This window comes from Gymnogyps californianus, chromosome 27, assembly GCF_018139145.2.
Source record: "Gymnogyps californianus isolate 813 chromosome 27, ASM1813914v2, whole genome shotgun sequence".
In the NCBI taxonomy this organism is placed as follows: domain Eukaryota; kingdom Metazoa; phylum Chordata; class Aves; order Accipitriformes; family Cathartidae; genus Gymnogyps; species Gymnogyps californianus.
Genome location: NC_059497.1, coordinates 690,645 through 761,059, shown reverse-complemented (window position 1 = coordinate 761,059; position 70,415 = coordinate 690,645). Strand labels below are relative to the sequence as shown.

The 70,415-nt window shown below is 53.3% G+C and overlaps 1 protein-coding gene across 2 annotated transcripts; it reads right to left on the bottom strand.

The window, feature by feature from the left end:
• Window positions 1-55,554: 55,554 nt before the first annotated feature.
• On the bottom strand, window positions 55,555-70,042 carry SLC16A1 (solute carrier family 16 member 1). 2 transcript variants are annotated; one of them, XM_050911201.1, is made up of 5 exons: window positions 70,023-70,042; window positions 61,192-61,449; window positions 57,897-58,040; window positions 56,485-57,348; window positions 55,555-56,171 (listed from the first exon to the last, which is right to left on the bottom strand). In XM_050911201.1, the coding sequence occupies exons 2-5, from the start codon at window positions 61,406-61,408 to the stop codon at window positions 55,894-55,896; spliced, it is 1,503 nt and encodes a 500-aa protein (XP_050767158.1). In that variant the 5' UTR covers window positions 61,409-61,449; window positions 70,023-70,042; the 3' UTR covers window positions 55,555-55,893. The 2 variants fall into 2 exon arrangements, with proteins under 2 accessions (XP_050767158.1, XP_050767159.1); XM_050911202.1 differs by lacking the exon at window positions 70,023-70,042 and adding an exon at window positions 69,440-69,456.
• Window positions 70,043-70,415: the final 373 nt, after the last annotated feature.

Below are 70,415 nucleotides of genomic sequence, written 5' to 3'. Positions count from 1 at the left end.
TAGGAGGCTCAGTCCTCCATGAGCATGGCTGTTGGCTTCTCTAACCCTTCCCTTCCCTCCCCTCCAGTGGCTGCAGAAACAGTGTCTGGCCAAACCCCGGGTCATCCTCAGCACTAAAACGCGGTAGGTGACGGCAGTAGGGATGCAGGGCAGTACGCCATGTGAGCAGACATAGACCTCACCGGCTCACGGTCTCATGGCACAGCCTCACCGCAGAGTCGGCAGTGGCTCCTGGCCAAGAGGCAAGTAGGAAGATTTCTGTAGCGGCAGCTTGTCCAGCGCTGCAGAATTGCAGGGAGGTGGAGCAGGAAAAATACTGGCAAAAACCACAGTTAAATGGGAAAGGGCAGCCGAGACAGAACTGCGGGACTGGAGAAACAGCTATGGAGCCGTGTCTCGGGAAGGCAGTGGAGAGCGGAGAGCGATGAGCGGTGCCCGGCAGCCCAGGCACATCTTACATCCATCGTGCACCAGTCTCCACGTGGGTCAGTGAAATGCTGCCTGAAGGGACATCACCACACGGTACCTGGTGGGGGGAGCTGGTGGGACGTGGTGGGGGGAGCTGGTGGGACGTGGTGGGGGACATGGGACTAGACAAACTCCAACTTGTAACTCTCTGCATGGGCAACTCTGTCAGTGCATTCGTTGTCTTCTGCTGCTCAGGGCTGGTTTGTCCCAGCGTGTGCATTATTTGCAAGACTGCAAGTTTTTAAAAAAGGCCTCTGAAGAGGGATGTGTTCTTCCACTGAAACTTCTCTTTCCACTGCTGATGAGTAGCCAGTAAGAAAAATACCTTTCTGCTCCGTTGCCACCGGGCTAATTGGCTTAACATGGTGAGAGTAATTATTGGATTGTTCTCTTTTAAAAATCATTTTAGTGATGGGTTTGTGAGGAGGTTATGGCTTAGAAACTGTTCTAATCAGAACAGTAATTGAGGAATGAAGTATGGGTTGTGATTATGTTATTGAAATGAATTGTCTGGTAATTATATTAATACAACAGAATTACTGTAGATCCCATGTAAACTGCAGTTGAGAGCGTTCCTGTCTCAGAGGAGTATTCCCTCCTGCCTCAAAGTTAATCACTGCATTATTAAAATGAGAAATGGCTCTCCCAGTCCTCTGAGTGAGAGACAAACATCCTTTTTCCTTGGCCTGAAATCCTTTTTTACGTTTTGATTTCGTGTTGGCTGATCCATCACCAGCCGTTGGAGCAACAGCTCCAGCAAAACAACAAGAAACCTGTCCTTTCCCTCTGCCTGCGCCGCCACGTGTGCGATCCCAGGGCAGGCAGGTCCGTCCCGATCCAGTGGGATACACAATTTACGCCCTGAAGCTGCAGGTTAGGGGATGCTCATGCAGCAGGTTTTACTGATGTAATTACAGAAGCTGTTTAGCCAGTTAAGCGTTCATAGCACAGCATGGACACCTCAAGCTCAGATCTCCAGCCTGCGCCTTGCTGCTTGTGTACGTGGCAGGGACAGACTCTCACCCATGCAGCCGGGGCTGGGACGAGCAGAGCAGCAGCACCCTTGCTGACACAAACCTCCCCCCCGCCTGTCTCCAGGATGGAGAGTTCCCTCTAAATGCACGGTTTTGGTGGAAGAACAGGCATCTGTAGAGTGTGCATCAGGGGAGCTCAAGTGATAACAATGAGATGGCTATGGTGTAAACCAGTGTCCCCTCTTCAAGCTCTCTAGGCACGTGCCTCCAGAGGCGAGGGCTCTGCACGCCTTTGCTAATCCAGCTGAAACGGCCATGACAAGCGGGCACAAAGTGCCGGTGGCTTCTGCCCCTGCGCCCAGCCCCTGGCAAGCAAAGGTGGGTGTCCTGAGGCAGCCTGTGCCTGCCAGCATGAACACGCTTAAACTGCATCTCAGTTTGATAGGTTCCACTTCTGCATTAATTTAGAAAACTGCTGCAAGAAGTTATTCTGCCTAATCCCCTTTGCAAGCTTTATGCCAGATTTTTATAATTAATTATTAGCAAAGAGAAACACATCAGGCTTGAAGAAGCTGACTGGACCTCCTGGAAGGAGCACGTGGACTAATGCCTTATTGGTTTAGCTGCCAGTTAGAATGAGATAAATCAATGCTAATTTCATTGTATTACAACAATATTGATTTCCTATTAAACAACAGACAAAGCAGGTTATGGCTTTAGGAAAGCTATTAGGAGTTAAAGAATGTTTTTTATCGAGAATAAATGGGAAATTAGTGTTTAATACTGCTGGGTCTGGAGAGTGAAAGGCAGAGGAAGGTATTGTATAGGAGGTTAAGGCGAGTAAAGGGGCAGAGTCAAGCCCAGCAATGCCACGCACAGATGTCCTAGCAGAAAACAGTGCAGGGAAGAATACTGCCTGGATGGGCCAAGACGGGGTGGGGGAAGACCCTGGCTGCAGGGCGGCGGGGGACAGGATGCCAGCACCCGGACAGGGTTTGGGCGCAGGGATGCTCCGGTCCCTCCCAGCCCCGCTGCCTCTGAGCGGGATCAGTGCTCGCATCCCGCCCCCCACACCCTTCCCACAGAGGGGCTGCTTGCTCTGCCATTTATCTCAGCTTCTTATTGATCATTGAGTGAGAGTGCCTGGGCTATCACAGCAGAAAATCACTACGGAATTTCATTACAGGGAAAACCTCCCTGCAGCCTGGGAGCCGGGCGGCCGCCTGACTCCATAACATGCCTCCTCCAAAGGGTTAAAGTGGCAGCTGCCGGGGGCCTGGGATTAAGATAAATAATTATTAACTGAATCAATACTGATAAAGCAACTGAAGTGAAGCTGTTAGCTTATTGACTCCTGGAGTCACTTTTAATGGTTCTTTACAAAGTGAACGCCATGCAGTCTCCCACCCATGTGAGCGTGTGGCACAGCCCGGCAGATGCTCCTATACCATGGAAATTGTTCTGCATCAGAGGACAATAAAATGAGGAATTAGAAGCAGTAACGTCTGTTGTTAATAACCAATGACAAACTAGAAATCAACTCAAACTACTATAAAGTGGCATGGAAAGGAAAACATTTTTTATTCCCCCAATCAAATGTTTATGTCCTATTTTCCATGTACATACACCAAAAAAATAATGCTTTAGATACTGCTCGTGGAACGAGGCAGTGGCAGGTCAAGGGCTGGGCTGTCGGCACGGTCCCACCAACCCAGGGACGGGGTTATTGTGAGCGTGGAGGAGGGGACGCGAGCTGCCGCAGCAGGTGGACCCCGACCAAGAACAACTCCGCTCGGAAAGGGAAAATTCTGTTTAACCTGGTGGCATTTTCTTTGTAAGTAAGTTCAGAGTTTGGCTAAGATCGTGAACTGGACATGCCCCAGCTCTGCAACCCCACAGCTCGTTCAAAACTGCATGAATGATAAGGGGAAGGAGGGGGATTCCTGCTGGATGAGCAGGGCAGAGCATCCCGTATAGCCGTAGCTCAATCCACTCTCTGCAAGGAAGTGGATAAAGATTAACCGCAACAGGGATCAGAGCTAAAATTTCTGCGTGTTACGCTGAGCTACAGCACTGTGCTGTGCCAGAACGGTCTGCGGGCAGCCCAAAAGGCCTCGGATTGCAATAATCCAATTTAGGGAAACCAAAAGTATGAATCATAGAACACCAGCTACAGCAAAAGCATCCAGGTAGGAATGAATGGGAGCAGTGTTGGCTGGGTGATAAAACCAGGCTGGCAGGAGCTGAAACAGGATGCTGAAAACTGAGCTGTCATCTTTCTCAATTAAAAAAAATGCAGCTATAAAAGCTAGGCTTCTAGGCAAATATAGTCAGTGTGCTTGGGAGGTAATTTGATCAGAGCCTTCCCTGCATACAGCTGCTACGTAAGGAACTCTGAGTACCCAGAGGACAGTGATGCTCTTCTCTTTCTCTTGGTCCCTGGTCAAATTCCCACTGGTTTCTGCACGCCAGCCGTGAGCTGCATGCTTGAGCTTTACCCTCCACTGCTGCAAAACAAAACAGAAATCACTGGCAGCCACGGATGCCCAAGAGCGAGAGTGGCCTGGGAGACATGGCAGCATGCGGATGCTGGGACTATGGAATTGCAAAGCTGAGTGAAAAATCCCCCCGTGGTCATTGTGCTTCCAGTGGGAGCTGCTGCTCCCCAGCCCTGCCTGGCGCAGCGGGGAGCATGGCTGCTCCCGGTCCCTGCCGCCCTCGCTCCTCTTTTGTGACTTTAGGCACGCCGGGCACAGTAACATGTGGTGCCCCGAATGGCCTCGGGATTCTTGACTTTTTCTGAGCCATTTGTCACACATCCAAGATGTAAGGTCCGATGTTGGTCTCCAAAGAGGACAGACAGCCCAGAGCTGGCTGCCTGCCGTAGCAGGGCAGCCCCTGCCCCACGTGCCGGGAGAGCGGGGCAATGCTTCCCTTCCCTCCCTCTCCCCTTCCCTGGGGTTCGTGGGTTTTGTTCACCCTGTAACCACTCTAAGGCTCTGTTTTAACCCAACAGTGCTGCTAGTCTAACAAGTATTTCCCTTCTTTGTTTTTAAAGCTCTCTCTGAGCAAGCCAGAGGCTCACAGTCTCCGTCTGCAGCTCTGCTACGAGACGTCACCGTCCCCTGTGCAGAGCAGCTCTTTGGTGTGGAAACCAGCGCGTGGGAGCGATGCGCAGGTAGGCTGAGGTCTCTGCTCAACCCTGAGGTACCGCAGCGAGAGCAGGCAACATGGAAGGGACTTTCATTGCAGATGAATCGTACGTGCCGTCATTTGTTGGCCTGGTTGCTCACTTTGTCAGGTCCACAGAGGCATCAGCTCTTCGCATGTAGCTAGAATAGATGTTACGTTCATGTAAAGGTACTTCCCTCCAGTTTCTGCCTTGCAAAAACGTCGAGTACTGAGAACTGCAGCCGTGGCCCATCAGCCCTCTGCCGCCCGCCCCCCAGTTCGGGTGTCTGTGCTGGTGATGCTCCTCGAAGACCCGGGTGCTTGGGCTGGTGAAGCCTCTTCCCAGGGTGCCAACGGAGATTCACAGGCTGCAGCTGGAGCGACGAGTCTCTGCGTTTCTGGGGCCGTTGTGCCCCAGGCCAGCAAGGGGGGGGGCGGCAGCTGCAGCCCCAGCAGCGCTGCGAGGACGGGGGGGTCGGTCGGGTGCAGCAGCGGGCGCGGGGCTGGGAGCTGCAGAGCCCCACGGCCGGGGGCAACGCGGAGGTGTCCTCCCCCCGGCTGCTCTCCAGCCTCCGCTCCGGCATTTGCAGAACGATCCAGGCTGCTTTCCAACAACACGATACGCTGTTTGCCGTCTTATATGGCTTTACGGGGGCTAATCCTCTTTGCCTGCAGTGCCCTTGCTGGGAACAGCGGGTTTGGTGCGTTTGGGCTTTGGGGGATGCTGCGGTCAGAAACCAGAGGCCGAGGCAGCAGCAATGCCAGGGAAAGATTACCATCCTCGGCCGGCTCCGCTGCCACGGCCGCTCTCGGTTAATTATTTGTCTGAGGATTACATAATGCAGACGTGTTATTCGGAGCTTAGCAAGGGATTTAAAAAAAATTCAAAAGGGGGATGAGGAGAAGACACAAAAGCTGGAAAGAGAAAGACTATAAAGAGCAGGGAATGAAATGGGAAGACAAAAGATCTAATTACAAATGACATTATTTGCATTCTCATCAACTTAATTCAATTTTATTTTCTTATTGCTTTAATCTTTGAGCTTAATTCAGTGGAACATAGTGCATGAAGGATGCAATGAGATCTGCACAGGGCTTATTTGGGGCAGACTGTGGTGGTGGGTGCAGGCAGCCCCAGCGTTGTTTTTCTGTGGGCTGAATATATCTGTTCTCGGTCCTGGAGGTTTCAGTTCAAAAAAAGGTGATAAAAATTCAGCATTCCTCCCCGTGCTTATGTGAAATGGGATCTGAAACAGCTCCAGCTTTGATTGGATAGCCAGTGTGACCTGACATTCAATCGAGGATGGGAAAGTACAGGTATCTTAAAGAACAAGAGAGAAATAATTCTGACATTGTGCTCGTGATGAGAAAGTAGCATTTTTCACATTACATCATGCGTTACATTACATTACAAGTACTGAGGGCTACACAAGTGATGCTCAGAGAGAAACACATTTGGACTTCCAGAGGGAGTTTGTGGTGCTTTGGGGGTTCACATGAATTTTAAATTAAATTATTAAGCAAAAATCTGGCCCAAAGCTCAAGGGCTATAATGCATATCAAATTTTAAAAATTCTTTGAAATTGTGCTCGCAGTAGGCATGCCACCATAATGAAGCAGTAATTAGTCTGAAACAAATTCAGTGATCTAAATAAGCAAAACATGGGTAACTTTGCTCATGGGAAATAATACACTTGACAACCAAACCAGTTCTTGTGTCTCCACTCCTCTCTTGCGTAAGGAACAACTGACCTGGAGATGAGCTGGGAGCCCTGTTGCATCCAGCCTTGTAAAGCGGCCAGGATCGCACGGTACTGCAGGCTGGGATTAACCGCAGCAGCGGGATGTTACCGGCACACGCCAGCCCTTATTTAATGCGCGGTGCTCTGCACTCGTCCAGGGCCCGAGCAGCTCTGGTGACAGTCCCCGACTCCCTCCGGGTCCAGCCCACGCTGCGCTCTGTCGGGTGTTACTGCACCAGTCAAAGCTGCCTTTCTGCCCAGCTCTGCGGCAGTTTGGCCCCTCAAGTTCATTATTAAAACTCATCCCAGCAGCAAGCACCATGCAACTCTCTGGGGCTTGTATTTCATACTACGCAGTCCTTTCCTCAGGATGTTTCCCCACTCAGGCATGGATTTGCTCACGGTGCGAGTTCCCACATAGCAGACGCACCGTCACGCTTGCTGCTGCTCGCTGGGCTTCCCTACCCCTGCCTCATGCTGCCAGCAAGCAATGCGTGACCTTTCATTTCAGCTCCCGTGGAAGCAGGAACATTCACATTTTAAATTACAGATATTTCAGCCAAATAGCCTATTTGTGTTCAGTCTTTATTATTGTCTTACACTGTTTTGCAATTGACTAAAAGTAGACGTGGGTTTATTTGGGGGTATGTACAATGCTAGGTACGTGCAGCCAACATATCTCCGTGCATTGATTTTTGGGCCGGCTCTGAGAAAGGCAATTCAACAGACAATTAAATTAGCAGCTACATTTGTCATTTTTGGCCCAAATGAGATCCCAAGAAGAAATTGCCCTGCTACCGGCTCAGAGTTCATCACTCTGCAAGGAGCATTGCACGTTAAAGCCTGAGCTGAACTGCGTCTTCATCAGGCTAGCAGTCTGCCTGTGAACTTTATTCTCTCTGCAGATGGTCCAAGCAATTTACTTTGGAACAGAGTTATTGACTATAACCAAAACAGGAACTTGGTCCAATGTCTTTCAAGACAAAATTAGGCAAGACTTTTAATATGAATTTCAATATTTTCCTCTTGGTTTGTGTTACGACTATTTCTGCACCCACTCTATGCCAGTGTAGGGGAGTCAAAGCAGAAATAGGGTCACATTTAGTGTTCTGCGTGTGTGATAAAAGCTAAGGGATTTCTGCACACCTCTGCTGAGATGTTGTGCTGCATCAGGAAGGGCCAAACATCACGATTTCAAGGTTGGTTTGCACAGGTATGTCTGCATTTGCTATGCCCAGTCTTAAGCTTTTCCTCTTTTGATCCCCATCCAAACCTCTAGCACCAAAGCCCACCTTCACCCACCCCTTGGGACAGGCCTCCAAGAGCAGAGGAGACAAAACAATCCTCTTGGGCTGCCCTGTGCCTCACACCAGCTCCTGGGACTCGGCCAAGGACCGGGGTGTCTGCGAGAGCTGCGTCGCTCTGCTGGTCCCCCCGGCCCCGCTCCCGCCACGGCAGAAGTGCCAGCGCTGGCTGGTTACCAGCTGGCATTTGGGATGCTTTCACCTGCAGTAATTTATGGTGCATGTTGTGCCAGTGTGAAAGGTTTGCCATGAGCAGAGCGCTGCGTTTGTGGCACTAGAGCACATGCAGGCTTTAAATCTGATGATGCCCGTCGGATCTGCTGCCCAGAGCCACCTCTGCGCCGAGCAAACCATCCTCCGGCTGCACGCGTCGAAAAGGACGACGACAGAGAAGCTGCTGAAACGTCCCCCGTCCCTGGGGCTCACAGCCAGCAGGAAAAACATGCTTTGTGGCTAAGGATTGCTACACAGGCTCTTGTGTCTTAAACGTTTTATATATCATTTTATTCCCCAGAATTTATTGACTGTGTCAAGCACAACCATGCTGAACAATAACACTCAGAAAACACAGATGAAAATAATGTTTCTGGTTACTACCAGAGCACCAGAAAGCAACTCATTAGACTCAACTCATTTTAGCCCTCATTAAAGCAACAAATAACCAACCAAAGAAACCTCCAAGCCCTGAAAATCCCTCAAACGCATGAGCAACTGGAAAAGCTCCTTTTCTGTGCCATCCCTTGTACTGCTGCTTTCAAAACCAAAAGTGAACGTAAGGCTCAAAAGCAGAGCCGGCCTAGGCAGAAGGGATGTAATATTAATATTTCTGCCTTAGCTGAACATTTTTCTCCAAACGCCTTAATTACCCAGGTAAGTGGATAACCCAGCCTTTCTGGCTAATTGTACAATAATACCTGCCATCTGCTACTGTATTCCAGATTTGTGGGGCCACAGCTGCATGCAGAGTGCTTAGTGAAACAACTGCAAGCTTTTAGAGATACTTACAACTGCTGCAACAATGAATCTGTTCTAATTAGCACTAGAAATAAACGTTTATGATGTAGGAAATGACAAAATGTATTTATCACCAAGCTAATAATTCACCATAGAGGAAACTTAAGGCCAAGCCATACCATGTGAATTGAAATGATTCCTTCTCTGTTTCAGTGCATATATACAGTGATATTTGCAGGTAGTGTGCTAATTCAACCAAAATATCCAGTGTAAGGCCTCTCTCATTAGGAACAGACGTTGGCCATCAGCGTCTCGGAGCTCTTGTCTTTATCTTCTGTTGATTTTGAACCTGGGCAGCAGCAGGTGAGGGCAGGTGAGGATGCACAGTGCCCACGGTTCGTGACCCGCCCCGTGAAACTCCGATCTGGAGAAGCAGCTCGGCGTGAACCCGTCCAACCGCGGGCACCAGCCCGCCTGGGGAAGGGGCGGCTCGCCGGCGTCCTGCTCATCGCACCTCCAGAAGTGCAGACGGGAGGAGAAGTTGGTCGGGGACCAGGCGGGCTCCGAGTGCTGGGAGCCCTTTGGGAAGCACCGCGCACCCGAGCAAACCCCTTGGTACCTCGTGCCGGCAGCCTGACGGGGGGCTCGATTGCTTGACTCGCCTTCCTTGTGCACCCAGGGGTTTCCTTTCCTTTTCTCTTCTTTCTTTCATAGCTGCTGCCCGAATTTGCTTTTGTTTTGACCACTCTAAGGGACAACAAACCTTGACAGGCTGGGATTGATGGTGCCATTGGGAGCCCGGCAGCCAAACAACCACGCAGAGCAGCCGGCAGTGGCAGTTTTTCAGGAGCTGTCAGCGTGATGGAGCGCCCGGGCAGGGACCCCAGCGCTGGCAGGACGGCCAACGCTGGACATGGGCTCTGCTGCTTCTGGTGGATGCCGGCCCTTGGGGTTCAGCCCCGGAGCAGGGCTGCGGGATGGGGGAGCGATTGCCTCTGGGCTCCCACGGGAGCTGGGCAGAGCCCGGCCCAGGGGATTTGTTTTCACACCTCGCCAGCAGCTAAAGCAAAGGATGATTATGGTCCGGAGGGGCTGAATCCATGACACTCGTGGTTCGGGCACAGCCCCAGAGAGGGGATGGGGAAGGACCAGTGCTATCGCTTCTCTTCATGCTTTATTTCTGGCAGTTTCAGTTTGAAACGTACCTGCTCTGGGTCGGGCTGTGCTGTGAGGATGGGCAGGAGGATCAGGCAGCACGTCTGAGACCTCTAGAAAAATAACGAAAGGCCCATCCTCGTCGTTCAGCGAAAGCTTTTGGTTGGAATAAAACCACAGAGGAGACGTTTCAGCCACTTTGGCACAGGGCATCTGAGCTGGGCATCGTGCCGGCAGTGCCCGTGCCAGTGGTGCCTGTGCTGGCGGTGCCCGTGCTGGCGGTGCCCGTGCCGGCAGTGCCTGTGCTGGCGGTGCCCGTGCCGGGGCAACCCCAGCTGCAGATGTGCCCGCTCCGGTGGCAGCAAAGAGCCCGCATCCAGACCCGGGCTTCTCCCGCGACGTCTCACCATCAGCACCCCCCACCTCTTGGCGTCTGGGAAGAATTTACTGAGGGGCAATCGTGGGCATTGGGTGGCTGGGAACAAAAAGTGCCACCCCGCTCCGCCTTCTCCATCTCAAGTAACAAACCTTTAAGTTTATAAGAAAGGGATTCAGATAATCAGGTTTGGTTTTTACACCTCAAGAACCCATATTCCCAGTCACAAACTTGGATAAATCATCTTCATTTCAATAAATCTAACGCAATTACTTTCCACTACTAGGAAAATTTTCTACTATTTCCCCTTGAAAAAGAGCCTATAACATGCCTGCATTCAATATCGCCACAAAATGGAAAGCTAACGTGATTTAGGGGAGCTGAACTATTCCTGTTAAGTAACGTTTTCCAGGTCTTGATTTCTCTTCCAATATTTCCTCTGTCAATTAGCCAGAGCAATTTCCGCTGACTAATGAAGCAGCTGGTTAAGCTTATTTTCCAATCAAAACTCACTTAATTTCAGCAAATAATGGTTGAAAAAAGAATTGATCAAAAGTATTTAAAATAGCCAGCCTTGCCACCCCCAGAAAATCAAACTGCCTGGCAGAAAATGAAGGGGGTCTTTCAGCCCAGGTCCTCCCTGCTGAGGTTTCGCATCTGATCAGGAATCCCAGCCCACCAAAAATAAATGGATACAGTCTTAAGTGAATTCTTCACATATTTAATGTCAGCCATTGATATTAAATTGTGCTTTGCTTGACACTTTTGTTGAATCAGGGTTTTACCCAACAGTTTTGGTCCTGCAGCATCCCCAGACCGCACACTGCAGTGCAGATTGCAGAGATTCATTTCCAGCCGCGGCCGGGGTGGAGCACGGCAGCCGCTTCTCATCATGCAGGACAGCGCGCGGATTTTTAGGAAAGAATATAAAAGATGTTTCCAACTTGAAGACCCTAAGTAATTTAAGGGAAAAATGCTGAAGCTTGCATTCTTTCAGCGTCTTGGATTACCACCTGTAATTAGCACAAGCAGCTCCGCTTTACCTCCCTGCCAGGAGGATGGATATGGATTCGAACTGCTTCAGCTCTTTCCCTTTGCACGCCGGGTTGGGGTACGACTCTGTTCGAAGAGGCTGTGTAGCATCTTCTGGTGCACTCAGACAGATCACACTGTAAGGTCACTTTAACCGGCTGACACGTGTTCTTATCATCGGTTATTGAAGTACGTTGCTATTGATTGCTGAAAATGCCTTAGCGGAATTGCTTGCTTGATAGAAAATGGCAGAAAGATTTTTTTAATGGTAATTACTTAGTTTTCTTTCCCAGAGATGAATTCTAATTATTCTTTCGGTTTCACAATGTATGTCATGCACTCTGCTGGAAGAGCAGAAGGACACTGAAATAAAGGCTTTAATTTATTGTACATTACATATTAAGTTACCTTTCATGAATATTAAGTGGATGAACAGCTATAGTTTTGAAAACAGAAGTCTGACTGATTAATTTTCCTATTGTTCACTGCTCGATGGTTTCATTTTTCCTCTCCATTGGAACGAAAGTCCCGCAGCGTTACCCAGCTCCCCCAGCAGAAACGGCTGCTCCGTGTCGCTGGGCACGGGTCCGTGGGCTGCGCCCGGTGTCAGTATTCTGCACGGCGCTTCCCCGCCTGCTGCCTTCCCCAGCGGCTCGAAAAAAGACTTCAAAGGAAAACTTCAGACCAGGAATCTGACTTGCCATCAGCATTTTTTAACCTTGAAGACATAACCCCACCGACGCGTGCCTGAATGCTAACGAGGACCGGGAGGAAAAGGCACCGCAGAGGGAGTCAAAACGGGGGGACGGGCGGGGGTTTGGGGAAGTTCTCCATCAAGCCTCAGAAACAGCCCTGGGGGACACGTAAATGTAATGAAGGCGGCAAATGTAAGAGCTAAACCACGGGAGAAGTTAACAGGGACACAGTGGCCCATGCCTGAAATTCCAGCGCAGCAGAGGCTCCTCCGGGATGACGGCCTCGGACAGAAACCGGAGGTGGAACAAGGTGATGCAGCGAGAGCAAACCCCGGGACCGCAGAGGAACCCTCTGGAGACTCGGGCCCTGCTTTTCGAGAAAATCCCTGTGCTATCACTCACACCTTCAGAGGTTGTCTCGTTTGCTGGCATTGTTGATTATATTTAGCTCTGCAATCATGCAGTAAATTACTTTTTCAAATTTCAATCATAGCATTAGCATGTCAACAATATTCCTGAATTTTATTGCCACTTCCACCTCATGGAGGCAGTTTTTCACTGCTTCAAACAGAATTTCCGTGGCATCACCTTGGATTTTTATTTGAGTGTACTCCATAAGCTTGTGAGATGGTAAGACCTTTCCAGTACCGCCAACATAGCCCAAATTCTCCAATAAACTGAAATATTAGCATTACTTTATTTTTTTTTCTGAAAGGGCCTCCTTGCCACAACACCGTGTCTATAGGGAACTTCTCTCTCTACTCCCTGCAAGCACAATGATAACGTATGCTGTAATTAAACAGAACCGTTGTCTTCTGAGCCCATTATCTTCTTATCGTGACGGGACAGTCTCTATCGACTCATGTCTTTGTCCAGAAAGTCATTTATTTCCCTGTGCTCTGCCTCTAATGCCACCCATGATCCATAACTATTGTAAGAAATCGATTCATGCATGTTACTATTTCCTGAAGCAATGTCTGTCTAACTTGAACCCCAGAACACCACCAGATAGGGAAACCCTCGGAGGTTAAGGGGTACAGAAAACTGGGATTAGCTGTTATTTTCTCTTGGAAAGAAGTTATCTCACCCTAAGCCACATGACTATTGTGTTGGAAGCCGTTAGCACTTGCACATCCTGCAGTTCCCTACAGGAAGATATTATTTCTCATATGCAACATAAGCTCCTGAACAAAATCCAGAATTACTTGGGAAGAGGAGGCAGAGTACAATTTAACAGCATTTTTGGAGGGAGCCGAAGTGCATGATTGCAGAGCTGATTACCCTCACAGCTCAGAGCGTGGGGCACTGGGATAGATTTCCAGGCAAGCCTTTTGCTGCTGTTCTTGCTGACAACAATGAATTTTCATACTAGCCAAATGCAAATTAAATTGCTCTAATGAAAAGCGAATACAGAGGCTTTGCACTGCTAACACTAAGTCTCCAGATAGGTCGTCCTAAAAATAAAATCTGTGCACAGTCATTACAAAAGCTATTGCCTCTTAAAAGAGAAAAATCCTCCTCAACTCCCAGGAATTTTTAGCATCTTTCTCCAGAAGCCACCCGCCCAGCGTTTTGATCTCTTCCCCACTCAGCCGCAGCCTCTGGTTTAAAATACTTTATCTGACTTGCACACACGGGGTTGCGTGGGCTGAGGGAAGGCGGGAGAGGCACTGGTCCTCCAGGGCTCATTTATTCAAGATTTACAGTTAAATCTTGCCTGAATTGGGCTTCTCTGTGCGCCGAGTCCCAGCTAAGGACAAGGACGGTGTGCGGTGGCTCCTCCAGCCCCGTTCCTCGCCATGGCAGAGCACGAGCCCGTGCCGGGCCTGACCCCAGGGAAGGGGCATCCCAGATTTTTCAGGCATTACAGTCTAAAGCAATATTCCCATTATTAGCTGTTAGGAAGGGCATAGCAGAAAGCCAGGCCCTCGCACTCTTTTCCGTGTTTTGCCAGTGACAGTTGGAAAGGGTTTTTTTCTGTGAACTCCCTCTCTCCCTCAGTTTTGTTGGCATTCATAGCAACGTCATTTTTCCACAAATATGTGGCAAAAATTACTCTGTGTCCCAAGGGACATCAGCGGTGCGTGCAGAGGGAAATCAAATTAGATTCTACAGCCTGTCGTCTCAGGCTAACAAATGATTTTGTGACATTTATTGGAATAAGAGAGGAATAGGGGAAAGCAAGAGACTTTAAAGAATTAATGCTGATGAGTAGCTACCAAAGAACAACAGGCTTGATGGCACTGGGGGGATTAGCGTGTTCTAAGCCCAGACACAGTAATGCTTCTCACAAGTACAAACTTGAGGTATTTTCCTCGCTGAGCAAAGAAGGGAATCACCATTTCCAGGGCTCTTTGCTGCAGTGGATGGCACAGGAACATTTGCGTTTGCCGCCTGTGGTAACTCCAGGTCACGCAAGGGAAGAAAAGACTCGGGCGAAGTGATGGGAAGTTTCAGCTGGGATCAGTTTTGGCACTGTTAGGACAGAGCTGCCGGTCTGGCCCTTCCTGGCTCCTTTTCAGGAGCATCTGTGAGATCAGAATAGGAACCGCCACTTTTGTATGAAAATCACCCAACTCGGGAGTTCGGAACTATACTCTGGCCTGAAAACATTCACCTAATTCAACATGACGCTCTCATCATCCCCCGTTAATGTGCTGAGCACCATACACCAGTAACGCTAGCAAACACTAACATTTCCAAGGCACAATGCGTGAGGTACGTTTGTGTGGCCTGTGAAGCTCTGTTTTCAAATAAACCCTATTTGCTTCTCATAAGGAGATTGAGAAATTGTAATAATTAATCTTCAGCCCGACAGCATTAGTTACCAGGAGCAACCACATTAAATTATACTTTACAGCAAGCAGCAGAAATAGCGGAAAGCCTGGGGGCTGCAGAGGTGGGCAGTGGAGCATTAATGCTCTGTTTGCCACCGGACCTAGCCCAGGGGAGCGTGGATTATCTCTGCTTTCCTCCCCACTGGCGACGTTTTACACTCCATGGTACATTTGCTGTTAAGCAGTTTGGTCTTTTGGCTTTGCTTGAGGCTGGGCAGGCATGGTACGTGCATGCCAAGACTTTGCCCGCACTGGAATAATCACTGGAAATCTTCGGGGTTCCCAGATCTTGTGTCTTCATCTTTCATTACCAACAGACACCGGCTTTTCTTCCTGATCTCCACCACCAGCCCCTGCTCACCAGGGCAGGATCCCACAGCCCTCGGCAGTGGCAGAGCGTGCAAGCAGCAGAGATGAGGCCAGTCTCCGGCGACTAAATCTGGGTTTGAGTTAACGTGATTTCTTATTAGTTCTTTCCACATGGAGATTTTACGGCCAGATCTCTGACTTGCTCTAAGCTCCAGGGAAAAGGCAGGATGCTTTCTGCATTGCAGACTCCAGTTTGCCATCTCCCAGCACCAAGCGTCCTCGGCTGGGCCTGTGCTGCTTGCCCGATGTGATCACGCCGCTGGGTGCATGACCTCCACCATCACCCAGGCTGGTGGGAGCACGTTCTCCCCACCTGCAGAGCCATGATCTGGAGGCAGCTCATGTACCGAGAGCACGGGAATCAGGAGAGGCTGTTTTCTTCATGTTTATTCCCCGACGCCACCCCCAAAATACAGAACTGCATCCCATACTGCAAACATCCCAGCACCACCCGTGAGTGTTCGGGTTAAATGAGCTCTGCTTGGCTGAGCGTTAATGAACATTGATCCCTTGGGAAGATTTTGCAAGAGCTGTCACTAGCAGGAGACACCTTGGTCATTAAAGCAGTTGCTTCTTAATGGGGTCTGAGGAAATGTTTAATGGTTAAAATGCATACCAACAGTCTCCAACACCAAGACATGGAAATGAAACTCCATGCGCTGCTGTTTGCACTGTTACCGCTGGATTAGCTTCCAGGGCCTGTCTAATGAGCAGACATTTCTCCCTCCTGTTGGCCCGGGGCCCGCAGAAGATTTTATCGCATTTCGTAAGATATCTGTGGGACTGTGCTACATTTTCTCTTTACAAACTTGCTTAATTACGCTGTACCTTCTGGCTTTTGCTGGGCTCCCTTAAATGAAGCTGAACACGGCTGTTGACCCAGCAGCCACTCTGGCAGGCAGCAGCCAAGCAGACGCACTGCATCCCTTTGCGACGGATCTCACCCCCTTGCTAAGGTCATTGCTCCTGCAGCTTCAGCAAAGCCTTCTGAAGAGTAATTCACAGAGGTGGCCCTGCTCTGGGATAGCATTGCTTTTGGAAGAGGGTAAATGCAGATCTGCTCGGCTCATTTAAGGCAATGGCTGTGAGTAGCCTTCGGCAGCGCTAGGGAAGAGAGATGAATGCCCCTGATCACGACACAATTGCCCATCTCGAGGGTGGGGTGGAGCACAGTCCTGCAATTAGGAGCAGATGGAAGTGGGAGCATCGTTATTGCAGAGTATAAATTCTGTGGGGAAAGGCTCTTTCACCTCTTTGGGTGTGTGGCCTAGCATGGTGGTGTTCCTGAAGGTACTTGTGGTCTTCACGTGCTGCTGGGCTCAAATGGGGAATATTCATCATCTACAGCACTAATGTAAGTGAATTATTTGTAAATGCTTGTATGAGCTGTAAAGTTGCCTATATTTCTTGAGGATTCAGGATCATGGTTTTGTTTCACAAAACCTTTCTGTGATTAAGTTGCTTGCTCCCTGTTACAGTGTGGGAAAACCAGAGGGATTCTCATTGCACCTGCTGTCCAGATTAAATGGTTAATCGCCCAGTTAATACCGACTTGCTCACCTAAACTTGACGTGAGCAACTTCTAGAGATGATACAGAGTTGATGATGCCAAGTATCTGTTTCTTTTTAAGGAAAGCCTTAAAAAATATTCATAGCTGTACTAAAAATTTGCTCTTTGGGTGTTCTTGTGAATCCTGAACAAGAGAAGATTTCAGAGCAGCCCTTTTATTGCTCTGTTAGTGCTCAATCACTGGAAGAGAAATGCATGAGAGATAAATGAGATCTCATCGTCTTCTCATGTTTCTCAATTTATTTTGTGGGGCATATTTCCTCACTCTTCTCTCCAGACAGCACTTTATCTCTGCTTTTCTTCCATTACATGTCTCCCATTTTTCATTTCTTTTTTTCTCCAGTTCTCTTTAGTTTTATCCAATGGCTTCTCAAGACCATCTGATTAGAAGCATACTGGACAAATTTCTTTTTCTGGAATACTTTCTGGTGAGATCTTAGGTTTCAGGCAACTGCTGCTGTGCCTAGGGACCTAACTCTAAATCATTAAACAATTACAAGTTTGACTGAAAGAATATCAGAACCTGAGCACCCCTGTGCTGTGCAGTGCCTCCAGACTCGCTCCCTGCTCCGGCTCGCCTGTGGCATCATCCCCCCGTGCCTCGGGGCGATACCCACCCCGGGGACAGGATGTCTCTGGAAAGCCCTGGCGATGTCCTCTGGGGGTGGAGGATACCTGGTGGCTTCCCTGGCAGCTGGCTGGCTTCAGGTAGGGCTGGTTCAAAACTTGTTTTCTGGGAAAAGTGGTATATGAAATGACTTTATTGCACTTGAAACTTATGGTTAGATAATTTTGGAGTGAAGTGAGACTAGTGCTGGTGCTGCAAAAGTGTGTGTGGTTCTGGCAGAGCAGTAGCCTTGGCTGTGGGACAGGACAGTGAAATGGGCAGCTTGTGCTAAGGGCAGACTGCGTGTGTCTAACCATCTCCACAAACTTAGTATCTGCAAATCTATTTGTGCTTTTTGCTATTTTTTTCCCCCAGTTATGGTGTGTAAATAGGGGCTTTTTGTTCTGTTGCTTGGTGGCTTCCATGATGTAGGAAGGCCATCCCGGAGGGATGAGCAGGCATTGCTCATTGGGTGCTGGCAGCACCCTCGCACCCTTGCTGCCGCCGTGCTGGAGGCTCGCTCTATGATCGCTGGTCTTGCTGCGCCTCAATATTTCATTCCCTGCGGTGTCCCGCCGCAGTGCTCTGCTCTGGCCATCCAGCTTTGTATCAAACCCCACCTGCCCAGGTGGAGAGCAGGACTCGGGTCCCAGTGATCGCTCCTCAGAAGCACAGCGATGCCAACCCCTCTCCTCCCCACGCTCCTGCACAGGGCACTTCCTAAACCAAAATCCCCAAGCAGAGTTTCCGACCCCCTTGAGCGGCAACACCCTGTTGTGTTTTAGATGGTGAATTCACTGCTCTTCAAGTCAGCCTGAGCCCCTGACAAAGGACACCAAAGTGTTTGGTTGCTGAAGAATATAACCTCTGAAATTATCTCCCGTTTCTCATCTTATTACAATGCAGCTGCACAAATGACTTCAGATTAAATAAACACATCTGCATACAAATGGCTCCAAATATCTTTTGATGATTCTCATGACCTGAAATAGAGGTTCAGTTTGAAGCAAACAAATGGTTTCCACTGAAGTTTATTTTGCTCAGGAACTGGTGCTCAGATGGGTACTTCCCTGGGAACAGCCAGGCTGACATGGAGGCATCCGCTCTGAATTTTAAGCAGCCTCCTGTAAACACTAACTGGAGCAGCAGGAGCATGTAATCGATAATAAATATTCCACACCATCTCACTCCAAAGATAATTTCAATGCAAGCATTTGAAATAGCATGCTAGGAATTAGAATATTTCCAGACTTTTAGTTCATTTTGGTTCTCTCTTCTTCCCTAGTATCACAGGACATATCACAATGCAAGCTGTGAATATCTTCTCCACTGAGACTCGGAATACTTGGTTTATAATTTTGTGTTCTCAGGATATTGCCTACTCTTACTTCTTCCAGATACTTGCTCCATGACTAGAGCCCTTTGTTCCATGCAGAATTCTTTTTGTCACTAGATACTGGATTTAGTTTCATGAGGATAGACTCTACCAAATTCTCATGGTGATGTCTTGTACATGAACTATTGAAAATGGGGGGAGAAGTTTCAAAAATCACTGCAAAAGCATGTGATCGTGACTGTGGGGACACATGCTCATGCAAATCTGAGATGGATGTGCCCACCTAGGAACCTGAAATTATGAAGCATTTGAACCAGCAATGGGCTTTCAGAAGTCAAATTCTAGCGATGTAGACAATAACTCAAGCATAGGTTTTTAGATGCCATAAATTAATGAAGCCATATCAGAGCCCACTGCTAATGAATGTATTTATCTTCATGTAGAGCTGTTTCTGCCTTTGCTTAATTTAAACCATCAAGAGGTCAGCCCAAGCTTGGGAGAAGCAGGGAGGGAGGAAAGCATCATTGCGCAGACAGCTATTACCTGCTGGAAACTGTCCTGCATCTCTGAGAATGAACTCTATTTCTGTTCAGCCATGATTATGGTCTTCCTAAATACATCCACTTTCCATAGAGATTAGTATTTTAATTATACGTGTTGTTGCAGAGTCATGGTTTATGACTTGGGGGGTAGAGCTCAGCTGCTGTAAATTACAGCAGCTCCACTGACTTCAGTGCCCACTGCGTGCCAGTGCCTCTCTTTATTTGCTATTTATCTCATCACCTGTCAGTAAGAACCTCTTGCCCTGAAATACTTGCATATTCTTTAACACATATCCTCATCTGGGGAGGAAAAGCCCTACCGCTGTAGGACCGAAATTAATTGTTGTGGGGACTGTTCCCCTTGCAGAAAGGAAAACTGCGCCAGGCAGAGAGGAGCGGCTGGCCAAGGTGGGGTAAATCCGCAGCCTTTGGGCTACCAGTGGTTTGCAGTGTTCTTGTGATTGTTTGGGGGTGTTTTGCTAAACAGAAAACTGTTTTGTAAATGAAGCTTTCTCTTTGACAGTAAATATTATTGTTCTTCTAAGGAAGCTAAACCCTTAGCCGGAGGAATAAATAGCAGGGAAGTTCAGCTCTGTGCTGGCCCCAGGGACCCCAGGCTGGGCTGCCCATCGCCCCGGCATGGGACGAGGGGGTCCTTCCCAGGGAAAAGCTGCTTTGTTTTTTGAACCATGCTCCTCTGCTGCTTTCACATGTTGTGTTTATGTCCCGTTTGTTTAAAGTCTGCCTTTTATTTACTCAGAAAGGATGTGAATTGTGACAGTTTTATAGCAGTGATTACCCTGTCTCGTTTGCCTGGTTGCAGGCAGTAATTGCAGCGTCTCTGCCCTTACAGCTGCCCAGCCTCGTGCCAGGCATGTTGCTCCTGGCTCCGCTTCTCTGCTTGTCTCCTGCAGCTTGTGCTGACCACAGCTGCATCCATCCCTCCCCATCCTGCTTCCACTCCGGGGCCTGAGGCTCGGGGTATAAACTTGTTATCAGATGGGGTGGGAGCCCAGCGTGTGTCGCAGCACCCTCCTGGAACCTGCGGTCTCAGCAGCGTGCCACGCTTAGAAGCTGCCTGCTGCTCTCGAGCATCGTCTTAAACCCGGTGTCCCTGTCCGTACCCTTTGCGTGAGGTCTGGGGGGCTGAGCTCTGGGAGGCTCTGGGCTGGGCGGGCGGTCGGTGCCCGGGGTTTGAGCTCGTGTGCCAGCAGCATGTCCTGTGCCGTGCTGGGGGTCTGCTCCGGCTGTGCCGCAACTACCGGCTTTGAGGCTGGCACGTGCTGGGATCCAGCACCAAAAATGTTGCTAATGAGTATCACGTTTTGATGTTCCTGGCAAAAATAACTGCACCCTTTTATGGTCTGAGGGTCTTTACCTCATCACATACTGCTGGGCTACGTTACGTACAAGTCAGCAGATAGGACCAGGGTCTAACAGTGTGCGAGGCGCAGAAGATGGGGCTGAAGCGTACCCTCTCCCATTGACACAGTAGTTCCAGCCACATGTGATACATCACTATTAATATAAGAAGAAATTCCTAGCAGAGTAGATAATGATCTCCCACTAATCATAGGGAACGTTAGTCTGGATTCTTAGGATAATCGTCTCTGTAATTAATGATAGATCAGATACTGGTATTACTCTCCTTGTTCAATCGACTAGAGGAGGGATGTTACTTCCATGTAGATAATGACAGGGACCCTTTATCCAAATTCCACAAAGAGGAGAAATAGGGAAAAAACCTGCAAAAGCCTTTCCTAGAGAGAGGAAATGGATCTCCCAAGGGGCTTGTGCAGAGCGCTGTGTAACTGGCTCCCATGGGTAGTGGGGACCCCCGGGGTGCTGTGGCCCCCTGGGAGGATGCAGGATGCGGGTGCTGCTGACACGGCCAGGGGGGACAGACCCTGTCAGCTGGGCTGGCTGGGACACGGGCCCCTCGGGTGGGCTCAGATCAGCGGGATCCCTCCTGTTGGGCAGGGCGTGAGTCACGGCACAGCCAGAACTTAGTTACTTTTCTTCTCCAAGAAATATAATATTGCTGACAGCAATCTTCATTTTCTACACAGAGGAATTAAAAGAAAATGTTAATTGCACTAGTTGGGTTTCAGAATCATTTGTATCACTGGCAAAGGGGCTCCAGATTGCATTAGTATTTATCTAGCTATTGACTATAAAATATTAAAAGTGAAGCTGACGGAACCAAAAATTCTTCTGCAGCACTAATTATAATGAAAATAGTGTTCAGCGTATTTCTGCAAAAATATTCAAGCTAACATATTAAAATCTTAACGGTTGCAAATAAACCTGCAATTACAGATGTCCCGCATTTAAATTAGGAAACATTGAGTCAGTGTAAACAGAGCTGGGGTTCCACTAAATCAGGAGAAATTAATGCGGTTTGCTTTCATCTGGAAAGAGAAAAAGCTTATGAGAAGGAATGAATTACTTAAAAAACCAGCCCATGCCCAGCACCAATTAGTGGGTATATACCTCCTCTGCTCCGCAGCTGGATGGGTCGCAGGTGGCAGTCAGATTCCCACATGCTCTGTGCACTGGCAGCCTTTGAAGGAAGATTTCATGCATGTGTCCCCTTGAAATGCAGCAAAACACTTTGCTAAACACCTTTGCATTTCTTAATTATTTGTCATCCATGTGTCCAAGGCAGCTCTTTCATGGGATAAAGTGTTTTTATAAAAAAACCCAAGTATCGTATGGGAAGCAACTTTGCTTTGGTTTAGGCTCTATGGAGTAACTTCCCATAAAACTATCACTGTCTCTTGTGCTGCTTTTTCCCAGGTTACCTATGTCAGCCCAGCTGTTGGGTGAGGCTGTACTCTGCAACAGCAAAACTTTTGGGTGGTTCATCGCTGTTTGACAGAAGCTTTAATGACCCAAAGCAGGGAGAAATGATCTTCTATTGCAGATTGTAAGACACGTGAAATCCCTGCCCAGTGAGGTCTGCTCTGATTCAGGGCAGAGGCGAGACGAGTGCCGGTGCCTCCAGCCTGTGCCCGGAGCAAGAGGGATCTCGGCAGTGGCGTGGCAGCCAGAAAGCCCTGAGAGCTGGTGCTCAGCTCTGCCCATCCTCTTAGCAGGTTCTTAACATCTCTGCTGCGTTGCTATGTACGTGTGAGAGATGTGGCAGGGCACTTGCTCGTACAGGCCAAGGCATTGCAATGCTCTTGAATCTGTGCTCTGTTTGGCTGGCTCCTAAAAACGGTACAGATGGAAGCAAAGGTTACAAGTGCAAAGTGTTCCAGTGAAGGTGGAAACGGGGGGTGATAGCAGTGGTTCTCAGCCTTGCTGCTTGTCCTCGAGCCCATGTGGCTTTTGGTTGCACCTCACCGGTCTCTGCTGTCAGCACTTCACACTCAGACGCACCCCCCCGATGAATGTAATATCGGGGAACTCAGCCTGGATTTCATGCACCAGCCGCTGGCTGAATGCGGCATAATAACTCACAAAGCATGTTTTCCCATGATTTTACAAAGTTCTGCAGAGCTGTCCAGCTTCGCACAGCTCCACGGAAGCGCGTGTGGAGGCTCGGAGCCGCTTGCTCCGGCTGGGAGCAGAGCTCGTGTGGGCTCAGCCGCACTGGTCGAGGCAGCGCTGGGCTTCATCCTGCCTGTGGGCTCGTTTCCACCAGATGCTCTGGACCTGGCCTTCGGCAAACCTCATTCTAGGGTAAAGCACTTCTCATTCTGTTTACGTCTCCTGATGTGATTTGTTACCAAAGCCTTACACCTCCCCTCAGCCTGCAGACAGTTGTTTTACGTATGGTACGTGGCAATGTGCGTGGATACTGTAAATGAACACAGTGACATTCTGGTGTAGATTAAAGTGAAAAATTGAAGTTGCGTTCCTAGCTTCATTTCACTGCAGCACAATTCATTGGTGCCATCTGTCTTAGTCCTTTTTAAATGGCAGCTCTTCTGGATTGATTGGCAAGTGAATAGATTTCCTGCCACAAAGTTTTGAGGTCAATCAATCACTTACGTGTATTAATTACGAAGATCTTGAAGTTGCGGCGTGCAATTTTTTTTACTTCAATGAGCTGCACATACAAAGTTGCTTAGACTTTTTTAAACAGCTTATTTTTTTACTGTTGGTCAGAACTCCGGGCTGACAGACCCAAGAAGGGATTGGCATCTCCTGTGAGCAAAATGTGGGATTTCGGCAGACCCCACTGCCGGGCTGCGTCGGTATGGGAGCGATGGCACAGCAGGACTCTGAGGGCACAGAAATACAGATGCCTTTCTCCAGATGAGGAAAGGACCCAGATATTTAGGCAATTGAAGGTTTTATAACCCTTTTTGCAAGACTGGGGGCATATACTGCTGAAGAAATGAAGTCATGGTCAATCCCTGCCCAAATTCCACTGTTTAATGCAGATTGCCAGCCCTACTGCAGGCTAGCCGGCTGGATGCTGCCCAAACTCCCCAGGAAATGGCAATGTAATAAAGTTGCCTCATGTTCTATATGGATTTGTAGTGTTGCTATGCACAGTTAAACAGATAATGTTTTTCACCCAGAGAAACCTGCATTTTTATGGTCAGAGCAATGATTCTTTATACATGCAATATTTTTCTATATAGAGTTGCTGACACATGAAATAGAAAATACAGGATATAAGCTAGACTGTGTGTATATATGTATACATACATAAATTTTAGTTTGCCTATCAGTTTAACTTTGTAAAGTGGTTTGAGCTTCTGTGCACCAAAAGGGGACAACTTAAGCAGGAATATGTTTGCAAGTACTTCCAGGGATGTCGAATGTTTTTCCTGGATTCTGTATAGTAAAAGTTTGTCAGTGTCATCTAAGCGCATCAATGCAGTCTATTCTTGCTCCCTGTAAGAGCAGTTGTTGGACGCCCTCCTGCCTTTCTGCTGGGTTGTTTCTGGGTTTTAAGCACACGAAGCGGCAAGCTGGAGTCACTGCGTGGCAGTTGTGTTGCTTTCCTGGCATATGCTTCTGATAGCAGTCGATCAGTGGCTCAGTCACCAGGGAGAATACAAGTATAATGTGTCTTTGGAGTGTTAAACACCACCTTTACAGGCGTTTGTGTGGAGCAAGTATTGAGGCAGAAGGCTGGGGGCTGCTCTTCCTCTGCCTGTTGAGATGTGCCGAGGTGAATGCGTGAGGAGAAGCAGGCGGTTTGCAGGGCTAAAGCCCAGCTCTTCTGGGGCAGTTGGAGGTTATGGGTCTGGTTTTGGCCCCAGCTAATTGCAGTGGGGGCAGAGGCAGGGCTGTGCAGGAAGGGAAGGCGGGTGGAATCCTCCCTTGACTGAGGCTGTGACAAAAGATGCTTTCACAGTATTTCTGGCTAGTTCAAATCCAGGTGGCTGGAGGGAAGGAAGTTTTTTCTAAGAGGCTTAAAAAGAAACTGTTTTAAAATTCTCTATTATATGAATTGAATCTAACTACAATCTGATGGTGAGAAAATATCTAACGACCTCTGCACTGTTATAACAAGCATCAGAAAAGAAAGGAACTGGTTATTTTGGGAGATACAGCACTGGCTTAGCTAATTGCAACTTCTGCAAATGCTGAACTGTGTGAAATTAAGTGCATTTTGGGGGACATTTGAAATGCTTTATTTTCTCCAGAATGGGGTATTAATGCTTTTGTAAATCCCCCCAGCTCCAGCTGCAGCAGGAAAGGCATTGTAATATCCACCTTGGAAATGAGCACGGTGTAATTAACACTTCTACTTAGCCTCAGACACAATGGAGGCTTCCAAGATGAACTGCACATAGAAGAAAGCTAAATGCCTTGATACAGCAATTAGTGCTTTATTCGAGTGCTGTGCGCAGCTCCCACCCGGCCGGTGCTCTGGCGAAGGGGTGGCTCTGCGGCATGCTCCCCAGCGAGCATCCCGGCCGTGTGCCCACAGGGACACCCCCCATCCTCCCGTGGGAAACGGGGGAAACCTGGCTGTGAAGGCTTGGCTGTGCGGGACCCTGAGCCATGCCCTGACCAGCTCTGGACTGTGCCGAGCTGGCGCTGGAGCGGTTCCTCCGAGCTCGCTGGGAAACGGTTCATCCCCGCCGCTTCTGTGTAAATATCTGCACGAGTTCTCCAGCTCCTGCTCTCATTCTCACAGAGACATAGAGGGGAAAGCTCCCATTCTGTAGGAGCTGTGAAACGCTGGATGCTGTTTCCTACCGCTAAGTACCTGTCTCAATCCACACGCAAAGGGAAATCTTGCTGCTCGAGCCCTGCACTGGTGGAGGGTGTGCAATTTTGCTGCACGAGAAGGTTTTGTAAATGATGCAATTGTAATAATTTGTATGTGAAACAGCTCTTCCTTCAGCTGTAAATTTAGTCCAGCCAATTGAAATTACCAATCTCTTCTTAGGGGAATAGCTTGAAAGAAAACCCTCGGCTGCAGAGCCGCCTGTGCTTGTAGGTTTCTATTTATCGCAAAATAATTTCCCACTGCTGTTTTCTAAACTGCTTTGACAGAAACAAAGCGGCAGGTCGGAGTACTGGTTTCACTCGGCAGCAGCCGTGTGGAATTGCAGGTTTGACCTCATTTTATCCTCCGAGTATTTAGAGATTGCTTTCATGCCCAGGAACCATATGAGAAGAATATAGATTCCTTCCAGAGCACATTGAACTTGGAAACAATAAGTGACCTCTAAAGTTGAATTCTATAGCCACAAGAATAAAGAATTTCTTTCTTTAGGAATGAAAGAAACAGGTTTTATATCAACACAAGAACAACAGCTGCTCAACTAAAAATAACCAATAAAGTGGAAATAGAAAAGCTGTTTCCAAATGATATTCTTTTGAAGAAATCATTATGCCATTTCTGTGATTCCCTTATGCTTTCCATATCAACATCGCTATCTAACAGCAGAGGCTACAGAAGTTAAGGGATTTGATAGTCTATCGTGTTCGTCCTTTGCAAACGCGTACAGGCAGAGGGAAGCTGTGCCAGATCTGTTACTAGATTCAATACCAGGAAAAATGGGCAAATTTCCACTTAGATAATGCGATGCCCTAAGGGCATTTTCACAGAACAGGAGGGAAAGAAATAACCCAGTGGCTTCAGGCTATTTATCTGTTGGAACAGCTTTCCATGAGGAATGGGAAACACAGTCATGGCAATGAAAGTGCAACCAAGTTGCTGAATTCCCACAACTTTTTGCCATTCCTGTGGCTTCTGGGTTAGCGCATCCTCCCCCCGGCTTTGTCCTCCTTTCCCCTGTATCTACCTGCAAGGGCTGCAAGCAGCAGATAATTTCTAATGGCCAAATCTGCTTGGCACTGCCGGCAGTACCGACGTTTGCCCACGCAGCCATTAGCCAGGACCGGTGCTGATGCTGATGCGTGCCAGGGCGGCTGCTCCGCTGCCAGTGCTGGGCTGGAGCCCCTGGTGATGTTTAACGCGCTTGTTCTGCAGCACGGCTGGGTAGCTGCTGCTGGCTCCTGGTGACCCCCGCCTCGGCTCTGCCCCCCCAGAACAAAGAAGCCTGTCTAAACAGGCAGTGATTACTGCCTTGATGAGCGGGGCTGCTCTGAGCTGGGGAAGATAATCCGCCGCCAGCTCAGCGTAGGTGCTGCCTGGGCCCATCAAAGGGAGCGACAAAGGCACAGCGGCTCCCGGGGCACGTCCCAACCTCCCCACGGCCGGGCTCTGCCCAAGCGGCATGAGTGCCTTGGCTGGGTGGGGAAACAGCTCCGAGCAAAAGTCACCAATCCTCCTTTCTTTTGCCGCCTTTATTATTATTGTTTCCTTCAGTGTGGCTGTGAAGTTGCTGGGCAGGAGGAGGGAGGGACGTGGGGAGTGCCGTCCCCATCAAACTGCAGCGCTGATGGCTGGCATGGCCCAAGGGGCCTGGGGACCGGCGAGCTGGATTTGGACATGAATAAATGGGTGTTTTTAAAAAGCTTGTCCTCTGCTTAGCGCTGTCCATGCTGACAGGCTGATTTACGTCCTTCTCTGAGGGAAGTGGCGGAAGGTTTGCCTGTCCTCCCCATGCGTGTGTTAGATCACCGTGCTTGCTCATCTCTGTAGCCCTGGTGTGGCTGTCTAACTGCCCTGGGCATGAAATGGTTTATAAGCGAAGTTTTCCTTTTGCTTTTCTAAGTGCTTGTGCTCCTTCAGACAGCAAATTTCCAAATACAGTTAGACAAAAGAGAAAGCTCCCACTGATACAAACGGATCTTGGTTTTCTGACTACTGAGTATGCCATAAAAGCTGCTCTTTTTTTTTTTTTTTTTTTTGCATGATGGTCAGCTCCCAATGAGGAGGAAGACTTTTCTGCTAGGATTAAAAATAGGGCCAAAAAAGAAACTTTGCTCTTGGCCCTGCAGTCGTGGGATGCTGTGGGGCTGTGCTGCTGCTGTACCTGGGCTCAGCCCCCCAGCACCCACTGCCTGTGCCCCCTCCTCGCCTGGGGAGGACAGAGATGGTCCTACCCGCCCTCCCGCGCCTGCAGCCTCTGGAAGATTTCCTCCAGAGCAGCTTTCTCTTGGAGCGAGTTAAATAAGGAAACTTGATTTCATGGAGTTTATCAAATTTTGAACAGAAATTATTGATGGAGGGGAAAAAATCCCCCACACATGCACTGATACCTTCTCCCTCCCTCTTTGTTCTCATGAGCCGAGCTACATCCACGCTCGCTTGCATGTCATGGACAATGTGAATAAGAAGCCGGAGAGGGGGAGAGAGGTGTGGGGTGATGGCAATGTTTGTAAAGGTCCCCTCAGAGTGCAGAATCACAGAGGTATTTTAAGCTCAGCGCTGCTGACCGTGCTCTGAGCAGTGGTGGCAAAACGAGGGACCACTGAATGGGAACGAGTAGGAAACGACAGCATTCTCTGCTGAAAATAGCTTGGTAATTGCCGATTTTATATATATTTAATTCAGAAAGGACTTCGCTGTTTCATCTCAGCTAATTGTGTCCTGGCTGGAAGAGCTCCTGCGTCAGGGCTCAGGCACTGTGCCAGGCTCGGGCAGTGGTGCTGAGGATTCAGCACCCCGCTCCGTGCCATCTTTGCCCCACGCAGTGGGTTTCAATGGGCCTTTCAAGCACTTTACATCAGGCCATAAATGTGTATCCACTAGTTACCCACCCACAGCAACCGGGGGAATGGAAGCAATTTCTGAGGCAAACAGGAAAGAAATAAATCTTGCTGAATGGAAGGTGATAGCATGGAAGTAACAAGTGCACATGTCTAGATAAATAGATGAACACTGCAGGGGCCAAATTGTCTTTTTGACAGATGATACGAACATAGGGTCATAAAAAACACTCTCTCCCCCATAAGGACGTACCCCTTGATTTAAATTAGGAATGGTGCCAGGAGTCATTACAGATTTAAACACAGCATTTCGCTGCCATGTGCTGTGATGTTTTCAGGAGATAGCAAATGGAAACGGCTTGTTATGCTGTCGTTTCCCAGGATAAGCATGAAGACTTTGCACACCTTTGCATCAGCTTTATAACCCTGAGCGAGCGATGGCCGGGCCTCGCAGCACGTCACAGGTCAGGGACTGCTGGCGCTCTGCAGCCAGGGTACGAGTGAGCTCTCCTGCTTTGGCTGCAGCAGCACGAGGAAGGGGCATTGGAAACTCTGAAAAGCAGCATTTTTTGTATGGTCTTAGCTGCCAGCCTGCAGGCAGAGATGGAAATCCCTGGTTCTGCATTAGTTTGTGGTGTGATGCAAACATGAATCTTTAGGTGCTTGAGCTGTTCTTTGCTGAAGGGCAATTTGGAGACAAGCAGTGGGTTAATTAAGGACGGTGATGTGTGACCAGCACACACAAGGGACTCCTCTTTGCAGGGTGCTCATGCCAAGACCCCCATGGCAGGCGTGCAGCCCCATTTAGCTGCCATCCCTGCTGTGGCACAGGTACGGTGCCAAATCCTGCATGCTAACCACCGCCTGCTGCTTGAACAGAGAGCACCGGGGTACTGAGACCCCCTCCCACCCAGTGCTGCTCAGCCCGGAGAACAAAGCGGTGCCCGGCGGGAGCCTGGTCGCTGGTCTGGCTCCTGCCCAGCCGAAGGGATGGGGTCCCTCATAAAGGCCTTAATTGACTGGTCACAGGAAGGGGGCTCATCTGAGGTGGAACGTCTTTAAGGCGAGAACGTGTCATTAAAGCTGTTCCCAGCCTACCAGGCAGCCTTTCTCTCAATGGCTTCTACTTTTGACTTCAGGTTTTGCTCCCTAACGCTTCCTTATTTCTTGGCGTTTCTCTTCCCCTTTCCCTTTGGCAGTAATGCAAAATAAATGAGAGGAAGAAGGAGAGAAAGTTTACTACCAAAAAGAGAAAAATCATCAACTTCAAAAACTTGAAAGATTGGGGGGGGGGGGGGGGGGCTTTCTAAATAATACAGTCAAGAAACCCCAGAATAACCCAGCTGAAAGGCTTGCACCTGAAAACAAGATCTTTAGATGCTTTGGGAGCTTTCAAGGCAGAGCGGCTGGTGGCTTCCCAGGGCCTGTCCTGCAGGCAGCGAGCCCAGCCCTGCCTGCAGTGGGGTCCTGGTGCTGCCTGCCCTGGCTCCCCTCGCCCCGGCAGCTCGGCTCTGGTGACGGTGTGTGTTAAAGCATTTCCTGCACAGAGAGGGAACGGTGCTGTAGCTCCCTTACTGTGTCAGAAACTTTTAATCAGGTGTCCCCAGACATCCTAATTAATTTGTTCTGAGTGGAAATAAATGTCTCTAGATTTCCTTTGTCATTTTCAATCTCTTTTCAACTCCCATCTGTTTCCTTCATGGTCTGTGAACTAAAAAAGAAAGGGGGGAAAAATGGAAAGGAGTTGATTTGAATTTTCCTTATCGAATGCAGTTACCATAGTTAGGCTCTGGGGATCTCAGACAAAGGTTGCACACACCTTTGCTGAAATAAACAGCTGTGGGAAATGCCCTTTAACTGTAAATGTTGCATGGAAGTCATTAATAATCTGGAGTTTCATTAGATATTGCCAGATGTTAACTCCAATGCTCTGTGAGAATAACTGGAGGTCACCATCCAGCTGTGTGATGAGCAATGGCAGAGCTGGTTTCTCTCCTGGCAGTGCCTGGTGTCAGTGAGGGGAGCGTGTCGCACGCTCGCTGTGCCCTGCTCCCCTTCCTCCCACTGCTGAGGGGTCCTGGGGGGGGACGGATGCGGGGACGCCTGTCCCTGGCAAGCACAGCGCTCGCCCTCTGGCTCAGACCGGTGCCCTGACTGCTGCCCTGCCTCGTGCGAGGGCACGGCACAAACGGACTGCCTGGAAAGGTTAGGGATGCTCTCCTCCTCCTCCTCCTCCTCTTCCCGTGGAGGAGCACCGGTGCCCTGCATCGTGCCAGGAGCAGCTGCTGCCCCAAACCTCAGCCCTGTGCATGGGGAAGGGTTGGAGCAGGAGGTGCTGGGGCGGCTGCACAGCGATCCCTGCCATTTCTTGCTGCAGGTGAAATCTGGAGCGGGATCCCCTCTCTTTGCAAGGCAGAAGAAAACCTCTTTCATAATGGCTGCGGGACAGTGATCATTATTTTGAAGACCTTGTTACAGAAAGATTAATTCCTGTTACAGGTCTGTGTTTCAAGCTAGGCATTTAAATGCACCAGCAGGAGCTGGGCAGTGATTAATTGTCTTGGAGCTTTGATTCGAAGAAAGCAAAAATCTCCAAAGCTAATTTTAAAGAGTGGAAATCCTTTCCTAGTGCGGGACAAGTGATTATTCAGCTAAAACTGGATGCTTTAGAGCCAGCCAGGAGCATGTCTCAGAAGAAAACTTTTCCAGTGCCCAGAGCAAGGAGAGCTGCAAGTGAGGTTCTGGGTTTTGTGCCCAGCTCGCCCCCCATCCCAATGCCACCCAGGACACCCCGCTCGGTGCTCCTGTCTGGCCCCGTGCCTGGGGAGCGGCAAACGCTGCTGCTGTGTGCTGCCTCTGCTCGTAAGCCTCCCCCGAGGCAGTGGGGCTGTGGGAAGTGCCGGCTCTTGCAGCTGGGATCTGGGGAAAGGCAACCCAGTGCTGCAGGGCGCTGGAAAAGCCAATTATGTGCTTTTCCCTGGGAGACTCTGTTAATACCCAGGAAAAATTGAATCTGTTCAGGTCCTGGAAGCTCAAGTACAGCTCTGATGCCATCACCCACCAGTGTTCTCTGCAGTGGAGATCACACATTAGAGGAGCTCCTCCGGTGACAGGCATCAGCCACCTCCGCTTCCCAGAAACCGTGGGTGATGATCCAGGGTCGCCCCCCAGCACCAGCCGCACGTGGGGCCTGGAGGTGGGAGCAGGGCACAAGGCAGGGTGGGGACAATGTCCTGGCTCTGCGGAATGGAGGTCTTTTTCCTCCTCTGAGAATAAAGTCAGTTATAAAATAGCCAACACACTTCAGTTGGGGAAGGAGCAGGTCATTATACCTAGCAGTTGATTTTCATAGCTTTTTTTATATGGTGCATTAGCAGAGTAACAAACCCTATTACAGTTTAATAAACCTTATTTCAGACTGAACAGCCTTGTTTCAGGGCTGGCTCCTGTTCAAACAAGTGGGACAGCCAGCTCAGCCGCTCACTGAAGAAGCTAGGAAGTGACCTGAAAGCAGAGAGAGAACCATAAACGGAGCAAAACAGCTCTCGCAAGGCAGGACTGCCTAGGTTTGGGCTTTCTCACAGCTCAAGTGTTCGAGTGACATGCACGGGCTGAACGCCTTCGCCGGGGGCGCAGGGAGGGGCAATGGCTGCGGAGGCAGCTCGTGATGGAGCTGTGGAGCAGGGCAGCTTGGCCGCCCGGCTCCCTTCTGTTTGCCGTGACCTTCTGTATTGCTTTTATTCCTGGCAAAATGAATTTACTCTCCATGTAATTATAGAAAGAAAATAGTTTTGACCTCGGCTTCATACTTTTCAGCTTAATGTGTATAATTGCTTTGCCAGCCATTTATTACTGTCAACATTTCCAGTCAGGGGCAGTGGGGAGCAGCAGAGGGAGGGCATGGGGGACAGAGAGGTTAGAGGTCTGCAATAATAAAAAGCTGTTTACAATTGCATATTAATAATAGATACAGGCCCACACTGAAGAAACATCCCGCTGTCCTCAGGCACCGGAGGCTCACCGGGGACGCAGGTGAACGCGCTGTGGAGATAAATGCAGGCAGGTGCAGGGCAGAGCAGGGCTGCCGGCAGCCGTGGCCAGGGCCGTGCTCCCACAAGCCCTGGCTCCTGTCCCCAAATCCCCGGTCTCAGAGAGGCACCGCCTGTGCCGACAGATTGGGCAAACCCACAGGAGGGCCCCTGCAACTGGCCTGAAACCGCCCCAATTTAGCAACCAGTGGCAGCGTGCGAGATGTTCGCCGTGCTGGCAGGGATACGTGCGCCCAGCCGGGAAAGGGAGCGAGAACTGGACAGCTATTGCCCAGCAGCGTCCTCCCGTGAGATGTTTCTGCCCACATGCGGACGTACCGGGGGGCAAAATAAGGAGCGGAGTCAAGGCTGTGTTTGCGCTCGTGTGTGGTGGTGAGATGCTGTGTAGTGAAGCCCTTTAACAGATGAGATGTGATTGCCCTTGGCTCTGCAAACAGATTGTCCTGCGGAAGCAGAGCAGTGGCGTGGGGGGTTGTGTCCTGGTTGGTGCAAAGCGAGGGTTGGCAAGAGCCGCCCGTGCCCCAGGCAGACGGGTGCTCTGCAGCCCCAGGAGGCTGTGCCGGGGGGTCTGACGTGCGGCTGCAGCCCCTGCCCTTGGTCTGCCTGCTATAAGCTCCTCTCCTCACAGAGGTGCTGTAAGGCAGGTATGTCCAAGACTAATGAGTTATCGATCAGCACATAATAGGAGTAGCTTTATTTCTAATGACTGGATTGCTTATTGATCGCATTCCCATGCAGGGGGTGGGAGGACCAAACGTACCCCACGTGTTATTGCAAACGTACCCTTGTATAATTAACACCATTCTGGGCATCGTCAGCTCTTGTGTCTGCAAAGGAGTGTGCTGGAGAGGAGCGTGGGCCCAGGACGGAGACCTGGGAGCCTGTAAATCCGTCTGGGTTTAAGCATCACTAACGATGAAAGAAAAACCAACTGCTTAAGGTAATCCTGGTAACTGGAGAGAAGGGAGAGAGGAAAGGGGGAACTCCCTGGGATGAACAGGCAAAGCCTGGAAATTGCCCGGTACTGCAGCGCTCAGCCTCTGCTGTGAATCCCGAAGGAATGAAGTGAGAACCAGCAGCTGCTTGGTTCTCTACACTGTTTGCAAAGTACAGCGGACTTCTTGCTCCTAGTTCTGGTGGGCCAAGGGATTTATGGAAATCAGCCAGGCAGAAGAAACAAGAGCTAAATGCTGCCTGATAGTACAAAGTGTTATAGGGAAAAAGATTTTTTTCAAGTTATTAGCTACCCTTTGTCCTTTAACCCTGAGAGACTATGCAGATATCTAAGCTGTCATTAGAATTTGCATTTCAAAGTAATATATGCAAAAATAATCATACATTTCAGCCTTCACAATATTAGCAGATTAAAACAAATTAACTCTGGGTCCTTGGAATTTAGATCAAATTCATTCCACCTTTCAGCTCCCCAGCGCAGGAGGGAAGGGAGGACTATCCTGAGCTAAACTTGGCTCCACGACAACCAGGGCACGTGCCCTTTCGGACAGTGTTCTTCATGCGAGGCAGGAGAGGTGAAAGGGAGAAGCCCCTCTCCCACCCGAATGTGCCCAGAGATGGCAGCGGCTGGTGTGGGCAGGGGAGCGGGGGGGCCGATGAAGGGGTGCGTGAGGTGGACCCCGGCAGGGACTGGCCAAGAGGCACAGGCTTTTCCAGCCGGGCGCCTTTGCAAAACCGAGCACCCGGGCTGCAGCTCCCCAGCACCTCCTGCAAATCCCCAGTGGTTTCCTCCCTCCTGCGGTTGCTCTGCAGAGCCCTGGCACACCAGTGCAGCAGTGCGAGGCAAGGCTTGCCCACCGCCACCGGTGCCCGGCAGCCTCAGCCTCCCATCCCAAGTCCCGGGTCTGTGCCCGCTCTCCCAGCCCGAGCTGTCTCCACAGCCCGGCAGCTCCCATCCACCGCTGGCACGGCCTTACTTTGGCACATGGCTCTGAGCTGTCTTCCTGCCAACTGGCGCGGTGTGTAGGACGTGTCTTTTCCTTATCTGTGGCGCCCAAGAGAGGCTGCTGAGCCCTTTAATGGCAGCTGAATTCAGAAGAGGATATTCCCTATTTGTCTGTGGATAAGCCTTGAAGCGTGGAGGGGAATGGCAAGCGATGATTTGCTCAGGGCTGTCAGTTCAGCTCTTCCTGCACCGCTGCGTGTTGCCTTATTGACAGCCTCCTGCTCTGGGCACAGCCAGTCCTGTACCTGCTGCCTCAGGCAGCTCGGACCTGCGCAGCAGGCTCCTTCGGTGGCTTTTGCAGCCGCCTCCTCCTCTAAGCCTGGTTCTTGAAGCTGCTGCCAGCCTGAGCACCCCAAAATGGTCCTGCCTGCTTGAGCAAGCAGGGCTTAGCAAGGACTGCTGTTTGTGTAATGGACTGCAGCCTGCTGATACAAGGCAAATTAAAAATACAGAGGGCAGTTTGCAGCAAGTTACCCTTTATACTGTCTGCCTTACTGCTTGCCTCCACCTTGCCTTCTCCATCAGAGCAGGGCTGCAAATTAGTTTCTAAGCAGGGTTGTGCACCCTGGTCTGCATACAAAGCCTCAGGCTGGGCTATGTGAGGCATTTCCCAGTCCCTTCCTTGCCTTGGGTCTTGTCTACATGATCTTATCCCCTTCAATTAATGTCTGGCCTGAGACTAACCCATACATGCGGAGCAGCCTGCATGCAAGTTTCAGTTCAACAGTGCTCCTTGGTCAGACTTAAGCCCGGGGAGGAAGAGGAGGGAGTTACACTGAAGTGAGCCCTTCCCCACGCAGTAGACTGCCGGAGGGAGCATTGTGCCAAGCGAATGAAGTGCCCAGTGGTGTTGGCTGTCTGTGTGTGAATGCACTGGTTGGGTTGTGCTAATCACAACCGGAACTAAGCCCCGGGAACTGAAGAAAAAGCTCTGGCATCCACAGGGTCACACGCTGCTGCTGCCCTAATAGCTCTGACATGGATCAGACCCGCTGAGATGCGCACAAGCTGTGCAGAATGCATCTCTGGCAATCCTTATCAGCGCTGAGTTCATTCGGAAAAAATACAGTTCAGTTGCTCCCGTTCACTGTAGAGTAAACCACACACCCAGTGTTTAATAATTCAAGAGCTGAGAAAAATAATTATAAATATTTAAAGCCTCTGGAGCTGTCATGCCTTTGGAATGGTGGTAGCACTGCGCCCCTTTGCTTTGCCATCGCTTCCTTCCCCTTCGCCAACCCGCTCTCCAAACACGGCTTTTAACTCGAACAGCAACAGGAAGCATCGCTGCGACCAGCCCTGTGGACCTGGAAAGCATTTCTCTTTTGCATTAAGAAACTGAATTACATCTAAAAAGGTTTGAGACCTGAAGGTTTCAGCAAGGATAATGGGTTTATCATTCTGCAGGGACGCGAGCTGTACGTAAATGCTGTCTTTCCTATGTTGTAACTCTCAGGGCCAGAGACTAGAACTTACGGGCTCTGCTGTCTCCTTTCCTATGGATCTACTGCACAATGCACTTCACCGAATCTGCTGAGTCTGCGGCGTGTAGGCATTCCCAGGCACTTGTGAAGAGCCGCCAGCCACGGCCTCTGCCCCCTTCCATCCCTGCCTCTGCAGCGTTTGCCCATCAGCCGGCATGGCGCAGGAGCTGCCTGCGATAAGGAGGGAGCAGGGGCAGCTCCTGGGGGGAGGCAGTGGGTCCCCCCCGCAGCCGTGCTACACCTCACTACAACCTTTTTTTGTCGCTGTCTTAACAGTGACGTGCAGTGGCAGCATCATGCAATGGTGGTTTAGAACAGTATCACGGCAAACAAGAACGGCACGAGTTATTATCAAGAAGATATCAACAAGCGGCGTGGTTTAACCCCAGCTGGCAACAAAGCCCCACGCAGCCGCTCACTCGCTCCCCCCCGGTGGGATGGGGGAGAGAATCAGAAGGGTAAAAGTGAGAAAACTCGTGGGTTGAGATGAAGACGGTTTAATAGGGAAAGCAAAAGCCGCACACGCAAGCAAAGAAAATAAGGGATTCATTCATCACTTCCCCTCGGCAGGCAGGCGTTCAGCCATCTCTGGGAAAGCAGGGCTCTACCACACGTAACGGTGACTTGGGAAGACAAACGCCATCACTCCGAACGTCCCCTCCTTCCTCTCCCAGCTTCATATGCTGAGCATGACACCATATGGTCTGGAATATCCCTTTGGGCAGTCGGGGTCAGCTGTCCCGGCTGTGTCCCCTCCCAGCTCCTTGTGCACCCCCAGCCTGCTCGCTGGTGGGGTGGGACGAGGAGCAGAAAAGGCCTCGACTCTGTGTAAGCACTGCTCAGCAGTAACTAAAACATCCCTGTGTTATCCACACTGTTTTCAGCACAAATCCAAAACATAGCCCCATACCAGCTACTGTGAAGAAAATTAACTCTATCCTAGCCAAAACCAGCACAACCAGACAAGAATATTCAGTTGTTTTACACCGTAAAATAGCCAAAAAGGCCATTACCCTGTAAAGGACACTGAGCTGCTCCTACACTGCCCTTTCCAGCAGGACCCAGGGGAATAATGACGTGGAAAACCCTTCTGCTCCGGGTGATGTTCAATGTGTGGGTGCAGGCCTGTGTTTCCTGGGTCTCAGAAATGGTTGTATCAAATGTACATAAGCTTCAGGAAAATAACAGCTTCACTGCAAAGGGTGCCGGCCCTTAGCTGCACCAGGAGGTGGGAATCTCCTGTCCTTGTCCTTCAGGCTCTGGCCTGAGCAAGCGTCAGTGTGGCTGTGGACACTCCTGGCTGTTCTGCTGCCGTCCCTGTGGCTGGTGGCACCGTCAGACCCTGATGCACACACCTCAGGGATGCAACAAGGAATCGGTGAGTACTGCTGGGAACAGAAACGGACCTGGGCAGGGCTATGGAAGCTTAAAGAGAAAGACATAGGCGGTGGAACAAGCAGCAGTGCTCAGGATCTCAAGGATGACTTGACCTTCATCACTTTAACTCCTTCAGTCATCTTGACAAGCTGGATTGATTGGGTTTGCACGGTGAAGCAGGAACTCCCAGGCTGACGTTTCTAAGGAACTCGCAGCTGAACAAGTGCTGACTGCAGCCCGGCTCCGAGGAGCAATCCCGGCCTCCGCCTGTGCTGCCCACAGCAATGCACAACCCAGCCTGCGCCTCTGCAAGCTCTCCCACCGCCCGAGCGGGCTCGGGGGGGCACGAGGAGGCACGTGGCCAGGAAAGAGTAATTCCCTTCTGTGCTTTGGGCTGTGTGAGGATAAATGGGGACAAAATTGTTATTTTGTCAGAATTCCCCCTGCATCAACATCAAAAGTGTCTCATGTCCTCACTTTGTGGATGAATATGGTCACATCAGTGCAAACCTTGAAATGTCAGTGATTTCCGAAATCTTTGCCGTCCCCTGGTGAAAGAGAAGTCTGAGCTATTGACTGGAAAGCACGCAGAAGAAGACCCAAGATGCATTTGGACACAGAGGAAATTAATTGGCTTTAAGATGGGAAAATAAGTCTGCTAAAAGGCTATGGCACAAAGTGAGATTGTGGGGCACAAAACCTTCGCTCAAGCAACAACGAATCGCTGTTCAGTAGGAAGAAGTTTCTTCCTCTCATCAGATCTGATTGCATAATCCAATTAAAAGAAGTGCATTTTTTCTATTTTCTCCTTTCTGATTAGCACTAGCCAGCCAGCATGCAAATGCCACCAGCCCCACACTTCATCATTTCCCAGTCTAATTACTGGTGAAGAAGGCTGGGGATGAGCGACAAAATTGAGCGCGTTATTGACTGCTGTGCTCTTCGCCTGCTCCACGTACAGGACGAAGATTAGACATTAATCCTCCAGGCACCAGAGGTCTCCTCCAGCTTGTCACCATATCAAATACCATTCATATAACTTATTTAACTTGACATTTGGTTGCAGCAGCAGTGGAAAAGTATCCAGCTAACGAAGGGGTTTTGTTTTGCTTGCAAACAGAGCTGGTTTCGGTGCAATGAGCTTTCCCAAGGACAGATGAGTCGGGGAGCCAAGAGCAGGGGAAAGCAGGACTCAGGAGGGTGGCAAAGAGGGAAAAGACACCCCAAGCTGTGGCATCTCGAGTCACTATTGACCGGCATGTCCAGGGGCGCATCTGCAGCCCATCTAGCACACGTGCGGTCCAGGCTCGCACCCTGCACCCAGCCCTCACGCGCCCAGCCCTCAGCCGGGTGCGATGCTTGGACTCAGCACTCCGGGCTGCCTTAATCCCCTTCGGAGGAAGGAGCTCTCTGTGCCTCTGCTGCTCTCTGAAATGCCCCCTGCATCCCTCCTGCCGGCTCCTCCTGGGGCTAGGCGTGGATTAGCAGGGATCTTCCCTCTTGCTTGGGAGGATTAAACATGTTATCCCCCTGCGGTCATTATGGATTCAGCTTATACTTTTCATTGTAAAAAGCAGCTTTCATTTTTGAAACGTCTCTTCTTCAGCCCTTCAGAGAGGGGTTCAGTGCATGCCCGAGGGGAAGCCAGAACCTCTAGACACCACCTTCCCTCTGCCCCAGCGCCAGCAAGGTTTTGGGTCAGGACGGGCTGATCCTGCCAGTCAGGCCGCCTTCCGCACAGCATCTCTCTGCTGCAGTGCCGTGCCCTGGCCACAGCCCCACGTGTGGCTCGTGGGCACCAGCCAGGCTGAGGAGCAGCCCTAGCATCCAGTTCCCCCCACTACCACATAAAGGAGCCTTTCTCTCCTTTGTAAAGCCTTTGTAGGTGGCAGGTTGCAGAAGGCAGCCCCAAGGTGGTGGAACTCACTGTCTCCACGGGCTCTGTGTGCTGGGGGTACCCCGACAGGATACCAGGGAGCGTACCGAAGGCATTGATTTTACTCCTCAGGACCAGGCTAGGAGCTGTGCATTAACTGCTGGTAAGCATTTATAAATAGAGGGAAAGCGATTTTCCCTGTGGCTTCTGCTCTGTGGCTGCATGGCCCAGCAGGCAGCACACAGCGCCGTCCCTGCCCTGCCTGCCTCGGTGCCAGCCTGCTCCGGGCAGGACAGCCGTCAGGGCAGAAGCAAGGCACCTTAATGAGCAGGGGAGGAGGAGGGAGGCGGTGGTGGAGCTTGGCAGGCGTATTCCTGACTGCACAATTAGCAGTGAACAACTCCCTAATGATTGTTGTAAAGTTTTAAACCAGCTAATGGGTCCTGGGAAGAAGAAGTTCATTGAAAGTACAAAGCATAAAAGAGCAAACACAAGCTGTGACATTTTAAATGAGAAGGCAGGAACCAGTCTCTCTGCAAGCGATTATGGAATTATAGTACTGCCGCAGTTATCCGTTAGCCAGGGATGTGCCGGGAATGCAAAGCCGGGGCAGCACGTACGGCTTCCCGGCGTCGCGGGCTGCCTCGTGCCGACAAGGAGGGCTGCCCATGGGGGAAGGTTCCTGCTGGTCAGACCTGACGCCCCAGGGAGCCAAACCTCCCAGAGCCACGGGGGTGCCCTGAGTGATGCTCCGCAGCTGGGGGGTCCAGGGGGCTGGCTGCATTGCTGCCCGTCAGTATGCCCTCTTTTCCTAGCCAGCGCTAGGGAGCCAGCGACTGCCTGAGCTGTCAGTGCCTGTGCGGTTCCCTGTGCCTGCGTATCGATCCTCTCATCCTCCTGGCACCTGGAGCCTTGAAGCCGTGACTGGGGATGGTGACGAGGAGAGGCCGTCCCTGTGGGGTGGGCACTCACCTCCCTTCGGGGCACAGCGGCTCAGAGAGCCGCGCTGGGCTGCCTGCCCTGCTCCCCAGCACTGAAGCGGGAGCTCCCTCCTTAGCCCAGCGCAGAAGCCGGTGTCACTTTGGCCCACAGATGTTCTCTGGAGTCTGCAATTTCTGCCGCTCCTGTCACAAGCCATCACCTCGTGGGCTACCAAATCACGTCGTGCCATGCCACATCAGTATGAGCAGCTTCTTGACCTTTCTTTCCTTCTCAGGCTTCAGGCGTGTGTGGTTGCCCGCAGACAGGCACCCGTGCGCTCCCACTCCCTGCAAGGCTGCAGCCCTGATCCAGAGAGGAAACGTGGCAAAAACTGGTGGTCCGGCAGCCTCGGGGACGGGGGCTGCAGGCTGGAGCGGGACCCCACGTCACCTCTGCTCACCAGACAGGGCACAAGGAGGGAGGTGAGAATCGCTCAGTGGTACCCACAGAAACCTCCCGGACCCTGCCGTGCCCTGTGCCGGTGGCAGCCGGGGGGACGCAGTGCCCGCCAGCCGCACTGCGGGGCTGGGGATGCTCCACGGGGCAAGGGAGACACGGCGATAACCCAGCGTGTGCCAAACCTGCCGGAGGGCCAAGGCAGGGAAGAAGGTTTAAATGCTTTCATTAGATTAATGTGCTGTGGCATTTTAAACTAGGAAATATTAATGTGGAAATAATAGGGATGTGCGTGGGTTATTTTTCATTCCCCTCAGCAGGCCATAGGAAAAGAGAGGGCCGAGGGAGAGCTGCTGTCAGAGGAGTTTCCACTGCCCTGGGTTAATCCTCCCTCAAGGCTGCTGGACAAGAGTTGTGGGGGTGGGCGGCCGGGGGAGCGGCGCAGGGGCAGAGGCACACGCTGGCACCAGAGGGGCTCTGGATGGGACACTAGATTTGGGGGTCAGTGCCTAAGCCATCACTCCTGGAGATTAGGAGCCTTCCCAACGGCCCCTGCCTGCCCACGGGGACTCCCTTGCCCCTTTGGCAGAGGGTCTCCGGCTGCCCCAGGACCCCGCGCTGCCCTGCGGCCCCCTGACACCCGCCCTGCCCACCCGTGGGAGCGCTGCCAAAGTTTACACCTTCCTCTTTTATTTATGACTTTCATTCCACTTTCTGCTGACTCTCTGATGGCACCACTCCAATTTAATTAAGTAAATAAATAAAGTGATTAATTTAGATGCCATGGACTCTTCTGCGTGAGCCCTGCTAGCACTCCTGGCTGCAGGCTGGGCAGGAGACACCCCGGTCCAGCCCGCCCCACGGTCCCCCCCGAGTTCTCCCTGGCATCAGACTGTGTCTCCCATGGGCTCAGCACGGTGCTGGGCCCACGGAGACCCACATGCTCCCACGGTGTGGCCAGGACTGTGCGTGATGGAGAGGGGGTTCAGGACATCCCTCATGCGAGTGGCCATCCAGCATCCCAGGCTCCAACAAGAGGTAGAGAAGCTGGATTGTGAGGACAGGAGCAAATAAAGTCATTTTGTGGCTTTGTGGGTACAAAGAAGACTGAGCAGCATTTTTCCGCTTAGTTTTGATGCAGAGCATTTCTTTAATACAATTCAGAGGACAATGTGGAATAACTCTGTTAGTATCTAATTATCTTTGCTATTGACCCAGCACTCCCAAATAGTTTGGCACAGTATGGGATTTTTCCCTTAATGTGTTATTTCCAAGTAGCCATGAAATTGCACAGGATTACAAACTTCCTCACTTTGATGGAAACTCTTCCCACTCAGAAGGTTTCTGCGGGGAATAGAGACAAAACACTTCAGTGTGTCAGTGAATTAGGAAGAATATTCCTTAGTCCAAAGGGTAAATTCATTTACTGCCTGCCTTTCGTGGGGCTGAAGAGGATGGCCTTTGCAAAGAGCACACGCAGCCCAGGAGTATGGCAAGAGATCAGTCTCTGAGGTGCAGGAAAAGAGATAAAGCAGGTATATGGAGATAAAGCTAATTAAATTGAGATTCGTGGATACGAAGAAAGACTAAAGAAGGTGCCTTATCTGGTGATGAGGGCAGAGGAGAGGGACTGAGGACACCTGGCTTCTAATCTCAAGCCTCCCTTTAATGTGTTACGTAGCCTAGGGCAAGTCACTTAATTCCCTTTTTTTGCCATTTAACCCTGCACTAAGATAAACCATTCAGCTATTTACACGCTCTGCAGCATTTCTGAAGCTTGGAAATGTTTTGAGATCCCACATCATTGTACAGGCACTGGACAGCCGCGACCACTAAATGCAGCTGTAGGCACATCCCGGCGTGCCGAGCACTCGCACCCTCGTCCCCAGCACTGGGAGCAAACGGGAGCCTCCACCTCCCGCTCCGCCAGCTCTCTGCAGGGAAGAGATTTGGATTTGACTGCTGGGACATCTTGCATTTCTGCACCTCTTCTTGCCCTTTAGGCAGCAGAACCGTCACCAGCGGCTGCGATTTCATCCCGGGGAAGGACGGAGAGGGGAATGTCCTTTACATTTAGCTGGGGACAGGCAGTGCGGAGCAAACGCAAACGCTGCTCAGTGCAGGCGCAGGCTCATCAGCAGGATTTCAGGGAGAGATGCAATAATATTTATGATATTAAACAAACCCAAGGCCCACAGCTAGTGGTGCAGGTAGCAAAAAGAAGATCAATATGATGGCTAATGGATACAGAAGGGCAATTTAATTGGGTGTTGTGTTTGATAAATTATTTGTAAAGTTAAACACACAATGAAAGTATTGCAGGCCTGCCTGCTCGGGAGGTAAATGAGTCAGCCGGCACAAATTGAGCCCAGATGATTAATGGTTATAAGCGCCATTGTTTGCTAAACTGACAAGTCACCGAGAGTAAAAACAAAGCTGGAATATTTTTAATTGGGTTTTATGTATGCCTCCCTGTTTGGAACCGGTTTGGGAGCAGGTCTTTATTTGAGACAGGGGGTCGGCACGCGGGGCTGTGATCACAGGCGTCGTCCCTGCGGCTGATCACGCAGTGCCCAGCGCCCCGCTCGCCCGGGGAAGCTGCCTCTCCTGCGGGATGTGGCAGAGGCACGCGCAGCATCCCGCTGGCCCGCGGCATCCCTCCGCTCCGGCGCCGGCGTGAGGCGCTCCCTCCGACCTGGCCTGACAGAGGAACAGGACAAGTCACTGCTCCTGCGCAGCTTGAAATGAAACTGGTGTAACAGATTAAGTGAACCTGTGTTGCAGTGAGCTTTATGCTCATACGGTTGGATTAGTGCATAACGAACAACTATACGGATTTACATTTCAGATCAACTTTGGAAAAAGTATAGTAGTCTGTTGATTGCCTAAAATACATAACTCGCATTTAAGCCCATAAAAATGCTGCTGTTACTAAAAAACGGCTACTTTGGGAATCTAAACCGGCTATAAGCCAATTGAATTTAAATACTGACACCATTTCCTTACAACTTTCCCTATTATTTAAAAATTGCTCCCATTCAGTTCACCTGGCTGGCATTTGAACAGTGGCCACAGACACGCTGGGGCTGGACAGTGTGTGAGGCCAGCCTCGTGCTCCCACACACGGACACGTGTGCAGATGAAAGGGATGCTGATTTGGCAAACCAACAAATGAAACAAATGAAAGTGATGTTGATTTAGCAAATGATTTTTTAAAAATGCAAAAGATTCTTTCTCAGTAAGGACTAGGTAGAAGAAAAGAGGTGGTGGCTGTCTCCACCCTGCTTTGCTTATATCCTGAGCCAGGACAGGAGTCCCTGGATATGCTCCTTAGCCTGTTACTCTAAGCCTTATTGATGTAAATCTATCACAAAAGCACGCGTGATGATGGTGGAGAACTTGTAGGCATAAGCAATGCAGCTGCATTTTCTTTCCTCCTCTGTTTCCTGCAGCGGCCATGCCTCCGCATCACAAAACCATCACCTGGAGTCATCTCTCCATCACCTTCGGCTGCTCTTTCTTCTCCATCCTCCTCCCTCCTTCCCCACGAGCCTCTCGTCCTCGTACACGCCAGCTGGGTGCTCTTCAGACACGACTGCGCCTTACCACTTCTCCGGGCGCGGGATCCAGGTCGTTGTGGTCCCGAGCAAATCAAGTGGGGGCAGAAAAGCAGTTTTATGTGAGTGCCTTCTGCAGATACTGGAAGGAGGTCAGCCGCCACCCCGCCTGGGACCTGGTAATTACACCCAAAGAGTGTGGAACTAATGAAAGAAGTGACGAGGTCTCACAATGACCAAGTCTGAATGGAGTGGTTTCTGGCACCCTTTCAAATTGATTTTAAATACGAACTCCCTTTAATCCTCCTCTCTATCTCATTCCCTACATCGCTGATTCCTCATCAAACAGTTTAAATTAATTTGAGCCTGCCGTTCTCTGCCCTGTTATCTCCCCCCCCTTCATTTATGAATTTTAAATCAACTTGTTAACAACCTACTTAGTTGCATAATTTTGCTATAATAATCCATGCCCCTGGCCGATTGCATATTAATTCTGGAGATAACACGCTCTGCAACCAATGGCACAGCAAGCTCGCGGCTGTGCTCTCACTGCTGGTGGTGGCCGCAGTGCCAGGAAAATGCCTTTGTACAGACCAGTAGCCCGGTGGCCGCCGGGACTTGGGCTACTGGTGCTTTGCCTCCTGCTCCTGCCCGCTGGTCTCCAGCCCAGACCATTCCCCACCACGCTGGGGGCCGCAGCCCCCCGCACGGCCGGCGTAGGCAGGAGCTGGGGGGCCATGGCTTGGCGCTGCGCAGGGACACTGGGGCGCGGGACGTCTTCATTGCCAGGCAGGCGGCCGTGCTGTCCCTTCCCCTCCGAGCTGGCACACACTATCTCTATTCATCCTCACAGCCCAGAGGCTCTAAAGCAAGCCGTGATGCAGACAAGTACTGTTTCCAAGATGGAAACTGAAGATACAATCCATAAATCATTTCCTAAGGGTTATGATAATGGGTTATTGATTAATAGGGGAGGGTAGAGAAAACATGGGAAGGACTGGAGGTCATAAATCCTGTAAATTAGGTAACCCTGCGTGTGCCAAGCGATGCGAGCTGTGTGCTCAGGTCCTCGCGCGGCAGCAGCTGGATTTCCTGCCTCGATGAAGTTTTAATTCTCACCAGCATCAGGGCCAGGCTCACGGCCATCCCCGTCCTGCGGCACAGGGGGCTCGCCCCGGGCCCCCAAGGAAAGGCTGCAGGAACAGCAATGTTGAGTCCCGTGGGTTTTCCCCTTGGCTCTACAGGTGAAGGTCACTTCAATGACCTTGCTCTCAGCTCCTTTGCTTTCTGTCCTGGTGAGGTTTAATTCCCCTCCCACAGTCTGCTCTCATTCCTCCCTCCTTGTCCCTCTTAAGTCATTGAAAGCAGCACTTCTTTAGTCGACTATGCTGTGCATTAATCCTACTTGTTCTACTTCCATGGAGACATGCTGAGAGCGCTGGTACTTGTTTTTCCTGCTTTTTGTTGTTTTTTTTTTTTTTAATTTCATGGCTAAAGAAAAGCTGTCCATTACCTCTAACAACAACAAATTAGCCAGAGGACTGCAATGAGTCGTGTCTTCCGGCAGGCAAGTGTTTTACCTTAATTGTAGAACATACCCGCTCTTTTCCAAGACCTGGCGACTCGGGGCTCTCTGTGAGCGCCCAGCATCGCTGGCCCCAGCCCTCGCTCCGGGGGCTGCCGCAGCCCGTCCTGCCGCTCGCCCCACGCCACGGAACCCACCGGAGCTCTTGTTCAGCGCCAGGCACTCGTTGGTACCCGGGTCCAGGGCATCCGAGGCCGGCGCCCTCAGCCCCGAACGCAGCATCTCCGCGCCCGGGCGGCCCCGCAGCCTGCGCCAGCCGCACAGTGCCCTCTTGCGACTCCGCTCTGAAGGACTGCGGCGAGGAAGAGGAGCTGGGCTCGCCTCGGCCTGGCCCCTGCTGCCGGGGGCTGCCCCTGCCCCGGTTCCCCCAGGGAAAAGCAGAGGCTGAGAGAGGAGTTGAAGGAAAGTGGGGATGAAGGGCTGCGGGACCCGAGGCAGGGGCTGAGCGCCCACATGCCCCGGCTGGACCCTGCCTGGTCCCCGGCTCCGGCCAGCACCCACCTGAACAGCCGGCACAGCAAACGAGACCTTTTCCTTTCCCCCACCGAGCCGAAAAGCAGGTGGCCGATGCGGGGGCTGTTCGCTTTGCCGTTCATATGCCGATGTCATCAAGGAGCAACTTCCAGGGGTCTTGTGTCCTTGTTACCGTTACCTCTTACCCCCCCGGCACCGTGGAGATGCTTCTCTGCCCACCGGCACAATGCCCTGCCCGTTGGGGGGCAAACAGCCCCAAGCACCATCCTGGGACTCCCTCGATAATTACCAGGCTCCCCCGGGGTGCAGAACGATGGGCAGGAGACCCTCTGGTGACAAAGAGCTTACGAGTCTGCAAGGACACAGAAATGCAGGCAGCAGGTCGAGCGTCGGGGAGGGGGGCTCTGCACCTGCCCCACACACCCATGGCCGCGGCAGGAACATCCGCAGGCTGGCGGACAGGGTGCGCGGCTGCTCCCCCAAAACTGCTGCTCTTCTGCCATGCAGCTGCCTTGTAAATGCACAAGCACACGCTTCCCACGATCCAACGGCTCTTCAGCCCCTGGCACGTGTGCCCAGAGGGGACAGGTCTGCCGCAGCTGATGGGCGATACCCCATCCCGCTTACCCCATCCCGCTGCTTCCCCTGGCCCCAGGGACTGGGGAACAGGGCCCTTCACCCCGCCGTACCCTTTGGGCTGCGCTCGGAGGAGCTGTGGGTGCACAGCCAGCACCCCAGCGTGTCACAGGGAGAAAAGGAAGCAAAAGCCGTTCCTGCTGTGGCAGTGTCCTTGCAGACCAGGGACCTCTGAGCCTGCTGGATCATAACATGAGGCAGCGTTAACTCCTGGGAGAAACGGTGCCCGGCCACAGGAGAGCACTATGGGCTGCAGCCGCCCGCGGCGACTGTCCAGGAGATTATAATGTGCATTCAGAAATCATTATAAATAATTAGTAAGCTGGTATTCGAGGGTGATATCCCATAATTAAACACAATGATTTCATAGTGTTTGGCTGAGCGAGAACCAGATATTTCAAGATAATGGCTTGCTTTGCCTTTTATTTGGCATGTATTAGATCCCCATATGGTCTCAAAAGCAGTTATTAGCACAAGTGTATTTCATAATTAGGTTTGTTCTGACTTGTATGCTATTCATTACATACTTAAAGTTAAACCTGATAAGATCTCGGTTTTAGGACAGGACAAAACTATAGCTTCAACTAATGGGAGATCTTACCAGTTTGGACACAAGATGCGTCACAGAGCAGTGATGGCTGCCCAGTACCTGCCACCTGCCCCCGAAGGACAGGGCCGTGTCGCAGTGCCCGGCGCAGGACAGCGCAGACCCAAGGCTGCCGCAGGGAAGGGTTCAAAGGCAGCACCGCTCCTTCGAAAGCAGCAACAGCCAAGGCTGAGGCCTGGGAAACGTGTCCGCTGATCTGCACCTCATCCCGATGGCAAAGCCGAGCGGTCCCGGCTGCCCCGAGCAGTGGGCGCTGCTGACAGGGACCCCATTTCCCGGCAAGGCACCGCTCCTGCCGACGTGGGCTGGGACCAGTTCTGGGTCCCGGCTGCTGCTGAGCAAATCACGCCATTTTACTGTTTCTTCCCTCTGTGTGGGAAGAAACTTGGAAGAGAAGCTCCTAAACTATTTTATAGACATTTTCAACTGTTTCCTTAGCTCCTGCATGCGATCTGGGCAGCACGAGCTGTTCAGAGCCGCAGAGCTGCGCGTTTGGTGAGGACGCACTTTGAAGGGGCTGATGCACTGTAAATGTGTCTGCACGTCGTGGTTGGGCTCAGAGCTGGGGCTGCCCGAGCACCTTTGCCGGGGCTGGGACTGCGGCCAGATGTGGCTTTTCCCCCTTTAGCTTTGCAGAGGGACAGAAGCGGTTTGGGATGGGGCCCAGCGCCAGGCCGGGGTTCGTGCTGGGACATGGTGCTGTGATTGGCTTCTCAGCCACTTCCTAAGCTTGGGACTGACCTGATGTAGTAGCAGAAATTGTTCTGGGTGAGACCAAGTGTTTTATTTTCAAATGTTACTAATGTATTAGTCCCTCACTGCTCTGCTCTCTGGCCCTGGTCCCGGCCCCAGCCCAAAGCCCCATCACCAGCTGCGATGCCCTGCACAGCCCAGCAAGGGATTCCCCCGGCCTCGCAGGGAGCCCAGCACTGCTCTCGGCTCTGCCCAGGCCACACTCCTGCTGGCAAACAGTTCCAAAGCCTGCTGGGTGCCCCTCGGGCTGCTCCAGCCACCCTGCTGCCCTGCCGCCCTGCCACGGGTACCAGTGCCAGGCTGCATGTACGTGCCGGGCAGAGCTGGGGCCCCGAAGCTGGGGATGGCTGGCGATGCTCCTGCAGCACCCGCTGACAGTGCAGGACCGAGCTCTCCGCCGGCAGCTTCCCCTCCTGCCCCGGTGCGCTGGGGTGGATTAAGGGATTAACCTCCAGGATGTCTCTGGGAAGGGGATAATCACCAGCCCGTTTGCTGCAGTCTCAGTTGAAAGCTGGGTAAATCTGCTCCCTCCATGCAGATAAAAGCAATGAAGATATCAGAGATGTGACACACCGCAGTGTGGGACTTGACTTTTCATTACTGAGTCATCCGACTGCAGGATTGATTCCATTTTCACACAGTTTATTGCAGTTCAAAGCCTGGTTAGCTTTACCGTTTCATTGTCTGCGGGCTGCGGGTGCTCCTGAGACACACATCAAAGGCAGGGGAGCGCCGGAGGGGTCAGCGGGGGGCTCGGGCTCCGCGCCCGCGCGCGGGAGCAGCTCGGGCTCTTGGCCGAGGAGCCGCCGTGACACCGCTCTGCTCCCCCGTGGCTCGGCCGCCCCACGCCAGCGGCAGGGGCCGGGGCGGAGGGGAGGTGGGAGACCAGCACTGCTGGAGGAGGGATGCAGCTCACTGCCTGATGGGGCGGAGATGAAAACGAGACACTGATCTGTAATTGCAAACAATTAAATTCACAAAAACAGGCTCATTCTTATGCACAACATGCAGCCTCTAATTAAATTTTAAACATGTTTCATTTTCTGTCTTTTCCCCCCTAATTTTCCATAGAAGGTAATTAGCTATCTTTTTTTCTGTGGGTATGTAATTAATTAATACTTTGTTAATCATGGCCAGGATCATACTGTTTTGATTTACTCAGTGTTAATCTTTTCCCAGTGCAATTACTCCCAGCTCTCATGCCCAGAGTCACAGGTGCAGGCAGGCTGGGTTAACCCGGCACAGCCCTGCCTGCGCCCCTGCCTGCACCCCGGCCCGCAGCCCCCGGCCCCCCAGGATGCTCGTGGCTCGTGGGCTGTGGGGCTTGGTGGGGACGCAGGGTGCGGGTGTGGGTGCTGCTGGGGGAGTGGGGCCAGGGGGTGGGGGGGTGGTTGCCACGAGAGGGTGCTCATGCAGCTGGATCCAACACCAGACTGCCTGCACAGCACTGTGCACGGCGAGGCAAGGGCGTCCCAGCAGCCTCCTGCCTGCAAGCCGCTCCTGCCCGCAAGCTGCCTCCTGCCTGCACGCCTTGCAGCAGCCCATGGCCCCACAAAGGCCACCTCCCTGCAGCGATTTGGCCGGCGGGTTTGTCCCTTCCTTGGGCTGGCTCCCGCCTGCCCGGCAGCGTTGCAGCGTGGTGTGGGAGCCCGTCTGGCCCCTGCCCAGAGCACCGGCTGCCCGATGCCTCCGTGAGACCCGCACGGCACTGGCCCCAGCCCCACAGCCCCATCCCTCTGCTCTGGGGCCAACGGACCCACCCTGGCCCCTACCCCCCCACTCCCACCACACGTGGGGATGGTTCATGCCCGCTGCAGCACTGACACTTCACCAGTTCTCACGGAAGAAGTGTTTCTCCCAGTCCCCAGGGCCATGTCCTGAAATGGGCACATCTTGGCACTGTGCAACATCCATGGTACAGGAAGCACGGCTGGCAGCAGGCCTGGCTTGGAGCTCCTGGACGAGCAGGGGTTTGTGCTGCGCCATGCTGGGACCAAGCCTTTGCCCTTGCCGTGGCAGACGGTGGTCCCGAGGCAGCCAAGCCCCGAGCCAGCCCCAGTGCGGGTCACCGATGCTTTGCCCCAGCCCTAATTCTACCAGCGACTGGCAGCTCTGGCTGTAAATCTTGGTGGATGGCTCTGCAAGCCACCAGCACAGCCCCTTCTCATGATTAATAGTAATAATTAAATTCATATCAAGCCACATAGAAACGTCACAGGGCAGCATGGCAATAAAAGCCGCTGTTGAGATGCTGACAGCCCAAGAGGGATGAGCAGGCGATGCACTGTGGCCCCAAGAGGCTCTGCTGATTTACAGCAGGGTAAATCAGCTCGTCCCCGTGCACCCGGGGAAGCCGCCAGCCTCGTGGCTCCCTCCTGCCAGGCCCGGTGGCATCCAGGGTGGCCACGAGTATCTCCTCCTCCCCCCGCTGCACAGCGGGGTGCAGGACGGGCAGGGTGGTGGGCACAGCTCCGGGTACAGACGGGCATTTGGCCAAGGCACTGGCCCCGGCGGCTGCGGGCACCTCCTCGCTGCCAGCATAGCAGCCATCAGCCAGCACCACAGAAAGCCTGGGGTGCTCAGGACGTGTCCAGGCCCATCGTGGGGCCAGTGCAGGCTCTTCCCACTGTGCACAGTCACGGCACGCAGTGCAGACAGGACCAGCCTGCCCACTGTGTGCCTCCAGCCAGCTTTTTGCACAAACACCTCCTTTGCCTTGTTGGCCCGGAGCCACCCCGAGCACGCTGTGGGCACCCCAACCGCAGAGTCCCAGCCCCTGCCCCGGCAGCACCGCGTGCCCCTGGACCTTGGGGCTATTCTCCAAGGCTGCACCTGAGTAACACGAGGACACCACAATTTGCATGAAGCAGAGCAAAGGTCTCGGGTCCACCCAGGGAAAAAGCCCGGGCAAAGTGCAGCAGTGATTGTCCTTGGCAGTGTTTGCAGTGAACACAGCCCGTCCACCCCACGGGAGCCACCCTGGGGCGTGCGCTGTGCCCTGCAGTCACCATGCAGCAGTGGAGCATCGCTCACCTCCCCCATAATGGCTCCATGACATCAGCAAAGGGCTCTCATTAACAGAATATAATGTGCAGTGAAAATAATTGATGATCATCTTGTAGCAATTGATTATCTGTCTCCCATAATGCTCATACGTTAAGGGGCTGTTGCTTTTCCCTGCACAGTCCAGACCAGACAGCGAAAGCTGAGCACACAGCCATGGCCGTGGCAGTCTGCTCAGTCCTGCCCATCTCCCCCCGTGCTGCAGGCAGGGCTGTCCAACCTCAGGGCTGAACCGGGGCGCTCATTGTGTGAGTGCAGGCAGGCAGAGAGCACTCTGCCTGTGCCGGGACACAAGCCCGGAGCCAGCCCTGTCCCGCAGGCAGCCAGAGGAGGAAGAGGAGGAGGAGGAAGGCTTCCCTGAGGGCCATGAGCTCCTCCTGTGAGTTCCTCCTGCTCCTCAGCTGCAAGCTGGGGGGTTTGGGTGATGCTGGAGGAAGCGTCTCTGCAGCCACGGTTCATCTCAAAGCCTCCGTAGGAGTGGAGGTGGGCACTGCGGGGCTGTGGTCATTCCCACACACCCACCGGCGGCAAGAAGGTGGCAGCCGGCAGCGGCCACGTGGACGGCACTGGCCACCCCGCCACTTCTCCTTGCCCCTGTCCCAGCCAGGGCGGGCACCCGCTGCCTCCTGCCCAGGCTGTGGGACAGACTGGCCCTTCCCCGCAGCTGCCCTCCCTTCCCCGGCACGGAGCTCGCCTCAGCATTGCCCAGGCCAGCACCTTCACGGGCGGCTGGGAACGGCAGCGGTTGTTTGCAGAGCAGCAGCTCCGACCGCTCGGCCAGAGCCGCACACTCAGCAGAACCCAAATCTCCCGAAAAAACTGAATAAACTCCCTGGGTGGAGAGGGAGCCGGGCAGGGACCCAGATCCCCTCCTCATGCTTGTCACATGAATGAGCTCTGCAGCCGGGCCCCCCCTCTCACTGGGAATGGGATTGTGCCGCATTTTGGGGAGGATTAGGCCATTTCAGGAGGCCGGAAGCGTCTGTGCATGCGGGGCTCCACATCCCCCAAATCCCCTAAAACAGGGAAGAAGGGAAGGAAGGAGGGCAGCCTGCAGCCTGCGTCTGCCTGGCTCGCCCCAGCTCCCACCGGCAGCACCGCCGCACCATCAGCCAGCCGGGGCTGCCGCCGGCGGTCAGCAGCTGGCAGCGGCTCCCAGCCGGTGGCTGGAGCGGCCGCCCGCTCCTCTGGGAGCCCCCGAGCCCCCCCCGGCCGCTGCCGAGCATTTCTGGCCAGCGACCTCAGATGTTTGGGAAAACAAACTGCACGGGAATTAGCTCCCAAGTATTTCCTCAATTCTGCCTGCTATGAAGAGAATTTTATTTTGCTACCCCCCAGGAGGAAGGAAGGCGCCCTGGCAGAGCGCGCAAAGGAAATCTGTGCAACAACTCGGGGCTGGCTTCACAGCGCTGCTATCAGCAGGGGCTGGCCGGCAACGCCTGCACTGCTCGCCCGCTCCCACCAGCGCCTCTTGGCCTGGGGAGCGGGGAAGCACCCACGTCCCCATGGGCTTTCTGTGGCCCTCTGCAGAGGTATCGTCTCAGCAGTTCCCAGCCTGCTCCGATTAAGCAGTCCCATGGGTTCAGCCCGCAGGGAGGAAGGAGCAGCACCTCCGTGAAGGCACCAAGGGCTGGTTTGAGCATCCACCACCCACTCACCCACCACCATGGCAAAAGCCAGGGCTCCCGCCAGTTACACCACACCCTATGGCTTATTTTAGCTCCTGTTCCACGCGTAGGTAACCATGAGAGGCTCTGGGAGCCGAGCACCGCTCTTGTACTTCCCAGCCCTGCAGATACCTTTGCTCACAGAAATAACGTGACTAAATATAGCCCTGCTCCTTCTGCAAGCTGAGCCGTGAGGGAGGAATGGGGCAGAGACACAGCCCCTGCCCGACCAGGCTGCCGTGGGAGGAGAGGCTTGCTGCAGGGTAGAGTCCGCACCCTGCTGCAGTGCCAGCCCTGCCACGGCACGCAGCGAGGGCCGCCATGCTCTGCCCTTACAAGCAGGGCAATTACACAACTTCCAGACTGAGTCACTTCATAGCCTAATACAGGGCAAAAGCAAGTTTCTCCTCCTGAACCCCCCCATACACACCTTCCTCCTTCACCTGCACTTCCACAGCAGTGGATCCTAGCAGCAGTCCCCCAGGAGGTCCCAGAGAGGGCACGGAGCCAAGACAGGGCTGACACCCAGCTCCAGACAGCACAGCGGGGACAGGGCATGGAGGCCACCCTTAGAAAACAACCAAGGATTTACTACTGAAGTGTTCCCAGCCAGCCAAGTCCGAGCAGCAGGAAATTATTTAAACTTCTTTCTCCTTAGAATAGGGGTTGGCGCCCTGCCCTGGCTGCACGAGCCTCTCCCAGTCAGCGCTGGTTACGGTAACGCCTGTGTCAGCTGCGGTGGTACTGCAGCCCGGGGCAGACAGGAGCCCCGCTGCCCGGGGAGGCTGGGCACCAGGGGAGCAGAGGCTGGGGCTGAGCACATCCCGCACTGCAGAGGACGACAGATGCTCCTCTCAACACAGGCATCATCAGTGCTCGGTGGCCATCAGCCACACACCCAGAGCCCCGGCAGTGGAGCCCAGGCTACATCCAAGCCCCCTCCTGCAGCCCCCACCACAGCACCCAAGGTGACCCCATCTGACTGGGAGACTCGGCCCCAGTGGAGACCACCCCACAGGCAGAGAGGAGCAGGCAGGGCTGGCAGCTCATCCATACCTAGAAAAACAGGGACAGGGGCAGCTCCTCGGGGCTGGTTTATCGCGACGTGAACCCGTTACTGCAGCTACAGCAGGCACGCCATTTATGAAAATACAATTACTTGGCTATACAGTATCACAGCTCAGCACTGTACAACAAAATCCTTTTGTACGAAATACTCTGTTGGCTTTATAAAGTTACTCTACAGTACAAAAAAAAAAAACCCTGGCCTGCTTTCTGTGAGATTTAGACCGAAACAAAGCCCAAAGCAGCCCCACAGCCAAGGGAGCGCAAGGAGAGCAGCCACAGTGCAGGGCCTGACCCTGCCAGGGGCTCCAGGGACCCCGGGACAGCTCCATCAGGAAGCCCTTCATTTACCCCTCGTTTGGTTTCAGCCACCATCGGTGCCAGGCCCGCAGTGCCAGGCCCTCAGCTGCCCACAGCAGTGGCCCCGCTCAGCTTGCGGAGGGAGACAGCACAGACAGACAGACAGGATGAGAGTCTGCCCATCACTCATGAAACAGACGTTTAAGTGTGTGTCCATGCCCCTCACAATAAAGAGGTATCTCAAGGCTTTCACAGGCATCCTGTAAAGAAGGGCAAGGGAATAGAAATGTCTCTAAAACCACAGTGCATGGAGACACTTGGCTGTGGCCATCCCAAACCCCAACCAAAGCCAAAGAGGTGGGAAAGGGGCATCTCACCTCGCCGGATGGGGACCAGCTTCCACAGCCAGCAGGACCTGCTCAGTTGGGAGCCTTGGGGTGCTGGAGCGGCAGGGTGGAGGCCCAGGCTCTGCCACAGTCCCACTCACCTCTCCCCAAAACTGACCCTAAATACATGTCATCTGGCACATGAAAGTGTGATTCTAGGAAAGAAGTTCAACGTTTGATGGGTAAATTGTAAAAAAACAAGTTTATTTGAAAAAAAAACTCAGCCTCTTACATCATTTCTGATCAACATTTACTAGAACTTGAGAGCCATTAACCTGCTCCACGTACGTTGAGATATTTTCCAGCACTAAAAAATAAAAAATAAATACGTACAAATCCTTTCCTCCCCCTTACGTGTCCTAGATGTGAGTGGTTAGGCATCCACCGCCTTAAGATCTCAGTTGAACAGAAGCAAGTAAAAGAGGTTTCTCTAAGAGATAAAAGAGCGAAAGCAGAAGGCCTGTCTCAGGGATGTACCATCTCCACCCACCTCACCCGGCCCCTCCGCTCTGCCCAGGGTCAGGCACCCGAAACACCCGTCTGGGTGGGACTGATCAGCGCAGGGATGCTCCGGTGGAAACCCACCCCACGGGGGGATGCGGCAGCACAGCCCCGCGGCAGGACCGAGGCTGGCACCCCGACCCGGCACCGCCAGCCGAGCCCCCACGATCGCACCCGTTTCACATCACCCAGCGTTGGGCTGAGAAGAGGCAGCGCCAGGGCAGAGTCGGGGGGCAGGGGGGGACCCCAACCCTCCCCACGGAAGGCTCGGCTGCAGGGGCCGGACGCACAGGGGCTGCTGCAGCCCCAGAGCAGGCAACACTACCCAACACGAACTGCAGCCGTCCTTCTCCAACCTGAATATCCCGTGAGAGCACAGCTACGAAAGAGGGATTTTAAAGAACTACAGTAGCTAAAGTGTTTTCAAAACATACCTAAAGACCACCTACAGAGCCAGGAGGCACCGGGCACGGGAGCCAAAGACCACCCTGCCCCGTGCCCGGATCTCCCCCTCCGCGGAGGGCCTGCGGTAAGAAGCGTGTGAAGCAGTATTCATCTGGGGCTGGCCCTGAAGCCCATCGTGCTTCAACAAATCCAGTATCCTGCTTTTTATGGCTTTTTAACAACAAAACTCCCCAAAACACATGCATACAACACCCCCCACCCCACCCTGAGCAGAATACAGAGCTAAAGCACGGTTTAGAGTTAAGGCTCATCCAGATTCAGCTAGATATGAAGACTGTAAGGCACATATTAGTACATTCATGTTACTGTTAAAAAGCCAGACTATAAAAAGCCCCCCTGACCCCTGACACACGAGGATACTGCGTGTGTAGCCCTGTTACCTTTGTTGAACACAGATGGAAAGACAATTCAGAGCCTGGTTAAAAATGAACACCTGGTTTAAACACTTCTCACGGCCGCCCAGCGCCAGCGGAGCACTGCCCCAGCCACCGCGCCAGGGCAGCGGCGCTTCCCCGACACTCCGGGATTGAGACCGGTCCCTCACATTTGGCTCTCCTCCTCTTTGACACCATCCTCCGCGCTCTTCTGAGGTGAGGGGGCCACGTCGTTGTTTGCCTCTTTCTGCTTCTCAGCCTCGTCGACGTTGGTCTCCTCCTCCTTCCCTTCGTTCCTCGCCTTCTCCTCCGCCTTCTGCTCCTTTGCCACCAGGCGGTAGTTGATGCCCATCCCGATGAAGAGGTAGATCCCAGAGACGATGAGGATGACCCCGCAGGCCCAGTACGTGTACTTGTAGTCCCCATACATGTCGTTGAGCTTCCCTGAGGGACAGAGAGGGGACAGCTTAGCAAGATACCCCCAGAATACCAGGTTGTGGAGATGTTCCCAAGAGCAGCCCAAGCCCACTACCCTCAGCTTCAGGCCTTTATTCCTCCCTGCTCCCCCACCCTGTGCGAGGGGCTCAGCCCCCACTTCCTCGGCCATCCCTCAGACGCTGGGGCAGCCTCAGGGCCGGTGCTTGCCCCCCTCGCCCCTGCCCCGGTGCTGAGGGCTGCCCACAGCTCAGGGGGACCTGCCACCGCTCGGTGAGGCCAGGCAGGACAGGCAGAGCTCCCCGGGCACAGCACGCCCTACCTAGCAGAGGGGGTCCCAGAAGCACGGGGCAGCACTCCACGATGGTCACCAGGCCGACGGCACTGGAGAACCGCTGCGCTCCCACCAGGTCCATCAGGGTCTCAAACAGGACTGAGCTCAGCCAGCCGAAGGCAAAGCCGAAGAAGCCGGCATAAATGCAGAAGCCGGCATAGCTGGTGGACATGGGGGCCAAGAGATGGCACACCCCATTGTAAATCACAGAGATGGCAAAGAAATACTGGACTCTGGGTCTGATCCACTTGGTGTTTGCCACCAGTCCCATGGAAGGTCTGGCCACCATGTCTACGAAGGCCAGGATGGAGAGCAGGAAGGCTGCAGACTCGTTAGCAATCTTCTTGCTCTTCGCATAATTGCTGAGGAAGACCAAGGGAGTGAACAGCCCGAAGAACATGATCACGTTGCCTGACAGATAGAGCAGGAAGCCCCTGTGCGTGAACAGGGACAGGTCCAAGAACTTGTTGATCGTCTGGAAAAACGTGCTCTTCTGTTTCTTGGTCTTCCCGCCGATGAGGTCTGTGCTGGTGTCACCGTCGTCCTTTTTCACCGCCTTCCCAGCCTCCTGCAGCACCTCCTTAGTGGCCTCTTTCTTCAGCTGATCCGGCTTGGGGCCTATGGGCCGCATCAGGGATCCGGCAACGCAGCAGTTCAGCAAGAGACCGCCGAGGATGAGGAAGCTGCCACGCCAGCCAAAGATGCCGAAGAAGAGCTGGTTCACGGGCGCCAGGGTGGAGAGGAACACGGGGCTGCCCGCCATTGCCAGGCCGTTAGCCAGCGGACGCTTCTTGAAGAAGTACTTGCCGATCATGGTTAAGGCTGGGTTCAAGTTAAACGCGAGTCCAAGGCCTGAAGGAGAGGAGAGACAAGGGGCTCAGAGCTCGACCACCCCCACGAGCCAGCAGCACCGGCAGAAGGGCTGGTGGGACGAGCAGGAGAGCAGGGTTTCAGTTCTGGGGGTATCACAGCTCCGTTTCGGCTGTATGAACTCCCCAACTGCACGAGCAGCAGTCGGCAGCGGGGGCCGAGTTGGGAAGAGGTGCCAGGGCAGCAGCGATGCTGCACGCAGGAACTCGGGAGCGGGAAGGGGAGAACCGCCCCGGCTCGTGACAAACCTTACATCGACTGGCAGGGCACAACCCTAGCCCCGGGCAGGAACAACGGATGCTCTCTATCCTCAGTACCAAATACTAGTCCCACGTACAGTCACTAGTACGGTCTCCCCACATTACATCACCGGGGCCATCTCTTATTAGAGTATGTAACAGGAATCAGGATTTATGCAATGATGCATGATATTATTCCCTAATAATTACTGGGTTTAAGTTGCTCCTCTTGCTGCCTCAGGAGAGGCCTTACCTCCGTTGCAGCCCCGTTAGGGCAGAGCCATCACTTACCCCCTACGACCCCAACGCAGAAGTAGAGCTCCTCCACCGTGTTGCAGAAAGAGGCTGCAATCAACCCGCACCCAGAGAGGCAGCCGCCAGCGATCATGATGGGCCGGCTGCCGTATTTGTTCACCAGGATGCTGCTGATGGGACCTAGGGAGTAGAAGAAGATACGCCCAGAGATGAGTTATCTGCACGAGAGACAAGACGGATGCATGCAATCACACTGGAGGTTTATTGCCCCAGACTTCTAGCTTTCGCACACAGTGACACTTCACCCAGCGAGGGAATTGGGGTAAGGGGAAAGGACAGGAGGTTCGGAGGCAGCTGGAGATAAAAGAGTGAGATTTGGCTAGAGCACAGAAAGCTGAGTCTTCTCTGAGCAAGCTACCTTCTGTGGGCTAAACCAGGAGCTGCCTGGGCACCAGCTGCCCCCAGGGACAGGGGTTTGGGACAGGGTGAAGCCACAGTGCTCTGCTCTGGGCGGGGGCTCTGCCCTGCCCATGGCCACCCGCCCACCACAGGCTGGGATCTCAGCAGCAAAGCAACTGCACAGCAACTGCCCGTCTCATCAAGACCAGACAAAGCTGTGAAGAAATGGCTTCAGTGGGTGCAAGGGAAGCTCCCCGAGGGCTCGTGGGAGGAGCGGCACCGTGCTGCCCTGGGGAGAAGGGGTGCTTCTGTTTTCACTGCTACCCCTAAGGCAGGAAGAGCCCAATTGCTTTGCACACTCGTCTTTTAAGTGCTTCATTATCAGGAGCTTTAATCCAAAGCAAACAGCGATTAGATACTGCAAAGCATGCTCTACAGATACTAAAATGTATTTAAATAAACTGAATGAACATCTATTGAATATTAACAGACCTAGTTTTGCCATTAACAGATAGCAAGGTTGTCAACATGTTATTCATGGGTCCTCAGACTCTACTTGACCTTTTTGCCCAGTTTAAACAGAGCCTGGAGAAGGTTACAGAAGCCCTGCTGCCGCAGAGGCTGCCCCCAGCCCCGTGGCATCCCACTCTCTGCAGCCAGCGTGGTGCCTACACGCCAGCCAGAGCAGCCTGTGCCACTGGCAGTCATGAAGGGGCCATGGCCCCGGTCCCATGAGAGGCGGCAGCAGCAGCACCCGGGGGCTGCCACATCACCCCAAGCCCCACACACTTCCCTGCAGAGTGCTCAGTGCTTTGCAAAACCTGTACCTTGAACTCAGCAAATGTGATGCCCCTGGACAGAGTCTAAAGGCAGCAGCAGCCTTTCCTCCGGGAAATCCAGCCCGGAGCGGCAGGCTCCAAGGGCAGCTACCAGGAAGCCGCCCGGCTGGGCAGCATCATGTACCCTGGCGGCAATTCCCACCCCCACCCCCTTTTTTTTTTTTTTAATTAAAAAAGAAAAGAATTCACACCCACTCCTATCTTATAGATTCGCATGAAGCATTTCTGACCAAATGTTAGCTGATCTATTTCGATTACTCATGCTGTGAAAAAAGTGTAAGTAACAGAACCAGAGTCCTCCCTAATCCTAATGTGGAGCTCAGAAAGGGGCATTTGAGATCATCGCATCCCCACACCCTGATGGTGACTGCACAGGGCGGCTGCGTGGGGCTGCAGGACGTGCTGCTCTACCACCCCCAGCCCTGCCTGGTACAGGAGCTACCCCAACTCTGCAAGATACCATCAGCCCAGGACGTTTTGCCAGAGCATGAGCTACTTTTTTTGCCTCCAAGCAAGCGTGCAGTTCCCACAGGAAAGTGCCCTGGACAACAAGGAGAATACGATGCACACTGCGACCGCTCCAGCGCAATTCAGACCCTGCAAAGGGTCTGGGCTCAGGCTGCAGGAGCCCTGGAACGAGCAAGTGGGGCAGCGGCATGATCCCGTGCTCCGGCAGCCCAGGGATGCACCTGGGCAGGTCTGGGGTACCTTCGGCATCCCTGCCACCAGCTTACAGGCAAGCAGTTCAAGACCAACAAGCTGCTGGGATTTAATGGCAACAGTTCAAGGGGAGTGGGAGAGATTGTCAGTGTGGAGGGAGGGGGACAGGGGGACGACCCCAAGACTGGAGGAGGGAGCTCTCACCCCAGCTGCCGGGCAGCTCCAGGCAGAGCCACGCCTGGGGTGCCCAGAGGAACCAGCTCTGAGCTATTAAGAGAGGAGGAATGGCCCAGATTGAGTCTCATTAAGGCAGTTACACGGTTTACAAGCTTGTTATAACATCGGAGCAGGGAAATGTGCTGGTCGCTTCGCTAGCTGAGCGAGGACAAAGCAGAGCCTGTTCCCCCAAAGGAAAAGCCTCGTGCTTAGCCAGGCGCTGACGTCAGCTCCTTTTGATGCACAAATGCAACGAGGACGCGGGCAGTTTGCCAGCTGGGGATGGCAGTGGTACAAGCTCCGATTTGCCTCTGAAGTGGACACAACAGCAGGCTCCCAATAAGAGTTTCTTTCAGCCAACCGACCCACTGCAAAGCCGCGTTTGCAGGCGGGTATGAGACACCAGGGTTTGGAGACCGGCAAGGCGAGGGCTGGGAGTGCATCACCCCGTGGGGAGCGCTCTGCCTGCTCCTCACCGGTTAAAAACAGCATAAAGCACACAGCTTGGGGATTAAAAGACTCCAACAAGCAGTTTCTGAAGGATAGGGGAGGGGAGCTGCTTCAGTTCAAGTAGTTTTGCTTTATTCTGCTCATGTCTCTGTACTTCCAGTGCACGCTACCACCCTCAAACAGCACAAGCTGCCTACAGCGCTGCTCGGCACCAGCGAGGAAGAACAGGCAGCGCCAGGTTTCAGTGCACTCCAGAGCACAACTGAGCCATCGGAGCTGACCAGAAACTGAGGACAGATCTGTTTGCTGGATTAAAAAAAAATTTAAAAAAAAAAAAAAAAAAAAAAAATCGATGTCTTATCTAAAAGAGACCCCGTGCACAGGGCTCCTATGCATGGCACAGCAGCTCCCCTGGCCTTCGGACGGGTGCTGGAAGCAGACACAGTGTCCGCACAGCGCACTGTAACAAGGACAAGGGCAGAATTAGACAAGTTGTAATTCCCCGGAAAGATTTTACTTACAGCTTTGCACAGGAGGACGGATTAACCCGGTTTTCGCATCCTGGGCATTAAATAGAGCTTTTTGAGCAACCTCTTTCAAGCAAACTCGCTAAGGGAAGTTTTGCTTTCGCATGAGGAGAGAATTCCAACTTTTAGCAAAGTTTTGGTTGTCATCACGACAGCAAGGTGCGAATCATCAGACCCAGCAGAGCCGCATCCTGTACTGCAACGCACGAGCACGTGTACCGCTGCCTCCAGTCCACTTACCTCCTGCATACATAACAGCCAGCATGATGGAGGAGATCCATGAGACTTTGCTGCTGGATGCATTGAAGATGACCTCAATCTCTTTGAAGAACACTGTGATGGATTTGGGGAAGGCATAGGAAAACCCAATGGAGATGAAGGCTCCGATGACCACGGCCCATCCCCATCCTCCTTCAGGAGGAGTGTATCCCACAGGGCCTCCGATGGCCGGTGGCATCTTGAACCAAGTTGGCGATGACTCAGTTGGGGTTCAAAGATCTGCAAAGGACAAAGTGTTGCCTCAGCTGAAAGCAGACAGCTGCATCCCCGTCCCCTGGCATGCAACAGCACAGCTCGAGCCCTGTTCCCAAGGCTGGCACAGCACCAGTGCCCTGGACCACCTCCGGCAGAGCTGACCCGAGAGGCGACCACTTGGGGCTTGCCAGCACGCTGGCCTCCTAAGGCTGTCCCAAAACACGTGCTCAGATTGTGGGTGGCCTTTCGGAGCCCTGGCCAGCAGGTATTTGTAAGCAAAAAATTTAAGACATAATACCCTGTCCTAAGCTGAAAAGGGCAGGCAATATCCTGCCGGGGCACGGCGGTGAAGCGGGCAGGGCTACCAGCAGCACAGGGCTGGGCCTGCGGAGGGCTGAGCAGGGCAGCGGCCGGTCTGGTCGAGGCTCGCCTGCCTGGGGCGGAGCCCCTGCAGCTTCTCCAGGAGTGCGATCCCAGCACCGCCCCGGCACACCGCGAAATCTCGGAAAGCCCCGGGCCACCCGTAGCAGGAGCAGCACACCAAGGTTATTAAATGCAGGCACACCAGGGGAAATAAGTCCGCACGCACGAGCCAGGACACCTCCATTTCTGCAAAGAAAGAGCAGGCAGGCACCGCAGCACATCCGCCAGCCCGGCCGGCCCTGAAGGTCACGGGCTGCGGCTAAACTTAGCCTGAGTGGTGACTGGAGAAGGCTCCCACACGCTGCCAGGCTTGGCCCCAGCAGGGCACCCTCGACTCGGCTGCGGCCAAACCCTCCTCCCCTACCAAAAAGGCTACGGCGGGTTTCACGAAAGCACCCAAGCATAAAAACAATTCACCTTAAAAGCTCAAAACCAGAAGGGATTAGAAAACAAAATAAATGGGGAAACATCTTCCAGGCTTGCTGAAGTGTGGAATCCCCTTAGAGAGGCCGAGCAAGGAGAGGCCGATTTGGAGCAATTCAGAGACTGGCAGGGTCAGGCTGCTCATGCATTCCCCGTGCTGCAGCTGCTGCACAGCTGGATCACGCCCTGGAGCTGCGGTTACTCGAAAAACAAGGCTGCTTCAGGCAGCAGAGAGCAGCATAAGCCGTCCCAGGGAGGAAACGCAACCAGAGCAGCTGCTCACAAACATGGTTTACAATATGCAAAGCAACAGGAATCGCTACAGTCCCCAGAACTCCTGTGTGCCCCCGCGGATTTTAGAAGACGCTTTCTGACGCGCCGTGGCCCGGCCCCCCCGCCCACATTAAGCACCATCAGCCAAGGCGGGGACATCGGGTTCCCCTGCCAGAGCCCACCCCTCGCTCTGCAGTTCTCTGCTCTGCTGCTCAGGTTTCCACTTGAAGAAAAAGCCGCCTTCGAGCAGGAGAGCTTTCTCCAGAGCTCGCCTGGGTCACACCAGGCACAGCAACAACTTCAAAGCAGCGTGCTGGCTCAGATAGGTGCAACCTCCTATTTATAGCACGCATCCGTTCAGGCTCACAGCGATTACCATCTCATCCACGGCTGCTGACGTGCCAGCATCTACCTGGCACGTCCCCTCATGCCCTCAGCACACCACACAGTACCGTGGGCACCTGCCTTGTTTTCGCTGGCTCCATGTCACTTCAGCGCACATCCGAGGCCAGGATCCAGGTGTCCCGGCTGAAGCGCAGCTGGTGGCCCCGAGTCACAGGGAGCCCCCGCTCCCACTGGAGGCACAGGCACAAAGCTACCTGATACGGCACCGGGTTTGCCAGAGCCACCCGACACCCGGGTGCGCTCCGGTGATGCCTTGGACTCACATGGGGCAAGAGCAAGCAAAGCACAGGAGGCCAGTTTCTGTAAGCCGCTAAGACTGGTTTAACCCAACTCAGACACCAATTTTTTTTTGCTGGCAGAGTATTTTCCTGCATCCTGGCCAGTGCGACACATGACCATCACGAGCAGATCCGAGCCACCCTTCCGTTCCAACAAAGGAATCATTTACAAGACGCTGCCCCGGGCACGTCCGTGCCTGAACTATGCCCAGGAGCCAAAGGAGCTGATTTCCTCTCTCAGACCCCCGGGGACCGCAGCCACGCTGAGCGGCCCGTTTGACACCGGCCTGAGCCCACACCGGCAGGGTCTGGCTGCAGGCAGGCCTGCCCAGCAGAGCCCGGAGCCAGCACACACCCACGGGCACCAGCCTGGCACCGGCAGTCGGGGAGGAAAGTGCCAGGCTCCGCAGAGGCTCACCACATACCTTTGGCCTCTCGGTATGCGGAGCAGCCCACCTGCCCATCACGCTCTTTCTGACAAGCCGCTATGAACACTGGGTTTTGCTTAACATCACTTCCCCACACAGGCTGCACACTGGAGTTTCCAGCCACCTCTTGCTTGAGTCATACTGAGCTTTCACAGCATTCAGGGAACTTTAAAGCATCATCTAACTACACTGATCTGTCTGAAATGTTTTTAAAAGATGAGACTACCAGGTGCTGGCAATAAAAACTACCAGCAAGGAATACAATCTACTTATTAGCACTAATTAAAGCTACTGGCAATAAAAGCTATCCAAAGCAAAAGCTGGGGGGTGCTGATGAGGTGCTGGGGATTTTTCCCTTTTGCTCCTGAGACAAACACACAGAGGTTTAATTCTTCCACCACTCCCGAGGAGCTCGACTGCACCAAAATTACTGCGGCTTGGTTCACCTATTTGTTCTTTCCCTGCGAGCAGCATTCCTCCTCCTGCGGGTGCTCAGGTGGCATCTCTCTGTAAAATAAAAGACTTTTGGCGGGTTAGACATGACCTCTCTTGCATTGCTGAGGCACAGTGAAAAACCTTGAGCCGAACAAGGTTTGAGACCATGAAGCAAGATTCCCAAAGCCTGACGCCAGAGGGTTTACATGATGAGTTCTGCATGCCACAACATTTTTCTCTGACTCATTGAAAAATCCTTATTAAGAAGACCAGTTTTAGAAAGCTCTTCCTTCAACCGCACTAAGGCTTCTTGCTGATTTCCTCCTTGCCCCCACACAGAAGTAGTTTCAAATGAGAGAGGGAAAAAAAAAAAGCACATGTAAGGCAGCCAGTTCAATTGGAAAGCTTCCCTCCTCTTTGCAAAAAGGAAAAAAAACCACCCAGAACATAGTTATGACATTTACAGCTCTGTTTTGGAAGAGCTGCAACGTGTAAGACGTGTTTGGAAATCAAATTCACAGCTGCCAGGCAGTCAGCTACAGTTTGCCCTATTAGGAAATAAAATAACCATATTTGCAGTAATTAAGACTGATGAGACCAAGTAATGACTGCAAGTATCACATCTGCTCCCCGTAAACGTCTTGACTAATCCGCAGGAATGGGTAGCCTACAGCAACCCTCCTCTGCACAGCAATGGTGAGGGCAGGAATTGAGGCTTCTTGGGCAACAAGGACTGTACCATCTCAAAACAGATCCCACAGAAGACTAAAATCCTTTCCATCTCCTAGGTCCTACGCACAAGCACTGTTATCCCTTCTCCGGAAGGGCCTGGAACAGGAAGATTTCAAGACTTTTAGTTACATAATGCGGCAAATTGCTGTGCTTTTAAAAGCCCCGGATTGGCAGGACTCCAGAGCAGAAAGACAGAGGCTCACATTTATAAAGAGCTGCAAATGCCGCAAAATATTTCTGGGGCAAACCCTTTATGAAAGTGTCCTCGCACCACTCGTTTTCGGGGTCAGAGGAAGAGGAACATCCCCTGCCCACGCAGGGGGCCATGCCCAGGCACCACACACCTCTGCCTCCCCTCACACATCCCTCCAGCTCAAGGCTTTCCTACTCCGGGCACACACTCACCTGGCATTTGCTGCCGTGCGAGCTTGCAAAACCTTTCCCATGGAGCACGGCACTCGGAGCAGCTGGCAGAGCTGAAGCTGGAGAAGGGCAGGCTTCCCTGCTCGGCTGCAGGGCACGCAGCAGAGCCCCAGCTTCTGCTCCTGCAGCCCATCGCCGCCACGGAGCCCGTGCAGGCTGGCAGGGCTGCCCTGTGCCGCCGCAGGCAGAGGCTCACCTGGCACCTCGGCACGCTCCTCCTCGGCAGGCGTGAAGTCCATGACGGCTTGTCCCAGCACTGCTGCAGGCAGGCTGCCTCTGCTCCTGGCCAGCTGCTCCTCCTGCGCTCTCCCGGCTCCAGAGAGGTACACGGCAATGCCTGGAGTGGGATCTCAGCAGCAGCAAGATCCCCAGGGACATCCCTGCTGTACGATGGCCATTTGGGCTCCTCATGCCTTTGGGAGCTGGACCCAGCGAACACCGACACTGAAACACCCAGGCCAGGCAGGACAAGCACAAAGCTGCCCCTTGACAGCAGCACCAGACCCCACTCCCCAAAGGGGCTCCCACCTCGAGCCCCCAGCAGAGGGGAGGGGTGCAGGAGGGGGACACTGCTCCCCGGGAGCCTGGTGAGCACCCGTTCTCACCAGCCCTGTCCTGAAGCATTATCCCAACGAGAGCCTGAAACACATCTACTCCTCGCCGCTCCAGCCTCCCAAACTCAGTTCACAGCAACATGCTCTTTCAGTGCTCAACACACGGTGGGACAGCACGGGGCCATAAACACCCCCGTGGGACATCCGTCCATGTAGGGAGCCAGCAGACCCCGAGCATCCCTTCTGGTCCCTGAAACTAAACCGAGATCTCCTACTGACTGCTGGGGAAATGGAGGTGCTGGCAATCGCGAGCTGTTTACAGCTTTATAGCTTCAAATTTGGCCTTTTCTCTGGCCAGAAGCAAGATGAAATAGAGATTGTTATGAGCTAATGAGACACCACTTTCACCAGTTTTAAGCGGGTTTACAGCATTAAGCATGGAGCCGTAATTCCAGCGAGCGCCCATAGCCGGGGTTTAACCTGGCGGCACATGGCCTACGTGACTCCCCAGCGCCTGCAAGGGCTCTGCACCAAGACAATAGTCAATTGAGGTCCTGCTTCGCCGCAGCGTTTGCTCGCAGGGTGAGGCGAGGTCAGCGGCACGGGCAGGGTTTGCTCAAGGCCGGCAGCCCGCACGGGCGAGCTCAAGGTTTTTGCCAGAAGCGGCTCGGCCCGCTCAGCGCCTCTCCCCACCGGGGACGGCCAGCGCACCCTCAGACGTGCCCCGGTCTGCCAGCCCGGTGAGCTAACCCGGGCACGCAGACAGGCAGACGCCACGGGGCACAGCGGCCACGCTGGCAGCGGCAGCATTGGCAGCTGCCCTCCTCCAGCTCCCAGCTGCACCCCGCCGCCGGCACGAGCCCCAGCCTGCAGAGGCACGGAGCGGCCCACTCACCCCGCCAGCGGCCGGTGCTCCCCGGGCAGGGCCAGAGGCCGTCCCTGGGCACCCGCCACGGGTCTCTCTGGCAGACAGAGCCCCCCCGGCCACCCCAAGGACCCATGGCAGCCGCGGTGCATGGGCTGTGAAAGGCTGCGAGCCGCCTTGAAGCGGGACGTTGCGGTGGTTTGTCAGGAGCTTTGGGAGGGAACAACCAACCAAACAGAAAGACGGGCAGCTGTTTCTGCCTACCAGACAGATACCAGACAAGCTCCCATCCTGGGCTGCCGTGCCCAGTTATTAGCACCAGTGATGCTCAGCCTGTCTGAGCAAGGAGCAAGCACCTTACCGGTAGCAAGAAAGCGTGAAGTCAAGCTTAAGCAAGGTATGGACAAGACCAAGGCAGAAAGCTGGGCTTATTTCTATACCAGAGCCTGGCCGTGGCTCTCCCAGAGCCTGGCCGTGGCCATGGCTCTCCCAGAGCCCTCTGACCCAAAACCCTGCATGCAGACCCAGAGGGGTTTGCAGGCAGGTTACAAGAACATTACGTGAAGCAGCTCTCGTGGGTGTCCCGTGGGCTCACATCGGCTTCAACCCCAGACACAGCACCCGGAGCCCCCTCTCTATTCAGCCCCACGGGAGGGCAGCTCATCCCCGGGCAACAGGGGCTGGCAGCTGCCCACCCTGCGCTCACAGCCCATCTCACTGCCGGTGCTTCACCCCGGGGAGCTGCAGGGCTGCGGAAAGGCTCAGCCTTGCTGGGGAGTTTCACACGCAGGTTTGAAGGGACTCACCCAGAAGGCACAAGCTTAAAAAGCGCGGCCTTTACAGTACAAGGTACCTGCCCTCCAGCTCAGAGGTACTGGGGACGGAGCAAAGGCACTGCTGGTGATCCAGCCCCAGACTCCGCTCATGCCCCCATCTCTAGGAGAAGGGCTTCCCCCAGCCCCCCCAGCCAGCCGAGCCCCCCAGTCTCAGGAGGGGACGGGGGCTCTCAGCCCCTGTGCAGGGTTTCACAGTCCCGCCCCGAGCATAAGCCATGCTCTGCCAGGGAGCAGAGCTGATCCTGCCCACACTAGCGGTGCTCAGGAACACTCCCAGAACATCCCGTGCCCGCCAGGAAATCCTCAGAATGAGAAAAATGTGGTACCAAATAGCATCGGCATTCTTTCATTAGACACCCGCACTGCCAGCCAGGGATGCGGCCACTCCGAGTCTCACGGCAGAGCAGGGTAGTGTGAGGCTGCAAAACCCCAGAAATTCACAGCCACCACAGTCAAACCATAACTGCCACTCTCTTCCCTAAGAGCAAGAGTCTGAGCTGTCTTTGCTCCCAGCCACCGCCATATTATCGCTTCGTTAAAGCCCTCAAACCAGGGCCGAGGCCGTACAAGGATGGAGGTGGGAGACTCTCACCAACGACCCAGCAGCACTGAGGTGAGCGCTGTTTCAGGAATTAGCTACAGCCCCGCGCAAATTTTCTTTGGCTACAGTACAACTACGCTGCAGCGGCTTTAAGGGCACATTTGAAAGTGAGTCATACAGACACTACTGGTGAGAGGTTCCCACTTTCTTAAAGTCACTGTTAAAGGCTGATTCTACAGAAGGAAATAGGAAAAGCGATAAAAGTACAACAATGAGATTAGCACTATAGTGCTCAATGGGATGCAACTCACCTCCCTTAGCCTACGTGCAGCTTTCAACTCGTCATAAAGGATATACGAAATAATAGCGTGCAAGTCACTGGGTATTTTCCACCTTAGCTGCCAGATAAATCAGGCCAATTGTGCGAGAAAGGAGCCGACAGAAAGCACATGCAGCCATTTGCACCTTTTTCAGGAACCACCTCCTGGAAGGGGATGATGCTTGACACCTTCCCCGCGGGGCCAGGACAGGGCACAGGCACCCCTGTGACTTTGGGGCAGGGAGGTTTGCGGTACACTAGCAAAACACTTGTTTGTAGGTAAGAGATCCATCACCCCAGTGATTAATCTAAGATTGAGAAAGCCCCTTTTCACAAAGCCATCGACCAGGAGCTCTGGGGGTTTCTCCATGCCCAGAGCCCGAGTCTGCCCCCCACCCCCAGCACACACCAGCTATTCCGTGCACCGGCCCATTTCTCAGCCCTGCTCCTTTCCTTCTAGACACAGCCAAGAAAACCTCAGAGCAAAGACACCCAGGAGAATCGGCCAGCACTAAATTACCTCACTTAGCATGAAAATAGGATGCTTGTGTACCACAAAAAGGCTTAAGGCTCACAGAAAAGCACAAAACCAGTATCATTAGATTTCAGGTTGCTCATGATGCAACTAAAAAAAACCCATCTTTTTTTTCCTCAGAAGAAACTTAATGCCCAAAAACATCAGTAACCCTTGCGCAAAGCGCCCGACCTCATGGCGCGGGGTGGGAGCCCGGCAGAAGGGGCCGTGCAGCACTCGGGCAATTTGCTGTCCCAGGGAAGGACGCAAATCCCACCTCTCCCACTGCAGCTACAAGTTATCCACAATTTCCTTCTGGTCCTCCCTGTGCCGGCTCATCCCCTTTTCTCAGGTCAGCTTCCAAACCCGCAAGCATTGCTCACCCTTTCGAGACGTATGTGCCCACCCCTCGGCCTGCGGGACCCCGGCCCGAGCCAGGACACCCACCCTGGGTGAAGCACCCCGGCAGCATGTCTGCTGGGGCCCACTCACCCTCCCCAGGAGCCCAGCCGCCACCCGGCCCCGCTCGGCTCCCCGAGCATCTCATCCTGGAGCTACCAAATACCTGCCAAAGCCCACCGGGCTTCAAACAGAGCGGTCCCCGGGCCGCGGCGAGCGCCCAGCCACGGGGCCAGGGAAGCGCTTCGCGGGGGTCGCCGGCTCCAGCCCCTCGCTGCCGAGAGCCAGAGCGCACCGGCCGCCAGCAAGCTCCAACAGCTTCCCGCGGCCGACCCCCGGCGAACACCCGTGGGCGGGAAACACCTCGCGCACGTGGAGGGCCGCCGCGGGACCCGGCGCGTGCAGCTCCCCCCCTCTCCCCCCCCCCATCCCGGGCCCACGCAACACGCGCGTTAGGAAGCGGCTCTGCCGGGGCGGGAGCGCGGTCCTACGGGCTCCCCCCGTGCAGCCGCCTCCCTGCAAACGCCCACCCCAGCAGCAGGTCGGGAAGGACCTGAGCAACTCACCCGCCCAGGGGACTTCGAGCGCCGGGGGTCCGGCTCCCGAGCGCCTGCGGACACCCGAGGGGGGACCCGCACCTCGGTGTGGTCCCCACGCAAGTCGCAGAGGGCTCCAGCAGCGCTCCACACGAACGCTGCCCGGCGGGGAAGGGGAGAGCCCCCTCCCACCCCCGGGTATCGCAGACCCACCGTCACTCGCGGGACACGCTTCCCACGCGGCTCCCGGGGACCTCGGCCGGAGCAGCCTCCCCGGAGCTCCCCGTCTCTTATCGGGTGTCAGACACTCGGGTTAATCACCTCTTCCCCCTGCACCCCACCGCTGTCGGGCACCCCCAAGAAGGTGCGGATGGAACCTCCCGCGCAGCGCCCTAAAAACAAGCCAGCCGTGCCTCCGGCGGCGAGCGGGCGAGAGCGGCCGGGCCAGCCGAGCCCCCGCCGGGGACAAGACTCCCCACGGCAGAGGGGCGAGGAACCCCGGGGGGAGGGCAACCCCCCGGCCCTGAAGCCACCCGGGACCCCCGAGGCCCCCGGCCGAGCGCCCCCCCCCCCCCGGCTCCGCCGACGGAGGTCACCGGGACAAGG

Excerpts from the sequence above, each read along its gene's own strand:
- SLC16A1 (XM_050911201.1), bottom strand. The coding sequence starts at position 61,408 with ATGCCACCGGCCATCGGAGGCCCTGTGGGATACACTCCTCCTGAAGGA. Across the intron at positions 58,041-61,191 it reads GGCTGTTATGTATGCAGGAG|GTCCCATCAGCAGCATCCTG; the intron begins GTAAGTGGACTG and ends TCTACTCCCTAG. Across the intron at positions 56,172-56,484 it reads TCTGGGACCCCCTCTGCTAG|GGAAGCTCAACGACATGTAT; the intron begins GTAGGGCGTGCT and ends TCTGTCCCTCAG.